This window comes from Solanum tuberosum, unplaced genomic scaffold, assembly GCF_000226075.1.
Source record: "Solanum tuberosum cultivar DM 1-3 516 R44 unplaced genomic scaffold, SolTub_3.0 scf00092, whole genome shotgun sequence".
NCBI lineage: Eukaryota > Viridiplantae > Streptophyta > Magnoliopsida > Solanales > Solanaceae > Solanum > Solanum tuberosum.
In genome coordinates, this window is record NW_006239019.1 from 697,100 (window position 1) to 768,835 (window position 71,736).

Below are 71,736 nucleotides of genomic sequence, written 5' to 3' on the forward strand. Positions count from 1 at the left end.
AGGTTCTGGTTCGATGTTCTCCGTTCTTGGGTTCTTATATGCAATTTTCTTTAGTTATAGTTATTTTGTGTACTCGTCGGGCTTATGGGGATCCTTTCGGATTTTTATTTAACTTGCACACGAGTGTACCTTCTGAGCTTATGGGGTCCAGTTAGGTGTAGTTAGCTTATAGATTACTTTAGTTAGTCGTTTCTACACTCGTGTGCATTCCATTGTTAGTTAGATTTTTCGTTCTTGACTTCGGTTTGTGTTATTCCTTCTTTTCATATTGCCTTTACTTTTCAAGTTCAGTCGGCCTATGATGCCTACTGGGTACCTGTTGTTTTGGTACTCATGCTACGCTCTGCATCTGTTTCGTGATGCAAGTCCGAGCACCAGTGGCCAGCGTTGATCCAGTTTGGAGTAGTCTGATCCGGAGACGGGGGTGAGCACACGGCGTTTTGTACTATTTCAGTCTCCATCTATGTATATAGACTTGTCTTTTACCTTTCGAGACAGTCCAATCTCTATGGTCCACTTTTGGGACTTGTACTCGTTTTGTTAGTAACTCTGTACTAGTGACTTCCAGGTTTTGGGAGGGATCTTTATTTGTATCTATGTTTTGGTTTGTTTCCGCCTGTTTATGTTGTTATCTTAAATTTTGCCTACTCTTGTTTAGTTTCTGCCCTTAGACCCATTACTTGTTGTTTCGGGTTACGGATTGGCTTACCTACTAGTGGGTTATAGTAGGTGTCATCATGATTCGAGGAATCGGGCCGTGACAAGAAGAAGGAAATTGGCCAAAAATTGTAAAATAAAAGTGCCGAATGGCCATTTGTTGTAATAAAAGATAATATTTTTTTAAGTGAACTATTTTTTGCATAAGAAATTTAACCTAAGGGACATTTTGTCCAATTTGCCCAAAAAAATATTGGTTAGCAATTCTATGGATGTCCATCTATTTCTGTTTTACTATTTGGCTGCATAACTTATCTCATTCTCTATAAAGTCTTAATAATGACACTGAATCAGAATTCAGAAAGTAGTCCTATGAACATATTGCTGTCTAGAATCTGTCCGGGTGAATAAACTGATCAAACTATTACGAAGGATGATTGGTTTGATGAGTGAAATTGTTTGTGCAAAACGAAGAAATCTCAAATGGTCCTTACAAGTTTTTGGCAGGTATGGTGAACAAATCTGTACTCAGGTGGGAATTTGACTAATATTGTAAACAAATTTGTATTTTCAGGAGTAATGAATTAGATAGAGTAAAGTCAAGCAACACAAATCTCCAATAGGGTTGCGAGAATTGACTTTGATTTTTCCATTTAAATACTATCAATTTTTTTGTCCGCCATGACGTGTGTCTAAATCACACATCATATGTTGCGCTCTTACAATTAGCCATCGTGAATTTCTTGGTTATAAAAAAAATTACACCTGAACTCATGACTGCACAGTAGCCTTTTGCCTTTGTCTACAAATAGAGGTTAAATAAAAAAACTGAGGGTTGATTAGATGAATGACTGAAAACAATTTAAAAAGAAAGATTGATGAAAAGACAAGACCAAAAGGATGGGAAAATATGAAGTACAAAATAAAACTTTTGATATCAGATTTCCAACAGTTTTTCCAAGTCCAGTTTTTTCTCTCATACGCTAGTTTATCTGTAGAATCTAACTTATAATTGTATAACTACACCATCAAGAACTAAATATAACAACAAATTCCAGGAGAAAAACATAAAAGGACAGGTCCAGCAGAATCTGAATCATGCATCGAAAGTCCATGATATATCTTCCCTAGTCAGCAGATCCTTATAGGATACTTCTTCTCTTGTCAGCATATCTCCACATGATATATCATCTCTTGTCAGCAGATCCATGTAGGATATATCGTCTCTTTTCAGCACATTCATATAGGATGTTTGCTGGGGTTGCTGCAACACTTGATTCTGATAATTTTGTAAGTTGATCTGCTGCAATGAGTTCTCAAATGTATAATTTCCTACTTGGCTGCAAGGCCATTGCTGCATCATTTGTCCTACTGATGAGTTCTCACACTGATAATTTTCTACTTGGCTGCAGGGCCATTGCTGCATCATTTGTCCTACTGATCCGTTGTCAAACGGATAATTTCCTACTTGGCTGTAGGGCCATTGCTGCACCATTTGTCCTTCTAATGCATTGTCAAACGGATAATTTCCTACTTGGCTACAGGACCATTGCTGCATCATTTGTCCTTCTAATGCGTTGTCAAACGGAAAACTTCCTACTTGGCTACTGGGCCATTGCTGCACCATTTGTCCTGCTAATGCGTTCTCAAACGGATAATTTCCTACTTGGCTGCAGGGCCATTGCTGCACCATTTGTCCTTCTGATGCCTTGTCAAACGGATAAGTTCCACTTGGCTGCAGGGCCATTGCTGCACCATTTGTCCTTCTGATGCCTTGTCAAATGGATAATTTCCTACTTGGCTGTAGGGCCATTGCTGCACCATTTGTCCTTCTAATGCATTGTCAAACGGATAATTTCCTACTTGGCTGTAGGGCCATTGCTGCACCATTTGTCCTTCTAATGCATTGTCAAACGGATAATTTCCTACTTGGCTGTAGGGCCATTGCTGCACCATTTGTCCTTCTAATGCATTGTCAAACGGATAATTTCCTACTTGGCTACAGGACCATTGCTGCATCATTTGTCCTTCTAATGCGTTGTCAAACGGAAAACTTCCTACTTGGCTACTGGGCCATTGCTGCACCATTTGTCCTTCTAATGCATTGTCAAACGGATAATTTCCTACTTGGCTACAGGACCATTGCTGCATCATTTGTCCTTCTAATGCGTTGTCAAACGGAAAACTTCCTACTTGGCTACTGGGCCATTGCTGCACCATTTGTCCTTCTAATGCATTGTCAAACGGATAATTTCCTACTTGGCTACAGGACCATTGCTGCATCATTTGTCCTTCTAATGCGTTGTCAAACGGAAAACTTCCTACTTGGCTGCAGGGCCATTGCTGCACCATTTGTCCTTCTGATGATAAACTGCAAAGAGTACTAAGCAGCTGCTTTTCATAAAGGTCATTAGTCAATACAGAGCTATTATCATCCTCCATTAGAAATTTCATATAAGAGAAATCTGATGTCGCTGGCCCTGATGCTCTCTCTATGTTCTGATGATTTCCTACTTGACTGCAGGGAAATTGCTGCACCCCTTGTCCTTCTAATAATAAGCCTTGACCAGTACTAAGCAACTCTTTTGCATATAGTAATTCTTCATCGGTCAATGTTGAGTTATTGTCCTCCTCCAAGAGCAATTTCATCAAAGAGAAATTACGCGGTGCAGACACTGATGTTCTTTGAGTGTTCTGATCATAGTTCTGGCTGAATCTTGATGGGCCAATAATCTTGGATGGATGAACTATTATTCTTGGCTTATGATGTTGCCTTGGCAATACACTCATTTCCTTAATACTTTTACTAAGGAAATAATTAGGATTCACTTGGTTCAAACTGATCATATCTTGCGACTGCAATTTTTGGCCCCTGGAATGATCATTGCTTGTTCCCAAATATCTCGCCATTTCTTCTGATCTGGAATTTGCACTTCTCTCACAGATAGTGATACCTTTATTTCCTCTTTGAGCATAAAATTCTGCAAAATCCATAGTGTTGCTGTTCTCTTCGTAAATCTCTTTTCCTTTTCTCTTAGCATTATAGGTGCTCCCAGAAGATCTCATCATGCAACAAACTTTTGTACTGCTTCTCCCAAGTCCTTGGCAAATTCCAAACTTTTAAAGGTTGTGATCTTACTTTCGAGAAGTTTGTTGGGTTCTACACGTGAAGTTTTTGAACTTTTTAGACATTTCTTTCGATGAAAAATCCTGCTAAAAATAACAATGTGAGCAGATAATTGTACATCATTCAAAATCACACATCTCATATGTAAGAAGAGAGTTTAGTACAAGGAGAGGATTTGTGAGACAAATTTAATCATCACTTGTGTGAACCGCTTTTTAAATGAATTTTATGAGATTATTCCCTCAATATTTAGTACTAATCTCCTGTTAGATTTCTCATTGAAATAGTGGATTTCTCGTCTCTACCTATGTATGTAAGTTAATTGATTAAACCACATTAACTTTCTGTTCTACTTGTTGTGGCCTATGAAGAGCCCATGGTGTGGATGGCTTAAATTGCACGTTTGCTCTTAAAATGAACTGGTCTATAGTTTTTGCCCTTATAATGGGTTGAGCATTTGCAAAACTTGTGAATTATTATGATACGAAAACACAAGGGACAAACTAAAGACCGGGACAAAATAAGAACAGAAGTGCAAATGACCCCTTGCGTGTCTTAGCCCACAGTTTGAAGGAATACAACAAAAGGAGAAACTTGTGGGCTGTGACTATTGCTATTTGTAATTATTCAATATGATGTGGATGACATAAAATGAATCTCCAAATAAAAAGTGAGGAGCAAGGTCCATAGACTTGTTTTTGTTAGGCATCATTCTTTATGGAGTGGATGTCATATATAAAATGTTTGCAGTGGGGTTGCTTATAAATCACTATGTAATCGGTACTTATAAATCACTAGGTAGTCATACTTAATTCGTCCCCTCCATGCCAAAATATCCCATGCCCTTACTTGGTTAGACCAGCCCAATCAACAATTTTCAACACCTTTGAATCTTGGCAATGTGACCTACGACACTTTGTTTGAGGTGGAATAATTGGATACACAAAAAAAAAGTTCCACATTAGAAGTTGATATGAATAGAAATAGCTTTCTTCTATTGTTTAGGGTTCCCTTTGTTGGTGCGACCTTGGACAAGTGAGAAGTGAGACTAATTAGACTCGATTTTGACTCAGGCAAAATGAACCAACTTGGCGGAGTAACAAATGTAGAATTTAGCAATACATTTTCTGAATCAAAAGTGCATCCAACTTGGCAGAGTAACAAATGTAGAATTTAGCTATTGCATTTTCTAAATCAAAGGTGCATCCAACTTGTCTGAGTAACAAATGCAGAATTTAGCTATCACATTTTCTGAATCAAAAGTGCATCCAACTTGGCGGAGTAACAAATGTAGAATTTAGCCATCGCATTTTCTGAATCAAAAGTGCATCCAACTTGACGAAGTAACAAATGTAGAATTTAGCTACTGAATCAAAACTGCATCCAACTAGGCGGAGTAACAAATGTAGAATTTAGCTACTGAATCAAGTGCATCCACCTTGGCGGAGTAACAAATGTAGAATTTAGATATCACATTTTCTGAATCAAAAGTGCAATCACTTTAACTTACCTAAGACCCAATCGTCTCAAGTCTAATTTAGGGGAAAAAATAAATTTCTCCCTTTCATAGAAAACCCTTTTTGCTCAGGTTAATTGATCTTTTTATATTTTATAAAAGCGTGAAAATTGAGGATTCATTTTTTATTGTGAGTTGTGAGAGATCTAAAATGTGAATCACATACAACATTAAACAAGGAATTAAAAGAAAAGATACCTAATTGAGGAGGGAAAGCAACAACGTTAGCAACCACTTCTTCAATTCTTTGTGTACTTCTCTTTCGAACATAAACAATTGGATCCTCTACTTGGTTCTCCTAAAAGCTGTGGACTCTAGAGCTACTTTGTCAAAGTTGAAACTGATTAAAAACTTGGTGTTTCTATTGCTAGTTTTGCTTCTTCACTTTCAATTAACCAGACTATGCAAGTCCTTTATATAAATGGAGAAATGTTACTTCTTCCTTAACTTCTATTTTCCACTTTAACAGTGGGAACTCATCTAAATTGACTTATGAACAAATTGGTTACAATTAAATCGCAAACCGACAACAATTCATAAATAAGGTGTTACTAACCAATGTAAAAAGGAGAAATCTAAAGTTTGCTTGTTATAAATTTGCATAGACTAGTATAAACCAATTGAACACAGGTGGATTTAGGTACAGAAAAAGAAAGAAATATCATATTATACATTTGTCGTTTCTCCAACAATATCAACAAAGCTTAGACATATTGATAATGTAATAGACTTTCACACTATCACCTTAGTTTATCAATTGTAAAAGATCATTTACCATCTTAGGAGTATTGAGTTAGATGTGTTTTCAATTTTATGTAAGTGGAAATAATTTTTACAGCATCCATTCATAGATACTAAACTCTAGCTTAATCATTAACTAAATTTGTACTTAAGAATTAAATGAAGGTGAGAAAAAGCTACTAAATATTTACACCAAGCCACATTAGTTCTATCATGCTCAAGTGATTAAATTAATGTGAGATCACATATTGATTAATCATGGTTAAGTGATAAAACAGTATACAAAATATCATCATGCTCTTAACAAGTTATTATCTCCATTTTGGTAGACGTTACAACAACAAATTTGACTTGCTCAAACAAATCAAATTACAAAAGGGATGCTAAATAAGACCATGCACAATCAAACATATCATTGTCAACTGTCAACTGTCAAGACAACTCAAAGAATCCATCAATGGTAAAATTATACTTCCTTCTATCATTAAATACCAAACACTGTATGTCTCCCTCCTGTAAGAAGAATAGGGACTCGGATAAGAGGTCATTAGGTTGAGGGGAACGAATAAAACCACAAAAATGGTCAGTATGGTTGATAGAACATAGAGTTTTTCTCCCAAATGAAACAAATAGTTGAGAAGACTCTTTTTTCTTCTTAAAAGTACACTAATAGTACATGATTTTTTTTACTAGTTTAATAAATTAAAATCACTAGGTATGTTGTTGTTTGATAATTAAAATGCTCAGTTTACCCCACAAAGCAGATGTTGTGACCAATAAACCATTATGCCACAAACAGAAAACTAAAGTGGTAGTGAACTTTAGCCATCAGCATTCTCTGTTAGTTGCCAATGGTTCAAAATGATAACCCAATCCAGAAAAGGGAAATGGAAGAGGAATCCTAAATAAGCAACAAATTGGCTCTCTCTCACCTTGGTTGTTTCCATAGAGTCTAGAGAGAGATTATGGGAATACTCTACCACATTACAGGAGAACTCATCTAATTTCAGATATCAGACTCTTGATTTTGTTTATTAAAGATATGGCAATTGGATTTAACTCAACCCCAAAAGCTAGTTCATGAGGGGAGGAGTCCATATCACTTATCAGTAGACCACCAGTTTTTTCCTCAACCAATGTGGTACTCTAACAAAACTAAAACTTACTCAAGACATATTTAGAAACTATACAAAAAGTAATATGAATACACTTTCTTATAATTAAAATATTTTAAAACATGTTTGAAATGCCACATTCAAAGAAAAAATTGTTTGACTTCTCAAATTGTAATGTTGTAATACTTGCTCAATAGTATATACAAGCACAAGACACCTTCTTTCTTTCACGCATCATAGTAGGCAGTAAATCACGGAATTTATGCCTATTCACTTCTCAGATGGGCTATACCAAGCATGAGGTGTGAAGGATGGAATATAGAGCAAATGCAGAGTCGTACAACTCAAGGCTGGGCAAGTTCCTAAGGATCCACCCACCCACCGATCATTGACATACATATTAGGCAAGAGTTAGAAATCAATAGACCTCACCATAATATCTTGAGTTGACTGTGGCTGTGTCAGAGATATTTTCTCGGTCAGCTCTTGTTGCTTGAATTAATTAGGTCCTCATTCACCAGCAATATCTGTGGGTTCATCTATATCCATATTTTCTGTTGAAACATTGTCCATATTGTCTTTTTGATCATCTACATATGCTTGGGAGCTAACTACATCCCCCATCAAATTTTTATGCTTCAGATTGCCTGCCAAAATAAAGAAATGGGTTAAGGCAATCAGTACATGTGAGTACGAAATTCAGATATGTTTGGCCTACAAAAATTTAAGCCTGAAGCATCAAGATTTTCTGAAACTAGGCAAAGCTTAAGTTATCAATGCAACAAACTGTTAACAAACTTTCACGTGTGTGGGGACACCAGAAAGAATCACCAGAAGCATGAAATTTGATCATTATGCTGTTCTAAATCTGGAAAAGGACCATCACCCCCTCAGCTTTAAAAAGAATTCTCATAGCATCATAATTTGTTTGACATAGTTCCTATAAATGTAACAGATGTGGCGCATGCTTTCCCAGAATGGATCAAATTGATATCAGATCAATCAAATCCATGCATGTATTGAACATGGAAAAATTTTGGCTTTTAAATCACAGCAAACTTGATTAGCACAACGAATAATATTTTTTTTATAAAGGTAAAGTTGTATTCTTCAGCATTAAGGGTATGCTGGCTACCTCCAAAAAGTTACAAGCTATATCCATAATTGCATAGATCCTAGGAAGTCTACCAACTATTCTAATTCTTCTATACCATCTTCTTTACACCAAAAAAACATGTTAATGCAATTTTCTTTAACTTTCTAAATAGTGTTAGTAATATTCTCATGACACCTGAGCTTTCTTTCTCTCCAAATAGCCCAAACACAAATAGGTACTATAGACCACCATCTTTTTTGGGTCTTGCTCCCTCCCCCTTCCTCATCCAACAGCTCAAAAGATCAACAGTATGTTCTGGCATCACCCAGGGCTCTTAAGAAATGATGAGAATCATGTGCCACACCTAAACAGTAATCCTACAGTGTAGGAATAAGTGGTTGTTAGTTTTTTTCCTTCTCATGACAAAAAAAACATCTGGAGACAATCTGGAAGCCTCTTTTCTTGAGTTTTTCCTGAGTGAGACATGCCCTTCTGGAGACCAACCAGGTGAAGCATTTCGCCTTGGTTAGGGTGTTGCCCTTCCATATTTGATTCCATGGACCAAGAATTCCCCCTGGGTGAGTCATGATCTCTCTCTTATACAGTCTACTCACGGAATCAGAGTCGTGTTTCCATCTTATATCACTGCTTCTGTAGTAAGGCCTGTGAATTCACCCAATCTGAGTAGCAATTCAGCAATTCTATCCACTTCCCAATCATTTAGATTTCTCCTGAAGGTGAGGTTCCATCCCTGAAGGGACCAGATCTCAGCAATTTTAGCATCAAGATTGGTACAAAATGTAAAGAGATATGGGAAGACCGAGTTTAAACACTTGTCCAATCCACTTGTCCTTCCAAAAAAAATATTTTGTTACCCTTTCCCACTTTGAACACCAAATTCTCCTTCAGACTAGACATAAATTTCTAATTGATCTCCATACTGATACCCCATACGTGCTATCTACTACATTAGACACCCACTCCTCATTCTGCCCATACTTGTGGAGAATTACTCTTCTCCATAATGCCTGATCTTCAACCACAAATCTCCAAAGCCATTTAGAAAGTAAACTTTTGTTTTGGACCCTCAAATTTTTTATACCAAGACCTCCTGTCTTGTTGCTTAGTAAGGTTGTCTGCCATTTAACTAAGTGTATTTTATTGCCCCTTCTTTATTCCTCGACCATAGAAAATCACGTCTCAATTTATCTAACCTCTCTTCTACCTTTGCTGGTAAAGGGAAAAGTGACATAACATATGTAGGCAACGCTTCTAGAACCGAATTGATCAGAGTGACTCTTCCTCCCAGAGATTGATAAGTTGTCTTCCAATTAGCCAACCTCTTCTCTGTCTTCTCAATGATTCCATCCTAAATCTCAAGCTCCTTGTGATTTTTCCCCAAGGGCATTCCCAGGTAAGTAGTTGGTAAATGCTCTATCTTGCATTGCAAGATGCTTGCCAACATCTGTATATTTGCCACTTCCTTGATTTGGAAGATGCTGTTTTTCCTCCCGTTCACAGCCAGCACGGAAATAGCCTTAAAAATCACCAAAACAACTCTAATGTAACTAACTTGTTCTGCCTTTGCATCGCAAAATATTACTATGTCATCTGCATATAAAAGGTGACATATTTGCAAATCAAACCCGAACTGGTTACCTATGTTGAAACCCTTTATCTAGTTGTTCTGATTGGCCACTCTAATCATATTGTTAATACCCTCCATAGCTAAGATAAAGGAGAAAGGGGAGAGAGGATCTCCCTGTCATAGTCCTCTCTCCGAAGGAAAAAAACCAGCAGGTTCTCCATTAACAAGTATAGAGAACCTGACAGTTTTGATGCAAAAACCTATCAATTTAAGCCATTTGTCTCCAAACCCGAACTGCTTCAAAATATTAAGTAGAAACTCCCAATTGACATGATCATATGCCTTTTCTATATCAAGCTTGCACATTATTCCTGGGATCTCTACTTTAATCCTTGAGTCCACACACTCGGTGGTTTATTAACGCAGCATCCATAATTTGCCTACTTTGAATGAACGCCATTTGGTGATTGTTCACTAATTTACTTATCACTTTCTTTAATCTCTCAGCCAATAGCTTACCAAAAACGTACACACCACTAATGAGACTTATGGGTTTGAAATCCATAAGTTTCATAGCTTCTGTCTTCTTTGGGATGAGAGCCACATAGGTGGCGTTAAGGCTCTTCTCTGTTTCATGTCTTTCGTGAAATTGTCTCACTACATTCATGAAGTCTGTCTTCAATCTCTCCCAAAAGTTTTGGAAAAAACTCATCGAAAAGCCATCTGGTCCGAGGGGGCTTATCACTAGCATATGATTTTATGCAATTAAAAACGTCATCTTCCTCAAATTGCCTCTGCAACCATTCATTTTCCTCTTGTGTAATGCTTTCTGCTCCCTGTAGATTAAAATTTGGCCTCCACTATTTCTCTAAAAAGATTTTGGTAGTAACTGATTATGGATCTTGTAACCCCTTCCACCATCAACTTGTCAATAGTGTTAAATCTTTTATGGGATGTAGCCATCATGTGAAAATACTTGATATTTTGTCTCCGTGTTTGAGCAAATGTACTTTAGACCTCTGCCTCCAAGCTATTTCCTCATTTTTTGCAACATCTTCAAACTCCATTGAGAGATATGCTTTTCGAAGTAATTCATCATCTGATAGTAGTCTCAACTCATGAGTCTTTTCTAAAATTGACGGCTAATTTAGAATTTCCTCTTTTCTCTGATTCCAATTGTTCCTATTCTCCAGCTTCCATTCTTTTAGCTTCCCCTTTAGCATCCTCAACTTGAGGCTACGACATAAGGGCTCGTACCAATGATATTGAAAGATTCCCACCATTCTTTAACCTTGTCTGAGAAACCCTCTACCCTTAACCACAATTGTTCAAACTTAAAGTAAAACTTCTTCAAATTTAAATCTCCGCATTCAAGCATAATTGGATTCTGGTCAGAGCCTATTCTGGGAAGCATGTTCTGTTTAATCCGTGTAAAGGTCTCATCCCACTGGGAAGAGAATAAAAACCTATCAATTATGGAGGCAGACATGTGGTTGTCCCCCCCTTCTCCATGTGAAAGACCCCCCAAATAAAAGAGGATCGATGAACTCCATCTCATTGTCCGTTTAGAAAATTCATTCATTAGTGTAGTAATTTTGTGCCCTTCTGATCTTTTGTTTGGATATTTTGTGGCATTAAAATCTCCACAAGCTACCCAAGGCCCATTACACAATTCTTTGATGTTGATGAATTCTTGCCAAAGTCCTCTTCTAATTATTTGGATCAGAGGAAGCATACACAGCTGAAAGAAACCATGTGAATGTCTGATTAATGCCTTCAAACTTGCAGGTTACCATTTGGTTTGCTACTATCACCAGCACTCCTTTTCACACCCTCTGATTCCACATTACTACGATACTGTAACATCTCACTAATTGAAAGAACTAGAAAGAGTTAGAATTGGAAATAGTCATTTTAGAAAAGAATGAAAAATCTAGAAATTTGTTAAGCTATGTTAAGTTTGGGATTTTGGTCAACATCAAACGACCATAACTCCTAGCTCAGGACGAGTTAGGTGTGCTTCCAGATGTCGTAGGAAAAATCTTGGAATTATCTTTCCAACGCCACCGAGTTTGCGCGATTCCGAGTTCCTATGAGTGAGATATTCCCATTGGAAGTTAGGTTGTTCAAATAAGGAAAGTTAAGAGTCAAGTCAAGAGAAGTTAAGAGTCAAGTCAAGAGGTTAAGAGTTTAGTCAAGAGAAGTTCATAAACTTTTCCAAAAGTTTTTCACAAACGTTTTAATTTTGTTTTAAGACTTAAGCTTTAAGTTGAGTAAAGAGTAAGAGTAAAGTTCAATTCTTCAAAGATTATACGGGAACTAAGTATTCCCAAAGAGTTAAAAATGTTTTCACAGAAAGGAAACACTGATTTCCAAAAAGAGCTTTTGAGCTAAATTTTTGAGTAATTATCTCAAACCAAAGAAAGTTTTGTTTTTAAAACATATGAGCTGAGTATATTTTGGGAGTAGTATTGAGCATCGATATGGGGACGTGAGTTCATAATAACTCAAGTCTCCATAAACCATGTAGCCATCACGGATAGAAAAGGATCATACTTTTTAGATGATTCCTTAGTGCTCTTTAGCATAGACTAGTGGATCCACTTAGTTACGGCGTTCTATATGACGGCAAAGTATAGGATAGTTCTGGCAGCATGGGCAAGACGTTGTATCTACAACTTAGGCTCATAATGGTGGTTGTCGGTTAGAGAATCTCCCACAGTATTATATTAATTTATTATATGAGTAAGTTGAGTTGTTATCGTCATTTCTTTAATGTTATAGAATATAATAGTGTAAATATTATATCTTCCATATATAGCTAATTTAATTATAGGAGCAGATTCTTAGTTGATTTACTTTGATTAGTTTCCTTTCATAGAAGCATAGTATTTGTATAAGTATCTTGTCTTGATGAATAGAAAGGAACAAGTCATTCTCCATATAATATAAGTTACATTTAACAAACTGAGTTGCTTTTTATTATTTTAAAAGCTTTCCATATATTGCATGTGTTGTTGCTTTTACTGAGTTAAGTTATTCATGAGTTGAGTAAAGCCAAGGTTTTCAAGCTTATGTTATGTTTAGTATTCCCCTCGCATACTCGTACATTCAATGTACTGATGTCATTTGGCCTGCATCTTTTAATGATGCAGACACAGGTAACTTATCCAGCGCCTCGTTCATCCAGTTGAGCACTCAGAGTCAGTTGGTGAGCCTCATTGCTATCCAGAGGATTCCTCTTTATCATTTGTTTTAGTATTTAGTTTATTAGGATGTCATGGGTCTTGTCCCGACATCCCTCTTTGTTTTAGAGGCTTCATAGACAGTCAGACAGTTAGTTATGAGTCCTTTAACTTTGTATTTCAAATGTTTTGCTATGAGACTTGAATAGCCTTATTGGCTAGTTTGAAGATTTCCTTTAAAGACATTTTAAGGATTTCATAAGTTCCTTATTGAGGTATTTCTGATGTTTAAGTCTTCCGCTGAGTAAGTAAGTCAGGCCAAGGGTTCGCTTGGGGCTAGCAATGGTTCTCGAATGCAAGTCTCACCCAGGGTGTAGGCTTGGGGCGTGACAGATACCACTGCTTCTGCCTATAGCATCCAAATGAAATTCCCTTATCCATTTATTTTGCCATAATTGTTTGAATACATTCACCTCTAGTCCTCCCAATTTTGTCTCAACCAGAACGTAAATATCAGCCCCCCCAATGTTGAAATAATCTCCTGACTATCCCCTTTTATCTTCTCCATTTACCCCCATTACATTCCAAGAAAGGATTTTGACTGTCATTGGAGATTTGTGTTTGTTATTCTCCCCCTGTTTCTTGACTCCACTTCTTTAAACTTATCATGGAATTCCAAATTTCTCATCTCCTTTGGGGTTGTGTTCTTTGCTTTGATTGGTGTTGTATCCACCTTCTTCTGCCTCAATTCCCCCCTCTTTTGATCAATTCTTAGAAATTGATCAAAAGCCACCTTATCACATCCTTCAAAAGCAACCCCAAAGAGTTGGCTGAGTTTAAGTACATTGGATTGTACCCAAAGTGAAGCTTTGTCTTCAATTTCTTGTTCTGAGAGACTATCATTAATTTGAAGAGGAAGAGTATCTTCAAATAATGTAATTTGCACAGAAGAGCAACTACCTTGGTGAAGTTCTCTCTTATCAGTTTCTACTAAATTAATTCATGCCTCCTTGGTATCATAGATAACCATAGGCATGTTGTTATCTTCATCCCCCAATACTTCCGACCCATCGAAAATTGTCACATCATCCTTAGCAAAAGATGCTTCAGTTCTCACTCCAATCACCATCTCCATCTTTGATATACTCGAGCTCAAAAAGAAAATATTCTGTCGGAAAGAGGTTGTCAACAAAAGGTTCCTTTTCCAACAGAATGGGGTCTTTCATAGGCAATTGGGCTTCCTATGACCCATTACCTTTTATTCTGAATTGGTCCAACACTTCTAATACAGTTCCTGGGCCCAAACTTTGAATTATTTTCCTCACATGTCCTTCAGGCAGACCCATGCGTTCCTCTTCCCCATTTTTATTACAACCTAACAGTGAATCATTACCCAATATGTTGGGCTCCACCTCCTTTGGGATAAAAGTCTGCAAAGAGTGTTGCTGTGAGAGCTCCCTTCCAAATACATGTTGTGTTGTACCTTTTGTTTGATCAATCTGCATTAGATCTGACTTCAGTCTAAATCTCGCCGAAGCTTCACACAAAATTGAATTCTCTATCACACTTCTACATATGCCGGAATTCCTTTAGAGGACCCATGACTCGAATACGTCCCCATCTCAAGTGATTCTTAAGTTGGGTTTCTTCTTCCGCTTCAATCCATCCACCGCACTGGTCATCCATCTCCTTCATCACTTTATCAGTCCATAAATGTAACGGTAGTCCCAGAATTCGAACCCAAAACCAATCAAATTGTTTTTGGGATGGAATAGCTCCCATCGTCAGAGACCACCACTCCAGTTCCAGTAGATGGTTGCTCCTACTCCATCTCCCTGCTAAAACATTTTCAGCATCCCTTCTCGACTGAAATTCAAAAAGGAATTGGATCCCATTCAAATCAAATACTTGTATGTTGTGGATGCCTCTCCATGTGTTCTGCGCCCATTTCCTAACATCTTTACGAGAAGGTATCTCATCGCAATCTGGGAAGCCGCCACCCAGACTTCTCCTCAGAGGATCCTTATCTCCATTGTGCTACTCTCTGGAACTGATTGAAGTTCATTAGGGGGCCATCTGTTTTTTTGAAAAGCTTCCTTATAACTTCTTTTTTCTATTTGCCCATTACTGATTATCTCCCCTGCATTTAAAGTTTCTCTCTGTAAAATTTCAGCCTTATTAATAAAGACTCAATTTTCTTAGAGAGATCAAACCAGACAGCATTGAATGAGATTTCAGAGAGAATAATAATAGATCTCAGCTCTCCTTTAACCATAATAACAGACAGAAATCTACCATATTGATTGTACTTCAAAGAGCAATAAATAAGGGTAGTTAAATCACTGCATCTCCAAGTTTTGAAAGATTTTCCTTTGATTTCTGAAGCTTCATTAAATCTTCTGCAGAGCCACTGTAGAGCTACTCTACTCAGCTTCATTCTTCTCATATATAACCTAGCACTCTCCAACCATTCAAACCTAGAATCTGAGGCTAGTTTGGTATCAGTTAAGTCATAAGACTTGCCCCCTAATCTGAAAAAGATTCTGCTCTCCATCTTTCTCCTAAATAATTGATGAAAAGAAAGGTAAGTGCTTTAACCGAAGACGCAATGAGAGGTGAAAGCCCTTGTGGCCTGAAACGATCCAAGAAAAAACTGAATATTTGAATAATGTCGATTCACGCGCCGGCGTGTGCCTCGAGTGACTTTGATTTCTAAGAGGTAGTGGTGGCGCGTGCGAGCGCGTGGGGGGCTTTCTGGGGGTGGGTCTTTTTGGGGTTGGGTCGCGAGAGTCTGGTAGAGGCTTTGGTGGAAGGAGATTGTCAGAAAAAGAAGAGGAAGGGTTATGGGTTGGAAGTCGATTTAAAAATTACATCAGGATTCATGTCTAGGAGGATTTCGAAAAGGCTTGTGTCTCAAAGGCAAGTATCATTTACATTAAACGGTTGAATGTTGACAAAAAACAGCACAACGAATAATATTATAAACCACCATTTGATCAACTATCTGATTAAAGTAATATTAGGTAAATGCAATGTCAAAATACCCATCCAAAAAGTGCATCCACTTGACGTTGAGTGAAGAAGTTCCTTAACACGAAATAAGAACCGCTCCATAGATCTCTTGGTGATGGGGATTTTGCTGGTTATTGCTGTTTGTTTCATGCCCTGCAAGAAAGAAAAGAAAATACAAATGAAAGTGCAGAAAGATGTCTAGGACACAACGAATGGGCATAACCTGACCAAAACATATGGGATTTCGGTACAAACCTTTGCGTCTGAACAAAGCGTCTGGATAGTTCTCGTTGCTGTCTGAAGCTCTCTAACCTGGTAATAAATATAGAGAGGCTCCTTAATCTAAAGTCAGTTTTTCGCATCTACTATAGTTCAAGCCAGTAATTCACTCATCTTACCATCTGAATTATTTGCTCACGGTGCAATTCAAATTGCCCCTGTAAGAAGCCAAAACCTGAAGACATTTGTTAATTCCAATACATCATATTTGTAACAATCACAATGATGAGGCCAAAGACTACACCCTCCCTTAACTGAAAAATAAGTCCTTGTACCCTGACCCGTGATAGAGGTAAGTACCTTTGAGGAAAGAGTCAACAAACTTCCCACCAAACTTGACAGCAATTGCACGGACGTTGACCTATTAGTCAACACCAATTATGTCAGTAGCATAAAGCTAAGAGGCAATCAAATAAGAAATTTAAGCAAGATAACCAACCACCTTATCATGGGTCTTGCACAAATTGACTAAAGATACAACCACATTAACAGATTGTTGTAGTTTCTTCAGAAGGCATTTGACATCTTCCACTTCACCACCACCCCTGGCTTTCTCCAGAAGTGAAATTTCCTTTACCTAAGCAAGTAAAGAAAAACATAACAATTATTTTCATCATGGAATTTCCATCTGTTGATGTGTAGCTTCTAAATAATATGCAATATTTTTGGTACCAACCAAGCGGTTAATCATGGCAAGGTTTTCTTCATGCTGCAGCACCAAGTCATCATCAGTCAACGTCTTCTTAAGAACGCATAAAATCTCTGGGAAAGATAATGCACACAGAATTAAGCGCATAGTGGAAATCTTACCAATACCCGGTACCAAATGTAAAATGTTGCAGGACAGAGAGTAGGAAAACAACAGCCATCCTCCAATGCAGATCTGTGTGATGAAACCTGGCATATAAACAGAATAGGATTAAGTTAGGGTTTTCCTAGGAGTGTATCACGGTGACAGAAGCATATTATATGCTAACATTATCTAGAGACTGAAATCCCATGACTAATAAATTATAGAACATTTTTAAGACATTGCATTTCAATTCTTAAAATATTAAGAATATGTAAACATTCACATAAATCTTGCCACTTAATATGAAAATATTGCTGCTCTCATAATTTTTCCAATATGTTTGAACCAGTCAAAATGTAAATGCACTTGGCTAGGTGCAATCAAACAAGTATTGCATAGTCATGTAGTAAGCTTATTTAAAGTGCTAAAGGAGGTTATAAAGAATCCTTAAGGTCTCCATTTACACCTTTGAACTAGAAGCATGTTGCATAACACATAGAAGCTCAGCAGAAGGTTTTTGATGCAATGTGTTAAAAACATAGCAAAGTTTTAGCAGAATTGTAACAGATAAGCTCACAGCAGAAAGTTTTGATGCAATATGTTACATATCTAGGAAAGTTTTCACTTCGCTTCAAGCACAACAAATGATCTGTCAAAGAAACAATTATGTAAAACCACCTAATATATGCACCTGGGGCAAAACAGAGCAGGCAAGCTCACTTAGGGAATCGGAAGTGGACTGGCAGTTTTCCAAGTAAATTCGTAAAAGCTTTTGAATTACCTCTGCCTGCAATTAAAATAATCAATCAAACTAGCAAACCTAAAATGAAGAAAACATATTGAACGGTCAGCAGTCATCCAAGAAACACGATGGTGATGTTTGCTGTAGCCACTAGATTAACATACTTTGACTTTCTGACCATCTTCAATGTCATTAACACCATCACACTTTTGCATCAAGAGTTTGTAAGCAGAAGTCCCCAGCTTCTTGGACAGAAAAGAAAGTAGCTCTTTTGAAAAACCTGTACGAATATCTTTTCCAATATCGTTGAGATCGTTATCTAGGATAGTCCGGAAAGACACAAGTACTGATTCCAAGCTTAACAATACTTTGGAAGCCAAAGCAAATGAGACAGCACATGCTGCAAGGAAAAAAGTCAAGAGCTAGGGGCTAACATATTCTTCAATGGTAAATGAGAGAAATATGTGATCAAGAAGAAAAAATTCATAAGCAGCATACCTGCATCAAAGATATTCCCAACAAATAAATATGCACCAGCATATAAATAACCTATATCTCCTGGTGATGGAATCAATTGCATGCCTTCGAAAAAGCAGTCTAAAATGCTGATTGGCTGTAATGCCTCCAGAAGATCAGAAAGTACTGACCGGTCTCTCTGAACATTAGGTATGTTTAACATCTGCAATTGAGGTAAAAGGAAAAGAAAACAATGAGAAACAAATTTGATAAGAAATTCTAGGAAGGAAAAAAGAAAGTACTTCCCCACCCCTCCATTTCCTTAGGTTCTGCTTTTTAGACCAAAATGTTTTACCTTGCCAAAGCATTGAAGTGTCTCTTTTATGACAGATCTAGAACCTGATGGTCTAAAGCTAGTAATGTTGGGTATATCAGGATTTCCAGCAAAGGCAGAATGAGTTCTCCAATGATCTGGGCATGTGTCTGTATCTGCATAAAATCCCTGTAAGATATTCTAAAATTTGGCAATATTTCTTCCAAGGCATCTGACAAAGTCAGCTGTAATACCTTTTCTAACACCAGATACTGCAGAATCCAAATGTCTTCTAAGGGAAGGAAATAGTGGCTTAATTTTGCTTATGAACTCTATTACTTTCATCTCACCAAAAGCAGGAGGAACACTCATGCGTCTAACCAATATATGCCTTCGTGGACTGCAGTAGTCCAGCTTTTTGTTTAGATCCCTCAGAAAATATAGACAAAGGGGCAACTGGTACCACCAGGGAGTTAGATATTCTCAAAGATTGAAGTCTAAAGACAAGTACATATAAATTTACGCACCAATTTCCAAATATTATAAATGTAAACAATTAAAGAGGAAAAAAGAACTGAACACGGGTGTGAGAGATTCATCTATACACTAGTGAAGAGGGCATGACTAAAGGAGCTCACTGAATACCTCAGAAGCTGGATCTGCACAGCAGGAATCCTGAGTCTGCATTGAAAAACCATACTGAAACAAGTTAGAAACGCTGTACGGGCCCAGCAATGATTTCTGGCAGCTATTATGTGAATTTACACATTGCAACGATATCAAGTGTCAACTTAAAATCAGAACTCTCTCTCAGTTCAGAAAAATCTCTACTTTTTGTACTACTCTTAATTGAAGGAAATAGAATTGCATAAATTGCCAGAATAGAACGAGATGTACCTCAAAACTAATGACCGAAGAAAGATATGTCACTTTTCCTTTACAAAAATTATAACAAGGGAAGGTAAAAACAATACCAGAGGAAGATGCAAGTTAGCAATGAAACATATCAACTGATCACAAGAGTAAGGGCTGAGTTAGTAGGCAATCAATCAACTCATCATCAGAACAAAAGCCTATATGGATTTGGTTTGAAAACTGATTCTGATTGTTTAGATGTGTTCATTCAACAATAAGTACAATATTAACTACTTACATCAGAGTAATATTGTGGCTATTAGTCCATAAGGTGGCATTCCCGCGTGACTACCAAATATTAAGCAATTAATGAATGTGATAAACATTGATGAAATCAGGTAAATAATTCAAATCACACAATCCCCAAGTCTTTAATCAAATAACTATTCTTTTCTTTTGGAAAGGTATCTTAGAGTTTAATACTCTATCATGCTACTAAAAGCATTTTGTGCTCAAGAGAAAATTGTGAAATGGAAAATATCACGAAAATGCCTAAGAGGTGTATTCATGGTAATGAACACTCAATTGTCTTCTTAACTATCTAGATGTTTGACTAAACCTTGGTTGAAGAAGCAAGATACAGTTCAATAATCAAACAAAGGATAAGTATCAAGATGACACCCCCAGAAAAGTAACACCTCAGTAGCTATTTGAAGATTTTGTGTTTCTTAAATTTTAAATTATGCAGATTTAGATTTTGTGTTTTCTGTTGGCTATTTGAAGCCCTCGTATGATTAATAAATTTATTGAGAGACATTTTCAACCTTTTTTTGCTACCCCATCTTTTAAAAAAACTAACAGAAGATCTGAGATGCAAGAAATACCCAGCCCACAATATCCAGATAGAATGGCCAGGAAGAAATGGAAAATCAAATGAAGGTTGTGCACTGGAGAAAAAAGGATTTGAAAGAGTGACACTAGCGAATAGACCCATATACTTCAGGCACTGACTTGCTCAAATAATAACCCATTGAGACAGTGAAAAGAAAGAACTCATTAAAACACTAACACTACCTTCTGAAAAGCTAAGATAGCAAAGCAATCCAGCAAAAGAGGCCTGAATTTGTGTCTTTGTGCTTCGACATGCTCCACAGCAGTAGAAACATCTACATTCGCTGACATATTAATATTACGTGGTTGATTCACTGATGGCTCAGGCGCACTACCTTTAGAACACGTTCCAGAAGGACCAGTGCTTGGTTCCTGGGTTGGAACTGCACCTGCTTTCCTCAAAACATCCATGATGGTTGGCTGCCTAAGTTTTCCATCAGTAAGTGATGCTTGGCTGTTCTTCTTCTCTTTCTTCTTCTTTTGTGATAGACCAACGTTACCATTACCATTCTCATTCTTCATCTCCTGATCTCTATTATGATCAAGTTGGTTCAGCGACAAGGACTCCGGATGAGGTTGGAGTTCAGGTAAGGAAAAAGAGCATTGTTTGAGGGAAATGTTTAGCAAGCTCTCCAGAAATCTGAATTGGTAAACTCTTGTTAGCTTTATGAAGTTCTGTTGTCACAGCATGATTCTTTATTGAGAAAAAAATTGCCTTGTGGGTCAAAGTTATCATGCAGTTGCTGATGCATATGCATATTGCAGAGTAAAGTTGCTAGAGAGAAGGAACACATATTAAGGAAGTCTACTATAGCAAGATAACACATTCATCCAGGTCTGACATTTGTAAAATCAAAGCATAGGATGAATACAGAATGAAAGTTAATCATTTGAAAATTTTATAATTATGTATTTATATATCCTTGTAACATGGAGGAATAAAGATTTTTATAGAACTGCTTCAAATCACTTTGCAACTAGTGAAGACCCATATAAGTTGAGCAAATATTACCATGTACAGAGTGGGTTATTATCTTATTCTGATATCTCACAGAAAATTCAAAAGAAGTAGTGGGTGCTCCTTATAAAATACTGGGACAATGCATTTCCTTTTACCGTTAATGTTATTAGGTATAGGATCTGGGAAACAGATAACCATCCTTCACAATTTGTTTGTGACAGATGCACGAAGATGAACAGAGTTGACAACTAGTTAGGAGATCAAAAAGGGTCCTCAAAACTTGCGGGGTCAAAAGTTATATCATGCATGGCATACAAGAAAAGGACACATGGACATACACAAGGTTCCTCAACCGCTTAAATAGTTTAAGAGTTATCTCCTCTCTTGTTGCTTGACTGACTGCATTGCACTCATCGACAGCTTGAGTACAGAAGGCATTGAGCTACATGATATACCCAAGAAGTCAGATAGCATGCTTAAACATATCAAGTTGTCAGAAATAAGTTACCAACATCACACTGGCGAGATTATCAGCACTACCTACCAGTTCCCGCAGCCAATTGGCAGCATAGTACAATGATAGAATCATGATTTGCTTTTGCTTTCCACTTAAAGAGCCCCAAAGTGGTTCACGGAAGAACTGACACAAATATAATAGACACAATTAGCACATGAAAGGCATGCAGCAGGCATAACATTATCATGGTATAAGTAAAACTCTCCCACCAGATGGGAATAAAGAGTTTGGCCCATCAAGTGCTTCATCGACTGCCAAGTGACTAAATATTGTTTTCCGAATAATTCTAGCTTAAGGATCACCACACTTCAAACTTGAACAAAATGGTAAAGCCAAATGTACCAACTAATTTCACAGTGAGTGTGATTGAAATTGTTTAAAAGAGTAACTGGGAAGGCACTGAATCCCACCTTAGAGGAAGGAAGGTGTATAGGACAGCCAAGAAGTGCATCAATTCCTGCAAGAGATCCTTGATTCGCCAACCCCTCAATCTAACAAAGAGTTGAGATCAAACATGGAACATTCAAGGATTTAGAGGATGAAATTCTTTTTAAAAAATTTTAATGTACTTACTGAAGATAGCAAAACAAAGTTTGCAGGAAGAATTTGTAGTGATGAAGCAGCCCTGCATAAGTTGTATAATATGTGACCATCTATGCAGAATAACAACACTGACAGGCAGAAAATTACCAGAACCTAAATATATATCAATAAGTCTAAGGTTACTTTGGTGATTTTGACTCAGAAATTCAATTTTAAGCAGCAAAGGAATACTAGGAGAAATTTTTATCATAGACGCTGCAAGATTGCAGTGTGGTGCAAATGTCAAATTTTCCCTCAAGCCCATACAACATCTTCAAGGTGCAATGAAACATCTCCTAGCTGCAATGTTTTGGCACAATTCATTCCATGAGTTAAAAGAGGGCAGTGGGACTAACTGATAGATGTATATAGCTTAATTAAAGCCGCTCCACAATTTCTGCAAAGGTCAGAGTTTCCTCTAACTTCAGAAAATGTCCTTGAAGTGCAGCAAAATATCTCCTAGAACCTTTTTATCATATTTCATAAAAAGTGAAGGATGAGCATAACAGTTTTCATAAGGGAGTCAGGATAATATCTGAGTAAAGCTGAGCCTAAGAGCAGGAAATAATTTTGCAACAAAGAATTCCTTTCAGATTGACAATTTTATTTCCTAAACCTGATAATCAGAAGTTCAAGCTCCCATGATAAGTTAGTGATTCTCTGGCTTCATAGTATCAAGCCAGTTAGAAAAAGTGAGGTAATAAAAGTAGGTGTGTTCCTCTCATTTAATTTTTGTTTGTTTCCATACTTGAAATTCAGCATATAAGGGTGTATAAACTTTTCAAGCAGTAAGGCAAAGAAGAATTACAAAATTACCGCAAAGAAGAGGATACAAGTGGCAAGATATTGAGACATATAGGAGATATGTCTCCGTCGAGGTTCATCCATAAGTCTCCTGCACTTACAAACAAAAGTCAAAAATTCAATTGATGATTATTTAATGGAAATTTGCTAGTGAAGTTTCTGGAATGCACATGTGGAGCTTACCTTCCAAACCACAATATAAGTCTTTGACCATAAGCTCCCCACCATCGAGGTCACACAAAAACTTTGATTCGAAGTCCCCAACATGTTTGCTTGTCCTGTGAGTAATGCACGTTTTATGTACTATGATATAAATCTTTGGGGATAATCATGTGCTTACCATTCCACTATGGCTGGATGAAGTGCTTTTTTCTTCAATGTTAAAGCCAGTTCATCATAAAACATAATTAATGGAAGTGGTAGCTGCTTGCAGGAGTTCATAGATGTTTCCAAGAGCTCCAAAGCTTCCTCATAATTTGACTTCTAAAAAATCTCAAAATCAATAAATACCAAATCTCATAAGTTGGAAGCATCATAACAAAGCAACTATGGCATGAAATTTTTTAAAATTGAAGCTCAAATATCTAAAATATCATGAGAAATAAAATAGGGAAACGCAAGATGAAAAACTAACTCAATGGAAGACATCCCGGAAATATTACAAGATAATTCTTCTTCTTTTTTTTGAGAAGGTAACATTTGTGCATATTGACAAGTTAGTACATATAATTCTTGAAACCTGTCTGGAGAAACACACAGCTTGATATCAAGTAGTTTGAGGGAAATATCAAATATAGCAAATGACTAAGTAATTTTTTGTTTTAAAATACGATCAGCACAGTTACTCTCATTAATCATCAAAAATTGTGAAGGCCAAAAAGGAATATTACCAAGCACTTTAATGATGATATATACATGTACTTATCATGTTCTAAAATAACAACCAGTGTTGAAATTAGATTACAAGATTTTTAGATGATAAAAATGTCTACCAGTAAAGGAATAGAAGATGTTTAGAAGGACAGGTCAACAATATAATGAAGATCAGATCTGACTGTATTATTTTCCTCTGGTTGGTGTAATATGAGTTTTGTCAATGATGTGGAAACTTTGTTACAATGTGTAGAAAGCTTACATAGATAGGTTAATGTTTTCCTCGTTTGGTTAATTGGTTTTTTTGGAGAATGTACTCAGGCATTTGTGCTATATCAATATTACTTACCATTTCAAAAAAAAAAATGTTTACCAGTAATCATACAGGGAAATTATTTACTGTGATACCAACATAAAAGAGATCTACCAATAAAAAGACTTTCGCTGTAAGCAATATTGAAACACATTCATAACCTAGAGCACTAATAAACAAATTTAAGATAGTCAGCAAAGCACAATAATCTCGCAATACAGTGTATCTGAGTAGAACCAAATGTAGCCAGTACCTTTTCATATCTTCCACTTTTTCCTATAAGTCCTAGCTACAACTAGACCTCCATTACTGAATTCACATAAACCGTATTGCTACTATTGGCACTAAAAGTTGTACTCAGTTACATTTTATAATGCCAGTTGACTAGATAAGTTTGAAATGTTAATTAACTTGTCCATTATATTAGTTTTATTGTAAGAAAATATTATAGTAATAGCTGGAAGTTAATTTGACATAGAGAACATAATATCGAAATTCAATTTTTTGAATAATTAAATGAAGTTTAACTCTAAAAAGCTGTTTAATAACAAATGGTATATGTAGCCTCACTATAGATGAGGAGTTTTGGTCATGCTTCGAATATAATGCTGAAGTATGTCTTCTGGTTTCTAGTAGTAGTCCTTCCTTTTGAGAAGACTACACAATATAAGTATTAAATGAATGATTAGCTAGTGTGTATACTGATATACAGGGCTACTAATAGAAATCAGAAAGACAAATTTCAGCATTAAAGGATTGGAACAGGGTCAAACAATACATGATTCAAAAATACTGCAACATCATGTTGTTTAATTTGAACAATTAGAATAAGATAAAGTTGCCTCAAGTATCAGCAGGCTACCTGAGATGATGGAAGATGCTTCGTAGTTTTTGCATCCCCAAGGTAGGATACTATCTTAAGAGTTCCAATTAAGCCCATCTTCTTATAAGTAAGATCAGGATGACTCAACTGCCAGAAGATTTAAATAGGATAAGTTGTCATTGTAACTCAAGAGAAGGATACTGTCACAAATCCTAGAGAATGTCATATTATCCATTTACAGATTTACCTGCTTTCTCACAATCACTAGTAGTTCATTTGAAATAGGAGATCCAAAGGGCCCTGTACTCACTTCAGCAGAAAATGCCAGAAGGCTGAAGACTTCATACACCTGAAACATAAAAAGTGCTTCTCAAAGACAAGCCAGGAAATGGCTCAAGTCATGATGCCAAGAGAGGCACAGTGATGGCTTCACCAACCTTATGCAGGTTTTCAATACTAAATGTCTCCAAGTAATCTAGGATGCCTGAAAAGAAGCATTAAGATAAGCATATAACTAAAATGTATGGCAAAATTTTCTAGTCAGCATTAATATTGCTCCAACAAGCACACCAGTTATATGAGAAGAAAGTGTAATCAACTCCTGTGAGTACTTCGAGGCTAGGAGGACCATCACATCCATAGCAGAACTCACTTCATGACTTATCCCAGAACCCACATGAGTAATTAATGCTCCAAGGACCTTCAAATAAGAAACAGCTAATTACACTTGGAGCATGCAATACAACCTTTTGCGTTTACTTCAAAAATCAGGAGAAATTATTTATTAAATGCTTCAAGAAGACAATCTTACTTCCTGCCTTGAATAACTATCCACAAGCTCTTTGAACAGATTTGTGTACATGCGAACGCCGAATTCCCGTACTTTATCTTCTTTGCAAGCCAGTAAGTACTCAGAAATGGAAAGGAGGGTAGGAAGATAATCCTAGTATAGAGCATAATAAGTCAACACAAAGAACTGCACAAATATAGCTTGCACAGGAAATAGGAATATAAGGTTTTGCACTGCGATGAATACCAAAGTGTAAGCCATACCCGAGTCAAATCCGTATTCCCAGAAACACATTGATCAAACATAGTTTCCACAATACAGCCCTCAAGAATTTTCTTCTTCAGTAACTTCTCAACAATCTTTTGTAAAGGCTCGTTGTTCATGTATATAAGCGTAAGCAACCATATGTCTATGACCTTATGATCCTGAACTTTCTCTAGGCTTTTCAGTTCATTCAATGTCTCTTGGCAAATTACCTACCAACAATTCACCATGTATAAAGAGCAGAACAGATGTAAATATTTATGCCTACTGACAAATGACTCAATGAAATTATCAAGTATAAAGAAATAGAAATTGTAAATCCCACTTTATTAAATCGAAGACTTGTTCGCAAGGCATCAAGTATTGAAGCTTCTGCATTGTTGACGACTGACTTTCCCTTCATCTTACTCTGTTGTGTGGTCCAAACATTTGATGCTCCAACAAGTTTCAGTTGATGTCGGATGTGTGAAATAATCCTACGAGTATTGGTTGGCGTAGCCAAAAGCAGTAAGAATCTCAATAGGTAGGGCATATGCTCCGCATCAATAGTTCGGATACAAGATAACGCCACTGTAATGACCTTTTACAAGTTTCACAAAAAGGGAATTGTTATTCAGGTGAAAGTCAATATTTAGTAGATTGACCACTGAATCTAATACATGTTCAACAAAACAACCTGTTCTTGCAACATATCATCCAAATGAAGGTTAGAGAAACAATCGAGCATGGGAACAATTATGGAAGAATCCTCTTGAAGCATCTCCTGAAGCGAATCTACAACAGTTTTGTTGTTTTTCTCCCCAATAATCTCGGGCAAGGACCCAATTATCTCCTTCTTCAAATGAACCGGGCAAATAGATAACACTTGAAACAGTTTTTCTGTAAATGCTTCTGAATCTACAAGGAAGTCAAGCCAGCGGAATTGGTTAAGGATCAACCTTGCTATGTCCTCTTCAAGACATAAAGAAGATGATCTCCCTCCAATATTTCCAGCAGGGTCCACATCAAAATACTCAGGAAGCTTTTCGAGCAGCAAGTTTTGAATGTCTGACTGGACTGCAGGAACCAGTAGCAGTACTCTTGCCAGGCTGTCACTTCGTACTGATCCAAGTCCATCTCGTTTTGAAGGTGATAAAATGCTGTTGTAACCGAATAGTTGCAACAGTTAGACATGCCGATGAGAAGCTTTCTCAAGCATTTATTTCTTATTTTGGAAAACGAATAATAAATTTATTGTTCCACAAGTATTATGCATCTCGTGTTTCCCAGAAGCCACAAAAAGCCTTTTTTTACAATTCAAGATCCATTTATTGGAAAGCATAAAAATGATACCTACAAGGGCTTCCCATGAATGAATCTAAAATCCCATCTGTTATAAGTGACCAAGTAAGAAACGATATTCTACATTTATCATTTCCATTATTTCCTATACTAAGATTCGCAGTCCCTTGCCAATAACCATGTATCACCCTTGTGACATCTGGTAGGCGGTTAAAAGCTAGAGTAGTAACATGTTTTTGGGTTGCGATAAAAGAGTTCACTTGTCATTTAGATTCCTGGTATTCTAAATAACAAAAGTGCATGAAAACAAGAGTTACATGTTAATATTTTTAGCAAAGTAATACTATGTTCCACAGGAAACGTACACAAAATAAAATAAAACAACGTAAAGCTCTTTCATAGCTCAAAACATTGTGTGTCTTCATTGCTTTTCAGCTCTCATATATTGGTGAAGTTGAAAAGTAACATGTTCACCACACAACCCCCTCTCTCACCACACAGTATAAGATAATGCTCCCTTTGACCAAACTTAAGTCCCAGTTTATTCCAAAATTAACTCTAATCTTTTCAAATTTGTTTACACACTTAAAGTTTATGTAATGATGTAATGTTCCCACTGACGCTCTAAGATGCTTTTCATTTACTTACTAACGCAATATACAAGTAAAATGGGAGGCAGGGAGGGAATAATGAACAGAGCAGTCCTTCATGCTTACCGCCGAAGGTTACTGGGAGAGTTGACGTAAGACGAGAGACCCAGGAGGAACTCAGACTTTAAAGAAGAATCGGATGAGAAGATACTGTTTAATTGGTTCCGAAGCTTATGTAGATCAGACGGTAGACAGGGTGGGCCCGAGGGGTTGATCAGTGTACAGCCGGCATCCGCTAGAACTGAAATCATTTTCTCAATCGAATTTACAGTTTGTGACTGTTTTAACTTTGGCGGTTCCGATTCCGAAGCTGTTTGCGGAACATTTTCCTCGTTTGCGACAGCGGATTTGGGAATTTTGTTGGGCGGAGCAAATGGAGTAACGAATCCAGTTTTCAATTTCGCCGGACGTTTACGAGGACCGATTTGCTTGTTCTGGGGAAGAACCATTTTTCTTCTGCTAGGGTTTCTGAGCTGAAGATTGTGTTTGAAGCTTCTGATAATGGAGGTAAAAAGGCGCCAAATTTTTGAGAAATTTTGAAATTAGTAAAGGAGGATAATTTATATGTTTAGCCCAAAATTGTTTTTAAAATTGCAAACTTTGCCTCCCATGGTTCATATTTTTCATTTAGACCCTTTGTCAAATTGGGATTCTATCCATCAAGCCCCCAAACTACTTAAAGAATCTTCACTGCCCCCTAAACATTTTTAAATTGAACATAACACCATGAGAGTGTGGGTGTGTCTTTGGGCTCTTCTACTTTTTGACCCATAACCTTTCTTTTTCTCTTATTTGTATCTTTCCTATCTTGTTATATCAACAATAATATACCTTTAGTATAATCTCACATGGCAAAATCGAAAAAGGTGATGTACGCATATTTTATTTCGATCATTATAAGGTAGAGAAGCTAAAGAACCATTGATTTAGTTATTTTACAAAAAGTTCAATAAATTAGAGCACATATCACTAAAACAAAAGAAATAGAATATTATACAAGTCCTCAAATTATATCTCGTGATGAAAATATAAGGATATGAAGTCTTGTAAAATAACATGTCAATTGACTCTAAATATACTATAGCACTTATAAAAAGTGTATCTTTCAGTATATTTAGTATATCACAACGATAACAAAAGTAAGTAACTTGTAAGGAAGTTTCTGCAAGTTTTCTTTTTATTATTACTCAACATTAAGGGTGTGTTCGGTAAAAAAAAAAAAAATCTAGAAAAATAAGTGGACTTATTTATATTCTTGTCTTCACTTTTTTAATCTTGATGCTCTTCTTCGTGTTTGATATATAAATTAAAAATTATTATATTTAAAATATTTATATATAATTTAAACAAATACTGTGGAATATAATGTTGGATATAAAGTGTGGAGTGTGGGTGAAGATAAAGTGTGTGTTGACCCCTTTCTACCACCTCTTCCCTCTCCAATCCTCAATTTGATGATTTATATTTATTATTAATTTAGGTATAAGTAACACGTTCCGTTGTAGTCTAGTTGGTTAGGATACTCGGCTCTCACCTGAGAGACCCGGGTTCTCAATACCCGGCAACGGAAATATATTTTTTCTATTTTTGCTAATGTCAAACAAATTGCTCTAAATAAAATAGGATTGGTACCTAATTATCTTTCTTACACATGTTTTTTACTATTTTTTGCTAATCTCAAACAAATTGCTCTAAATAAAATAGGATTAGTACCTAATTATCTTTCTACACGTATTTTTTTCTATTTTTTGCTAATCTCAAACAAATTGCTCTAAATAAAATAGGATTAGTACCTAATTATCTTTCTACGCATCACATGTAATACTTGCTCTAAAACAAATTGCTCTTAATAAAATAGGATTAATACGTTATTTTCTTTCTACACATCACATGTAATACGAGCTTAAAATGTTATATGAAAATCCCAATAATTTTAGTTATTTTTAATACTATAATATCTTATAAATAGTTGGAATTTTTTTTTTTTTTCAAGTAGTTAGTATCATTAATTAATAGTTGCATCTAAAAAATTTAAGTGTTCAACCAAAAAGTAAATTTGTTGTTCCACGCAAATTACGCATTAATAAGAGATTATTAAGTGGTAATTTTTCTTCTTATAAGTCCACGAGTCTAATCAACTCTTCAGGGAAAAAGCTCTCCGAATTCATAATCTTTGTTCAACGTTTTTCTTCTTCTTCTTTTTTGGAAAAAATTCATTTAAAATGTTTTTATTTATTGTTTATTCTAAAAAGCTTTGTTACTATTCCATTAAAATCTTTGTTTTACACGACCAAAAAAAAAGTTGTTTTAAAATATCCCAATGGCATTTTTCCAGAAGAAGAGTAGATAACTTTTTTGTGAAAGTTTGGTTATTACTATTAATTATTGGATTAATTAGGAAAAGGAATAACAAATGAGATAATAAACAGGCAATGTAAGTGAGGCCAATTTTTCTTTTCCATAATTACATCCTTGATATGTGTGCAATTATAAGCACAAACAATAATGTAAAATAATAACAAGGATAGATATAAATCGGAAAATGTATTTTAAAATAACATAATTGTTATGTTAAATCGTGCTAATCACCCTCGTGAACTATATCATAATTATCCTTGTATTTTTTTATCATGTCTATAACCACAAGAAGAAAAATATTTGCAAGGTCGATCATATGGAACATAATCATGGGATCCACGTAAACGGAATGCATCGCTTAGGAGGTACAAGAAGTTCGTTTTTACTAGTTCATGAAGGTTTTCTATTTCAACAAGAGAATTATTATTAAAAAAAATGTCAAAGTTTAGAAGGATAATTTAATATTATCTTTAAAAATGGAAATGTATTTCTTAAAAAAGTTTTTTTTTTATATATAATTACTTCCCAACTTATAGTCTTGTCTTGTTTTGAAAAATTACAAGGTTGGTACTAGGAATATTTTGATTTTATTCCACAAATCCAACTACCAAGAATTTGTGGTACTCAATTATATATATATGTTGTAACTAACATCCGCAATAATGGCTCAAAGGGGATTTTCATGAATAATTCATGATGGATGGCCAATTTTAACTTCCTTTGTACTACCGCTCTTCAATTATGAAGACATGCTTCCAAGTCTTCTTTTATGGTCACATAATAAATCACATATTAATAGGATTTGCATACCTATAGAGGTCATGAATGACAAGAGAGCCAATATACTAACTACCATCATACATTGTGGGTCAGAGTGGAGCCACATAGGATCGAGGGGTTCATTCGGATTTTTTTCAGCAAAAAAAATATATTATTTTTCTTATTCATAAATAGTAGATGTTAACTTCCCTTTGACTTCATCATTTGTTTATTTCTTCATATTTTGAACCTCTTAGCAAAAATACTCACTCCACCATTAGTTTTGGATGTGCTTGGTACGAATGAAACTACAAAATGCTTGTTTGATAGTAAGTGATTTTTATAGTGTTTAATAAGTTAACAAAAGTGTTAATTTAAAAATATTTATATATAATTTAGATGAGAAAAATACAATAAAGCCAGTATTAACGTATAGAGTAATTTTTTTAAAAAAAAGGGGGGGGGGGGGGGGGGGGGGGGGGGGGGGGGGGGGGGGGGGGGGGGGGGGGGGGGGGGGGGGGGGGGGGGGGGGGGGGTGGGGGGGGGGGGGGGGGGGGGGGGGGGATAATGAGAATATCATGTGTGAAATTTGTTTTTCTACTTTCTCTAAGGAGTTTTCTTAAATTTTAAGATTTTTGTTTTTCAAGGAAATATTTTGACCAACCAACCATTAGAACTTTAAAAATATCTTTTGGTAAATTTTTTTGTTATACGAAAAACACACCTGGCTACGACATATATGTTTGAATTTACGGTAGAACTTCTCCAAATTTATATTGTCAGAATCATGAAATATTATTATTTAATTGATAAATTAATATTTATTAATTTAAAGAGTATTTTTGAGTTTCAATGAAAAATAATTTTGATTATATCAAAAATTCAAAATCATTATATCTTACGTCCAAAATAATTTCTTAGATTTTAAAAATATTAGTTAGTGTACAAACAAACAAATAAATAAATAAATAAATAAATAAGAGGATACATGTTCATATCCACTACACCATAAAAAATAGTAGTCAAAACAGTAATGAAGAGAAATATTTTCCCATAAAAATATACCCTAAGCAAATTCATGATTTAATTATGTATATGAATTTATACTTTATATTTAAAATATTAAATTTCGATGAACCCGATTCATTGAATCCACATCCATCTCTACCTAATACCTATCCAGTGAAATCCCTACCTTGAGAATGTGCCGTGCATCATGCAACAAGACAGGCCCACAAAGTAAATCAACAAAAAGGCTAAAAATATTTTGCTATATTTTCGACAAATTAAATGGGAGAAAATAAGAATAAAATTCCAATACGATTGATAAAATAAAATAATAAGGCCAAGTCGTTTTCTTTATTACATTCCTTTTCAATCTATTCTTAATAATAAGTGCAGTGTATGATGTTGTTCTTTCTTTAATCAAACATATCAAGTTTGACTTTTAAATATAAAAAAATTCTTGATAGAAAGTGTTTGCCTTCTACTGGTGCCCTACGCAACATAAATTTAAAATAATCAGACTATAATATGAATATCAGATACCTAGCGGAAGGAGGGAAAAAAAAACAATAATGATGATTTAGGGATTCAAATGCCACCGACTGAGTATATTTTCATGCTTTATTTGGTTGGCGCCGTTGACATTTCAATTCAATTTAATTTATTTTCCCACCTCTAACCCCTACTTTACGTACGTACGTGCTAGCCTTACAATCCCCACTTATATTTATTTGGTCCCATCTCTTTTCTCCTACCACATTCTTTACATGTTTCAAATTAAATTATAACTTGTAGTATATGCTATTTTATTTAAACTTCTTTTTTATTTGCACGCAATATATTAAGATATGAATTAAAAAATACAATTTATATATTAATGAAAATGGTGTGTAATAATTAATGGAGCGAATAACGCATACTTACTAATTTAATTGTTCGCTCATAAATTAATATGTATATTAATATAAAGGGAGAAGTAAGATAGAATTGAATATCGCATTTACTTTTTCACATATATATTGAACTCTTTTTATAATTTTGACTTTGTCACTAATAGGTACGTTTACAAAATGGTGATAACAAGAATTTATATGTACAAATACATAACTAAAGAAAGATAGAAAAAAATATTAAAGCATAATCTCAATAATATTAAATCATGAATTCTTCAGAACAAGCCAACGAGCTAGACATTCGAGGATTACTTTTTGCTAAGGCTTATAGCTATCAAATATATTTACTGTATTTCACACATTTTAATATCTCCCACTTATAATTTATTAAATGTATTTACTGTTCGAAGATTGATTGAAGGTAGATCAATAACATTACTTATTTATGAATATTTATTATGATGGCTTAAAAAAAGGGAAGAATTGACAAGTCAGGTGAGGAGGATTAGCAAATCTTGTTGTGGACTCCAATATTTGACTAACAAAATATAAAAAGACATAATTTGAATCACATATGCCGACTTTACTACTTTTTTGTTTTATTTTGTCCTCCCATGGCCTTTCAACTTTTTGTAATACAATGGTCAAAGTTCTAATAACTTTGACCCCCTCTGGTTCCATTTATTTGTCTAGTTTAAAATTGAAGTAAATTTTTTAAAATACAATTTTTTTTAGAGTTTTATAATTTTAAATATATTATTTTGAAAGTTGAAATTAAATAATATTAAAAAAATAAGCCAAATATATGTAAAACCTCTTAAACTTACTTTCATTTTTATTTTAACACTCTATTTTAGCCGTGTTCTATTGGAACCCTTAAGTTCTATTTTTTTATGTACAATTTAAAGTCAATACTAATTTTTGCGATTTCTTTATTTATATTTCTATTCTTCAATTTAGTTTTGTTATTTTGTAAATCAACGTATGTTTGTTAGTTTTCGTAAAAAATAATAATTAAAATTAACGAACATTCATATTTTTAACTTATTTTTGAGATTTTCTTTATATTTTTGAAAGAAAAATAACTGACAAAAGTGATTTGATTTTCTTTCTTACACATTTCATTAAATTAAATAATACCAAATATTTGTTTTTTTTTCATATCATCCAAATTATATGAATTTAACGCAAATGTTTACTTTTAAATTTTTAATTTAACTCAATTACTTTAAGAAAGAAAATCGACGCAATTTTTTTTATTTTCCATGCAAAAATATATATAAAAAAAAAACTCTCCAAAAGAATCTTATTTATTTAAAAAATAAATAAATCAATGTTTATCCATTAATCTTTTTTTTTTTTTAACAAAAACTAACGTACAGACGTAAACTTTCTAAATGCAAAACTGCATTTGAAAAACATTAATGAAAATGAAGAAGAAAAAAAATAGTGTTTAAATGGTATATAAAAAATAGAGTTGAAAGAGTTAAAATGGAACAAGACTAACATAAAGTGCGAAAATGAAAAATGAGAACAAGTTAAAGAGGCTATTTGAATATTTGATCGAAAAAATAAGAGACACTTTTAAATAAATTAAAAAATAAATAAGATAGACAAAGTGAAATGGATAAACAAACTATTTGTCTATGCAAAAGTATCTATATTTATCGTCAACCTTCCGACGGAAAAAATAAATTTTTCTATCAAACTTTAGATTAATTTTTTCCTTATTTTTCAAGTTGTACTAAAGCAAATATTTATATATTTTAAAGAGATATTGGTAGACAACATTGATTATAAATAATACTCCACTAAATAAACATACATATGTCTATGCAAAAGTATCAAGTATTTTTCTTTTCCACTTTAGATTAGATATATTGTTCGTGTTCAATTTGGACTAAGAAGTCAAATCAAAACATTCGAATATACAATTTAAAATGGATGAGAGAATTATTAAGATGTAATCAAAGACAAAAAGTAAAATAAATAAATAATAATCTTTTCTTTAATTACTTCCACACATTTCTTTTTTCACTTTTATCATGGTCTTTCCACAATAATCAAGGTATAGTAGGCCAGTAGCATAGCTCCATGGAATTCGACGAAAATAAAATACTATACGTATTTTAAATTGTGATACAAAAGTTATTTTTGTAATTGTAAAAAAAATAAAAATACGAAAATGATCTTCTATGACCACTTATAATTTGAATTCAAGAAAATAATATTTTCTGATTTTTATATGCTACTTTCAAATCTCTTTTAATTATTTTTTTTAGAAAATTTAAAACAAGTTTTTGACGAATTACAAAATCAATTGACCCATTGTTAATTAGTGTCATCAAAATTTAGTACTGAATAATTAATTAAAGTCACCACAAAAGGAATATCTAACTATGAAAGGCACTTGTTTATATTTTAAAATTGAAATATTTTTTTAAAAAAAAATCTATCAATCGTCTACCTTGCTAGGATTAATATGTAATTATTTAAGAACTTGATGTTGTCACTTAAAAATGACCCTATGCAAACTAGCATCTTAATCAATTTATTTATAATTATCACTACATCTTACGAAATTAATCAATTTACTTATGAGCAAGACTTGAATTGATCTTACGTAATTAATCAATTTAATAGTTATTATCGCAACACAAACCTTGCACGCAATCTATATTTTGTCTTGATTATTGATTAATACTATCTTACCGGCAATTTTCTGATTAGTGGGCCCTAATTTTCTTTTCTTCTTAGTATATATCAAGAATCTTTTTATATATTTTTTTCAAGATAAGAACGTGTACCATATAATATTAAAAATAACAATGTTGGGTTCACTTTTGTAATGACTTTTTCATTTTGATTCTTTATATTTAATTAATATCTAGTTTAATTATCTTTGTCAGTTGGTGAATTAAAGTGTTCTAAAAAAAATTAGAGGATGAAAGCTCTACTCAATTGCCTCTTTGTCAACAAAAGCATGTTTATATTTTTCTCAAATCTCTTCACAATAAATTAGTAAATAAATAAAACTTTTCAAATATTTGGAGAAATTTGAATATTGTGTGGTTAACAATAACAATATAATCCTATAACATATATACTTTATTCACAGTTTGGAGAGGATAAAATGTACATGGATCTTGTTTATTCTTTTGTGAGGTAAAAAAAGTATTTTTGAAATAATATATAATACAATAGTAAGATACAAAAAGCAAATGAGGAAAATTATGCGACTATTAAGTTAAATAGCATCGACCTTCTCCACATAAAATATGACAATGCTCAATTACTAACTAGACTTCTACGGAAAAAGATCCCCCATTACTATTTTGTCCATTACTTCTGAATGATATAGTTGATGTATGTCATATGTACAAATGACTATGAGAGACTAGAATATTTTTTCTTGGTACTTTAAAAAATATATAATTGATTAATTTATTGTTATATCTATTTATTAAATTATTCCTACACTAAATAATATTTTTGAAATGTAAGGTAAATTATTTTTAGCCGTAAAGGTATGGATCGTTTTTGTTAATAATACTTCAAGATTTTTTAATTTTATGTTTCTTAAAAAAAATGGATTTAATTGTTATGTTCTAATGTGAAGTCGTGAATAATGAAATTAATTAGGGAAGTCTGAAATTCCACAATTATTGTGTATGTTTACTTTTTTGAATAATTTTAAAATGGTAACTAACATATAAATAAAATTAAAGGAGTATTAATACATATAAATACTTCGGATTTAATATTATTTAATGTAAGTATATATATATATTTTTAAAATAACAAGAAAAATAATCTTTTATTTATACAGATGACCTTCATGTACTACACCATTAAAAAGTAATGGACAAAATAGTAATGGAGGGGATCTTTTCCGGTCTTCTATCACATGAGAATAAGAAATTGACAATTCGATATACTCAATGCATTAAAAGAAAAGGTTTAAATGTCTCTATAAATATACTAACAAAATACCTAATTTGGATGTTGATTTGAGCCTATTTAATTAATTAAATGTAACATTTCATCTAATTTTTTGACTTGAGATGTAAATTATAGTATATATGTCTTATATCACACATATATTGTCATACAAATTTTGGTGATATGACTTCACCATGCAACTAGAAATTAGTTGATATATTTCATCATTTTCACTTCTTAACTACCTCATCTAACTTTTAACTCTATTCTTATGATAACTTAACATCAAAAGATTTAAGAGTATTATCATCAATAATACTTTTTTTTTCTTTTTATTTGAGGTGGACAGAGGACAGTACGTAGCAACACTCATGTTGGTGTTATGTCAATTTTGTATTATTTGGGAAATATTGAAAAACTTGTTTGAAAAAATATATTTTAAGTGCATAAATAATTTTTCAAAATTTAGTTAAGGTATGAATTGAGATAGAGATGAATTTTTGTGTTTATGTATGAAAATGCATTTTCTAGTTCATAAAAAGTTGAAAAGAGAGTCTCAGTCTCTTCTGCTGATGTTATTGTCGCTTGACTCGAGATTCACCTTCTTCAGTCAAATGTTTGATTGATTTGTTTTTTGGATCAAATTTGTTTTCTAATATTTGTTATTTTTTTCGCATTTGTTGAAACTCAAAACCCCGACATTTTTGAAAGTGTCTCCCCTCTCTTCATGACTATCTACTTAGTTTTGACAGCGCACACAAATAAATCTTGGACTTCTAATAAATTTATGTTTTATCTATTTTATGTTAGATAGTTTCGAACATCATTACTAAAAAATACTGCATTTAACTATGAATTTCTTCGTTGGCCCGTCGCTATTTTGCTCATAGCTAATTCATCACTAAATAGTTTTTGCAACAAATTTTACTGATTAGCTATAAAATTTATCAGTCACTAAATTCAGTTTTTTCTTACCAAATATAGGAAGATAACAACAAATATGTCCAAACACAATTTACACTTTCAAATGTTCTTATTTTAATCTTAACTTTAAAAATATATATTTTAATTTCAATCTAATATCATCCAAACGTCTACACATAATTTTTTTATAAAAATTATTATGTAAAATTATGTGGTAAATTTTGAAAATTTGGAGTGGAGGGTAAAATGTGATTGAAAAGAGTCCACTAGAATAAATATTTTGAAGGCAAAGGGCAATAAAAGCATCTCCGACAAAAAAGCGAAAAGATGAGCGGCTCAGAGTGACAGAAGGCCTAAATGTACCCTACCTTTGTCAAAAACCATAACAACAAAAAACTACTAGTACTAGATTCCTATCCCATACCCCTTGTGTAACATTATTTTTCCGATTAATTTAAATTTGTATTATGTAAGAAATGAGTGATTTTTATTGAAATCTTTTATCATTTTCGATTGAAATAATGCTATTCATTTCACTATAAAACGAACCTTTATGCGATGATTAAATATTAACTTACCTTATAACTTGCACCACCCTTAGACTACCCCTACTCTACCCTACCCTTGCTATGCAAAAACCCCTCAAACTCTAAGAATATAATTAAGTGAACAAAATTAAAATGAGATTTTTTATATTTATGGTTTAGTTACATATTATGAAAACTCTTGGAATAAGGACAATAATACATTAAATTTTATCGAGAATTTAAAAATACGAAGCAATGTAAAATATCCCGTTTAGTTAGAGTAAATGATGATATTTTTCAACATACTAGATTTCAGTTTCAAACAAAAAACTAAAATCTCATACTACTACTACTAGTCTACTACTAGATTCCTATCCCATACCCCCCAAGGTAACATTTTTTTTCCTCACTAATTTAAATTTGCATTGTGTAATACTTATTTGAGGAAGAAATTGTTTTTGTTGAGATTTTTTTCGTTTTCAATATTTAAACTACAAATTATATTTCTAATTAAATTTGAAATAATTTTATTCATCTCACTATAAAACGATTTACGATTTTTTCTGCTATTATCAAATATTAACTTACCTTATAACTACCCCCATCCTTAGACTACCCCACTCTACCTTACCTAGTACCAATAATATAATTAAGTGAGCAAAATTAGAATGAGATTTTCATATTTATGATTTAGTTACATACTATTATGAAACTCTTGGAATAAGCACAATAATACATTAAATTCAGGGAGAATTTAAACATACGAAGTAATGTAAAATATCCTGTTTAGTTAGAGTAAATGATGATATTTTTCATGAAACTCTTGAAATAAGCACAATAATACATTAAATTCATGGAGAATTTAAAAATACGAAGCAATGTAAAATATCTGCTTAGTTAGAGTAAATGATGATATTTTTCAACATACTAGATTTTGTGTTGTTGTTGCTTAATTAAAATAAAAGTTACTTCAATAGCTATCAACCTGAGTTGTGAAGTGTGAGAGCTCGAGATAATAAAAAATAAATAAACCAACAAGATGTGGTGCTTTGCCCCAACTATCAAGAGTAGAAAGATATCAATTTGAGATGGTTGAAATCTATTTACTTTAGTATAAATCTCTATTTCAAACCCAAAATATGAAAAAGAAATCATAAATGGACCTCACGATAAGCAAATACAAATTAACCATGTTATTATTCATATAATATATTTACTACTAGTTGCTATGCTTATTAGTACTTTAGATTAATATTCACGATTATATTCAAAAATAAAAACTAAACAATAAAATAACACTTCAATAAATTATTATAAAGTTAAAAAAAACTACTACAACTACTATCACTATTATTCAACTAATTTTGGGATAAGTGTCTGAAAAATACCTCAACTTTGGTCGGATTTGCTGTTGCAATACTAAACTTTCATAAGGACCTATTACCTCCCTAAACTATTTAATACCGTATTTTTTACCCCCTGAACTATTTAATAGTGTATTTTAAAGGTATATATGTGCCCACGTGCACACATTACTATTTATAATTTTACATTATTTTTTATGTCCACGTGGATAAATATATATATTTAAAATACGGTATTAAATAGTCTAGGGAGGTAATAGGTCCTCATGAAAGTTTAGTATCGCAACAGCAAATCCGACCAAAGTTGAGATATTTTTCAGACCCTTATCCCACTAATTTTACCATCAACGGATGTGATTACTCTTCCTTAATCAAAAGTCTCATGTTTGATTTTTGAGTATAGAATAATTCTTGATTGAGAGCGTTTTCTTTCGAAAGAGCCTTATATAACGTCAATTCGAATTAGTCGAGCTTTAATATAAATACCAAATCAATTTTTTTTATTTTTTAAATTCAACTAGCTTTGAGTATTTGATTCAACATGGGTAGCTTTATTGAACTCCTCCCCTCCTTTGGTTGAAAACTTAAGAAAGAGATGGAAAAAGGAGGGATTACTATTTTAAATTTGAAACTTCCAAAATAATAAAATAAAATAAAATATTTGCTAGCCCCACTTTCAAATAAATAAAATCTTATATACTCCCTAAAATGCAGTCAACCACCAAAAAAAGAAAAGATAAAAAGATAAAATTTCATTTCCCTCCAATAAATTACAAAATTGATATTTAAAAATAAAATAAAATAGAAATATTTATGGTAATTGGTATGACTATGGATCTACTGTACAGGCAACTGCCCGACATTAACGGTGTTGAGACTCGAGATTGACCAAGAAAAAGAAAAAAATGGAGCTGAAAAAAGATGCATAATTTTTTATTTTTTATTTTTAAATAAAAAGATAAAAAAGAGAGAGAAGGAGAAAGAAAAGGACAGACAGAAGAGAGAACCAATAATCATAACCATTATACATAAAAAACATTTTTGTATAGTTTTATTTACAGAGAGAACAAAAAAAAGAAGAGGAGGAAGAAGAAGAAGAGGAAGAGAGTTGGTTTCACGTTTGTGGGGTTTTTTGTTGTTGTTGTGTGTGTTGTTTTTGAAGAGATCTCTTTCAGATCAGAAGCTTAAAGGGTCATAAAGATAACCTCGTAAGGATTTATTTTTCTTCTGATCTGCATGTTTTGAAATCCCTCATTCTTTTTATTTTTGTTTTTTCTTTGGTGGGGTTGTTTCAGGTTGGGTTCTTAGGCTGAAAGACTTTAGCTTTTTGGTAATTTTGGTTGTTGTGTTCATTTTTCTTGGTTTTTCTTTGTGTTGGTTTGTGTATGAACACATTTTATTATGTGGGTGTTTGAGTTTTGTGGTAAAGATTGGATTTTTATGGTTAAAATCTTGGAAAATGGAAGTGGGGTTTGAATATGAGGGATTTTAGGGTGTTTGTCTTTCTTTCTGAGTTAATTCTGTTTATGGGGTTGAGAATTTGGTTCATTTTTATTTCCTTCTGGGTGTTTGAGCTGTGGGAATTTTGCCTTAATGTCTATTTGTTAATGGGTTTGTTTTCTTTTTCTTCCTTTTTTTTCTTTTGCATAAGAGTTTGAAGTTTGTTTTTTGTTATGTATTTGAGCAAATTGGTGCATATGTTGGAGGCATTGAGGGTACTAGATTGGGTTGATTCCTTTTCTTTTATTTCTCCTTCATTTTTTTCTGGTTTTCAAGGGTGGGCTATGCTTTTGTGTGTTTACTGAAGGGGTTGTTTAGGCTGTGTTTCTGTTGGTTAGAAGATTATTACTTCTTTCTCTTTTGCTCCAGAATTTTGACATTTCTGATAGATTTGAGCATTTGGTTCTGCAAATTTTGATACATTTATTCCTTCGATTTTATCTTTCTTTTGTGCACCCAGAGTTTTGTGAATTGTCAGGCATTATTCCTTATGCAATATTCAGATTCAGAGATTAGTTTCTTTTTCATGTCATGAGCTTTTTCATGATAGGAATTAGACATTTGGGAGTCTTCTTTACTTTATTGTGGCCTTCCTAGAAAAATCTTGTGCCAGTTTGCATTCTGAGGTGGTTAGGATATTCTCCTGATCTCTCTCTTTCCTGCAAGTTCTTTCCCTTTTAGTTCTGTAAATTTTCCAATTCTAAGATATTTTTGGGGCCTTGTAACATTCTATTTTGCTCTCCAATTTTAGAGGTTGAGAGGTAACATATAGGGTTAGATTTTTTGATCTCTACCTCAAACACTTTCTTTGTCGGGTCATGTCATTTTCATAGGGGGATTAGATTCTTTCATATGTAAAGTTGGTGACTATATAACTGCTAATTCCTGATATGAGGGAAAAAGGACTTTCTTGAATTTTGAAAAACTTCTCTCTCCATTCAGAAATATAATCTTGCTTTGCTAGGTAGATGCTAATTCTTCGGACTGCTTTACTGAAACAAAATAACTGAACTATTGGGATCTAAAAGCAGGTCACCGGAGACTCCTGTTGTTTCGTTATTTTTCGCTTGCACCTTTGCTTTAATTCTTCCTACTGTCCTAACTGTGATTACTATATAGATGGAAATATTTTGCCTGATCAGCTGAACATTTTCTGTCCTCAGAAAGCTAAATATGTTTTACTCTGGACTAAGGTCTGAGCTTGTAATATTATCACTTGGTTCTGACTTTTAGATTATTCCTGGGGACTTCGTTCTTTCTTCTTCCTTTTGGGGTTAGCAATGTATGCGTTACACTTTATTTAGTTATTTGTTTATCTTTTTTGGTTTGTGATCAAACAATGAAGTGTGTAATGACTTTATTTCTGCATGTCCTATAGTCCTTTCATCTATGAGTCACAAGTTATAAGAGTATCTACCCTTGAGGGATTGCATTTTTAAGCTTTTATTCTGTATATTTCTTCTTGCAGGTGATGGGGAGAGACGTTACAGGTTTACGTTCTGATAAGAAACCTAGTGTTAAGCCAAATGGTGTCACCCATGGTGCAGTTCATGTTGCCCCCAGAATCGCCAAGGAAAGGGTTGAAGCAAAGGAGTTTGAGGCAGAGGATCACACTGCAAATGGCACACATGTGGAGGAATCCCATGAGAAGCAGGATGTACTATCTGTGAAAAGCACCAACTGTGAACCTGACCCGATTGAGGCAAAAATTACGAAGACTGAGGCTGTGAAGTCCAGTGACAAGAAGTTGGGCTCACCAATGAATCCTTCATCTGATTCTACTGCAGTAACTGAAAGTCCAGCCCCCCCAGTTATGAATTCATCAGGGAATGAATCTGAAAATCATGGAAATGGCACTCAGACTGTTGATGCTGGCTCGAATTGTTCATCAAAGTCCATCGATCTGCAGTCTCCTATGACTTCACAAAAATTGCATGTAAGATTTTGTTGCTTTTAATTGATACGAACAATCTGGAATATGCTGCAGTCCTTATAAGCTGGACTCTTGGTTATTTGCCACCGTATAAAGGATGGCATTTGTAAGGGGCCGTGGATTTTATTTGCAGCTCAAAGATGTCCAGAAAACTGCTTGCTAAATCCTGCTTTTGATTATCTGACAAAGTTTAACGTATTTTTGAACCAGCCTAAAATCCAGACCATATATTTCTTTTCTGTAGGTTTTGGTGGTGTTTTGGGGGGTGGGGTGGGTGGTAAAATGAATAGCCTGGAATGAGTTGATGCTTAATGGATAACTTCTCACTCCTCTATAAATATGTCAAGATTTAAATTCTATGATGCTGTCTGGATGCTTAGTGGGAAACTCCAAACTCATTACTATGTAAACAAAATAGGCTTAAATTCTGATGTTGATATCACAGTAACATTAGCAGGGAACTTTCAGCAAATCATGACTCGTGTTTTGCCGAAAAGTAGATAGATTGATTTAGGATTGCAACTTAAGTGAGTTAGCTACTGAATGAAGAAGGACAAAAGAAGTCGGCTGCAGCAAGCAGAACGATAATTTACTGCAATCTGAACCGAATGCATATTCAGTATCTTGTTTGAATTTATCAGGCTTCCATACTACTCATAATTCAGTCTTTTGATGTCATTATTTTACACCCTTCATAACACTATATAATACTTGTTTATCCTCTGATGTCATGTAATTCTTGTGCCCTGATGATCAGACCACTGATCTTGAGAATTATTTATCTTGTTGCAGCAAAATTCTCCCATGATGACAAGGAAGTTGCGGATTCAGGATGAAGATGATAACTGGTCTTTGGCTTCCTCGTATCCTTTTATTGGACTTCTAATTCCTCTTTTTGCAGACTTCACTATTAAAAATTTCTGTTTTTTTTACTTGTTCTTCTGGGAAAATCTTCCTTATCTTTCATAGAACTGCAGCTTCTGTGCGGACAGTTAGGTCCAAGGTTACTGTTCCTGTAGCTCCATCATTTAAATGTTCTGAACGCTCAGCGAGACGTCAAGAGGTATTTTCCTGAAATTTTGAATGAAATTCTTGTTCAAACTTCTTACAAGCTCCTCTCCTCGTTCATAATTAACTTGTAATTGTGCTTTGTTTTCTCAACAAACGATGCTATCTCAATCTTTCTCATTTTATTATCTAGTATTACACAAAGTTAGAGGAAAAACACAAAGCTCTGGAGGCGGAGAAACAAGAATATGCAGCCAGAACAAAGGTATTATATTGTAGCATGCATGTATTAGTTTCTCACAACATTTTGACTGCCCCAACTTCTTATGCCTGGTGGGGAGAAAAAATGACATGTCGTGAAGTAAGATAATTGACCCCTAACTTATTCTCTACAAATTCTAGGAAGAGGAAGAGGCAGCAATTAAACAGCTTAGAAAGGCCATGTCCTACAGAGCAAATCCAGTTCCTAATTTTTACCGTGAAGGGCCACCTCCAAAGGCTGAACTTAAGAAGGTACTCTTCACGTATATATATACTCTTTGTTTATAGTTGGAAGTTGGTTCCCTATTGCTAATGTTTTTCCTTATACCCTGTATAAGAAACTTGTCCAATGAAGTTAAGGCTTTGGCTAGCATACAATATGAATGACCAATTTTTTAACTTTAATGCCATGTGATAAATCACAGTTCCAAATGTTGATGCCTCAAAAAGGATTTCAGAAGATAAAACATGAAGATACTAGTTAGTGCAATCAATTGTGGAATGCATGTGTTCTGTTTGCATGTTTAGTCTTTGTTCGAAAGGGATGGTATTAGACATAACTGAAGCAACTCGACTCTACAAATGGCATATTTTGAGTGTAATTTAGACCTAAATGAGTCTTCTACTCCCTAAGTAATTGATCAAACAATCATGCAACAACCTTGAATTCTGTTTTTTCTGATGGACTAGATTGAGTTTGTATCCTTGTAAGCAAATAAAAATGTTCCTGCTTTGCATGCAGCTGCCAGTCACTCGTGCCAAATCACCAAATCTAACCCGTAGAAAGAGCTGTAGTGATGCAGTTGGAGCATCTCCTGAAGAAAAGAAAGCTTCTGCAAAGGGTCGTCACAGCATTGGTGTTTACAAACAAGGCAGTCCTACCCCACCCACCCCCAAAAGCAAAAATCGTGTGAGTGGTCGAATCAGTAATGGAACTCCTAGAGTCAAAGAACCTACAAAGTTGGTGAAAGCAAAAAAAGAATCCCCTTTGAAGGAGATGAAGGAAACTCCAATTAAGGAGATAAAGGAAACTCCAATTAAGGAGATAATAAAGGAAACTCCAATAGCAGAGTCAAATGGAACTCCAATGAAAGAGACAGAGGAAGCTCTGGTTAAGGTGACAAACAAAGCTTCTGTCAAGGAGATAAAGGAAATTCCCGTCTTAGAGACGAAGGAGGCTTCTGATACAATGACAGAGCAAGTGTCTGAAGAAACTGCTGCTCAATCATGAGCATTGAGCAATTAGTCTTCTTTTTCATTTCCTTTTTCTTTTTCTTTGTAGTTTATCATCGAATCGAGATGTTCCAGGCAAGGTCAAATTGGCCTTCGTCCTTTCTTCTCGGCAATGACTTGTTGAAGTGATGCTTTGAAACTGTGTTGTATATTATATGTAATTTTCATTTGGTACATATGTTACATAGAAAGAGACTCCTGTTGAACATTTTGTTTATAAACATAACTTTAAGAACAGTTTGGCTGGGTTGTCTTACTGTTTCCTTGCCCATCTATTGAGTGACTAGTACTCTATATATCTCCAAAAGATGGCTGGACAGTTTGTGCTCGACGACACTCGGTTAGTGAATTGCTGTGTTCCCATCTTTCTCTTCTATTCAAAGGGATAAAAGGGTGTTCGTATTAAACGAATAAATACATGATATGTGTTTTTGTCAAACGTTTATCACTTCATGATTAATTAATGTGTACTTAGATAATACTATTGTTTGGTCTGTAGTCTGTACTGCAAACTTGGTAGTAACAGATAGCAATCAGTTATTTTCTTCTATAAATTGATATGCTTTTTGCCTATTTGGATTATACTATTTAGAAAGATAAAAATCATCATTTGATAAGGATATAATCATAAAGGTTGTTGCTTTGTAGGATACTTTTGTGGCATAATTTGCTAAGGTGAAATGATTCTTGTTTTGACATGCTGTTATCAGTTACTCATTACAAAAATAGTAGAGTGAAGAAGCAGCAAGAGTTCAGTGGTGGGCGCTAAAGGGTACAATCAAATTAGTGAATTTCAGTAAAAGCTACCATGGAAATATGCTGCGACATGATTAGTGATGATTCATATGATCGATTTTAGTTAACTTGAAATTCAAGCATTCTAGTTGTTATTGCTGTAAGATAATCTTATAATCACTTTCTTCTTCTGGAATATACTATGTCTAATAAGTTTGAAATTACTGTTTGTACTATGTAAAATCAACTATCTAATTCTACTTAAATAAATAAATCAATTTCTCACAAAAATTCGAAAAACTTTTCATGCATGTTTCATTCATCTATTAAGCAGTTAGGTTAATCACATAAAATATAACATTCTTTAATTATACGCATCAACCTTACGTAGAAAACACATAAGGTTTTATGACTTATTGAGGCGAATGCATACGATTAAAGAAGATCGACATATTTTATGTGGTTAACCTAACAACATAATTGACAAAAGAGAACACGTACCAGAAAAAAATTCAAAATGTCTCATTGGGACGGAGTGTTTAATTAAAAATGGAAAGAAGATGACATATTTTATGTGGTTAACTTAACAACTTAATTGACGAAGGAGATCACATACAAGAAAAAATTCAGAATATTTAATTGGAACACTTTATTAGGAGTATTTCATTAAAGACGGAACTTAGTTAGAATGTATAAATGAAATATCTTGACAAGTTTAAGCAACTAATTTAGTAGAACAAGATAGTGTACAAGTTACAATGCACAGTGCAACTCTCACAAAGTCATAATCTTAATTAGTCAGAAATCCCCAATAGGCCCAAATCTCGCCGCTGCGATCTTGCAAAACCAGCACAAAAATCCCAACTCGGTGGCAATTTTCCTCCACTTTCAATGGACTCCCAATGGCTATTTCCATGAGGAATCTTGAAAAAGTTGCAATCTTTAAGCCTTCTGCGCACACAATTCCACTGCTCAACTTCAATGGCCATCAACTCCTCAACAGCGCCGCCACCCAGTTATCCTCTCTCGATGATGACCAACAAGCTGCAAGCCTACGAGGAAGATTTAGAAGAAGAGAGCAAGCCTTCCGTCTTCTTGGTAGCTCTCTGCCCTTGTCTCGTTTGTATCATTCTCTTGCTCATTGTAGTATCCATTTTTCTCATTGTCAAGTTTCATCTCTTTTGCCACACCCCACTTCACTCTGTTTTTTTCAAGAAAAGTTGCCATTGAGTAATCCCAGAAGGATTTGGCCTCTTTTGCCAAAAGGGTGTTTTAATTTTACTAATACTCATCCAGATGTGAAGTTTTTGGAGTTGAATACTAAGCAATTTAGCACTGTACAAACTTCACTCTGTACATCGTTATTTAGTAATTCCAGAAAGATATGGCCTTTTTCATCAAAAGGGTATTTTTATTGTACTGGTATTAATTCGAATTTGAAGTTGAGTTTTAGGGGAATTTGTAGTTGTGTTGATAATGATGGTGAATTAGAAAGTGATAATGATGTTGAGAATGAGAGTGATGAGAGGGTGGCGGTGTCGAAGGCGGATCCTAAAGAGGTGGATAGGGTGTGTAAGGTTATTGATGAGTTGTTTTCGTTAGATCGGAATATGGAGGCTGTTTTGGATGAATGTGGGATCAATTTAAGCCATGATTTGGTAGTAGATGTGTTGGAGAGGTTCAAGCATGCTAGAAAACCAGCATTCAGATTCTTTTGTTGGGCGGCTCAGAGGCCAGGGTATGCTCATGATTCAAGAACGTATAATGCAATGATGGCAATACTTGGAAAGACGAGGCAGTTTGAGACTATGGTTTCGGTTCTTGAAGAAATGGGGGAGAAAGGTTTGCTTACAATGGAGGCATTTTTGATCTCCATGAAAGCATTTGCTGCAGCAAAAGAGCGGAAGAAAGCTATTGGGATGTTTGAGTTGATGAAGAAGTACAAGTTTAAAGTTGGGGTGGAGACAATTAATTGTTTACTTGATGCCCTGGGAAGGGCAAAGCTTGGGAAAGAAGCGCAATTATTGTTTGAGAAATTGGAGCATAGATTCACACCAAATTTACTAACATATACAGTTTTGCTCAATGGATGGTGTAGGGTAAAGAATCTGATGGATGCGGGTAAAGTGTGGAATGAGATGATTGATAAGGGTTTTAAGCCTGATATTGTCGCCCATAACACAATGTTGGAAGGGCTGTTAAAGTGTAAAAAAAGGTCTGATGCGATCAAGCTGTTTGAGGTTATGAAAGCAAAGGGTCCATCGCCTAATACAAGAAGTTATACGATCTTGATCCGGGATTTGTGTAAGCAGGGTAAGATGGATGAAGCAGTTGCCGGTTTTGAGGAAATGCTTAGCTCTGGATGTGAGGCAGATGCTGCAACTTTTACCTGTTTGGTAACAGGCTTTGGAAATAAAAAGAAGATGGATAAAGTCTTTGCATTGCTGAGGGAGATGAAGGAAAAAGGATGCCCACCTGATGCAAGACTGTATAATGCACTGATCAAATTAATAATAAATCGACGAATGCCAGATGATGCGGTTACTTTATACAAAAAGATGATCCGAAATGGAATTCAACCTACTATTCACACTTACAATATGTTGATGAAATCATTCTTCATGACAAAGAACTATGACATGGCTCATGCAACTTGGGAGGAAATGAGCCTGAGGGGTTGCTGTCCAGATGAAAATTCTTACACCGTCTTCATTGGAGGGCTTATAGGGCAAGGACGATCTATGGAGGCTTGTAAATACTTGGAGGAAATGATAGACAAAGGCATGAAAGCACCTCAACTTGACTACAACAAATTTGCTGCTGATTTTTCTCGGGGTGGTAGGCCTGATATACTGGAGGAGTTGGCTAAGAGGATGAAATTCTCTGGGAAGTTTGAGGTCTCAAGTCTCTTTGCTAGATGGGCTGAAATGATGAAGAGTAGAGTAAAGCGTAGGGATCCCAGCTGATTAGCAATGCAAATAAATTATCTGTCCTGGCCGTGGAATTTTATGTTCTCGATAATGCAGATGAGAGAATCACTAACCAACCAGTAGCGTCTTTTGACAATCAGTGACAACGGAATGTCACTTTTTGATCTCAGCATATCATACAAGGTCTGAATACGAAAATTCATTCTTATTCCTGTTGTAATCATTTGTTCTTTTGGCATTCATTAGGCTTCTTGGTGATTCAAAGCATGTTTATATTCTTGTGCTGTAGTATTTTCACTGTACTTACTGGAACAACAGAACACTGAAATCATATCTATCTTTTCCAGCTATGATTTGGCAAAAAAAAGACTCTAAGCTATACTTTTGTTCTTTCAGGATCTCACATTGCAGCCATATATGCATAGTTGCTTGAACAAGTTCTTACAAATTTAAAAGTTTCATAGTAAAAGGAATATGTATTATATACGAAAATAATATTTCAAAAATTATAAATATTAGTATGATAATAGGGACCTAGTTCAAATAGAACCCTTCCTGAAAGATGGCTGCATCATGTATTTGTAATACATGTATTATTTTATTTATTTGAATAAATATATAGGCTATTCGCCTTGATTTTTTTTATAATAGTCTTTTATTTAATGCAAATTATTTTATACATTTCAATTTCAACTCTTTTAACATTGGTCTACTATAAAATTGAATTTATATTTCTTAATTAGCTTAGCTTAACTTCATAAATTTCTTAATGTTCACTATTTTTTGTTGTTTCAAAGTTTACTAAACTTACAATTTTTATAATTTTCAATTTGAAAATTAATTCTATAACTTTTAAAAAGTTTAAAATTTTATTAAAAAATTAGATAAACTCAATTTTTTTTGTAAAACTAGTGTTTTTAATCTAAGTACTAACTTACTAACTATTTTAAATCAATGAAGGAAAACTTACAAAAAAAATTAAAGTATAATTATACAAAATCTTAATAAGTTATTAGGTCAATAAATATTTTAAAAACTATTTTTTAAGAATATAAGATAAAGAAAAAAATATTTTTTATAAATAAAATGGTGTGTGTGTGGGTGGGGGGGTGTTTCAAACCGATATATACCAGATCATAATCAATAGAAAGCTCTGTTGGATTCGATACCAGTAGACCCAATTCTGATAACACAATCAATTTAGAAGGCCCGACTAAATTCTTGTTCCAGAAAAAATGGGTCCGGTGATTCCGATTCTTAGATTTTTAGAAATTAGCTACGTAGTTATGGCGATGCTTGATGTTGAGGCGTTGGAAAAGGATAACAAGATTCTTAGGGCAGCAATGTTAAAGAAGCGCTATGCTAACGTGATGATGAAATCACAAAAACAAGTTTTTTGGCAAAGCGTTTGATGAAAAAAAGATGAAGAAAATGACTGCATTGTGTGAGAAGCAGTTGGAAGAAGAAAGAATAAAGTCACGGGAAGCCGCGAGAATTGCTATTGCAAGCGTCAAAAGGACAGTTAATTTTAGTAATGGCCTTCAAGCCGAAAGAGATTTAATGTTTATCATTGTCGCGCCAAATCGATTGTAAATTGAAGAGTTTCCGTGTAGTAATATCACCGGATTGATATTTGTAGAATAATATACGTAGTATATTCATTAGTTTATTTTTCTCATATACTTATTTGTTGATGATAATCATGACAAGTGAATATATTTAATCCAACAGGAGATAATTTTAGTTGTATGATGTACTTAATTATCTCAATCTTATTACTCTTAATAATTAGAGTATACTTTGTTTCAATTTAACTTTGTTCAAATTGATTGAGTGTGCAAATCACGGAAGAAGCTAGGCAGGGCTTTGTGGGTTCGGACGAATTCAGTAGCTATTCCGTAGACCCTATATTTTTACTAGAAAATTAAGTAATAACTTGTGAACCCCTAACAAAAATGATTGACAACTCAATGTTAAGGAAGAGGAAAGAAATTTAGAGCCCCCAAACTCCTAATACTAGCTCCGCCTCTGGTGCAAAATGTTAACATGGGTGAATTTATTGTGCAATTTATGATACATATGAACTCATGGTCTTTCCAAAATTAGATATTTTATTTACATATTTTCTCGAACTGATATAATATTGCCTTTCTCGATATAGGTAGTCAGAGTGTTTGTTTCTCTGTGTTTATTTCATTAAGTTGGTCAGCGATAATATATAAATAATTATATATTAAAAGAATTATAATTTATAGATATAATTAGGATTTTATAGCAATTTCTCTCTCCCTCTCCATATTCTCACTCGCCTCTCCCCTCTCTCTCTTTGCCCTTTCTGTCTCGACTTTTCCTCTCTTTGTCCACAATACATATATAAATGATAACAATTAATGATACAAATATAAATGGTAACACATAAACAGAATACACAAGGCACCAAATGAACACAAATGCACATGAATACAAATATAATTTGTGACCTATTAGAATAACGATACAATTGTATTGTAGTAACAAATTACGAATACAATAGTCTTGATAAAATTGTATTCATTGATACAAATTAATTGTATCAATTGTATTCGTGATACAATTATCAACTAGATATACAATTATCGATCATGTATACAGATCAATTGTATCTCTCTCGCCTCTGTCCTCTACTCCTCCTTCTAGTAGCTAATTTTTTTTTCTTTCTACTCTGTATAAGAAACTTATCCAATTGCTATGTGAATTACCTTTTTTTTTTAAAAAGAAAATTTTTAGTGTCATGTGATAAATCACTGTTCCAAGTTCCAAATGCTGAATGCCTCGAAAAGGATTTCAGAAGATAAAACATGAAGATGCTAGTTTTGATTGAGCAATGGAATAAAAAAAAATAAAAAATAAAAAATTGAGCTCTGGAACAAAATAAAATAAAATTACGCGTTTGAAAAGTTTCCATATTTGTTACTTTCCTAATTAATTTTAGGAAACTTTGGTAATCCTTTTCCAATACAAAAAATGGATAACTATATGTATATATATATTATACTTTACCTTACTACCTATTTTTCATCTACATTACTATAAGCTAGGGTTATTTGTTCATTGTTACAATATTCTTCGATCTTTATAGGTAATTAGCTACGTAGTTATGGCGATTCGTGATGTTGAGACGTTGGAAAAGGACAACAAGATTCTTAGAGCCACAATGTTAAAGAAACGGTATGCTAACGTGATCATGAAATCCCAAAAACAAATTCTTGGCAAAGCGTTTGATGAAAAAAAGATGAAGAAAAAGGCTGCATTGTGGGAGAAGCAGTTGCAAGAAGAAAAAGTAAAGTTGCGGGAAAGAGATAGGGAAGCAGCACGAATCGCTATTGCAAGCATCAAAAGAACTGTAAATTTTGGTGATGGTCTTCAAGCCGAAAGAGATTTGATGTTGATCATCGGTTGCTACAAATGGATTGTAAATTGAAGAGATTCGCCGTAGGAATGTATGATCAGATTGTTATTTGTAAAATAATATACGTAGTATATTCAATAGTGTTTCAATTTAATTTTGCTGTTCAAATTGGTTAAGTAGTTTAGTACTCTTTCTCTGTCCCTAATTACTTATTCATTTTTTCTTTTTTAGTTGTTCCTAATTACTAGTCCATTTTGACAAATCAAGAAAGAACAAAAAAATTTCCTATTATACCCTCAATTAATTACTTTGAAAAAGATAGAACTTCTTGAAAATCTTAAGTTTTAATTCATTCACTTCATAATTAATAGGGCAAAGCTGGTAAACTCATTATGTCATTAGTTATTTTATTAATAGGTGTGTCAATTCAAAAGTGGATAAGTAATTAGAGATAGAGGGAGTACTGCAATTTATTTTGCGATATAAGTGACAATTACACGACTTAAGGAGCATGATTTTTTTTTATTGGTATATGAATGCAAGTTGCAACAATCAGGGATTTCACATTGAAAAAAACTAAGGGTTCAGGCAAAACTCAATTTATTTTGAATTTGAGTTTTAAATAAAGAACGCCAATAAAAGATATAAATAAAGATTTACTATTTGTATGTATTCTTGTTCTTGAAATCATAGTAGGATAGGAAGAATATTTGTGGTAAAAAAAGTAAATAAATTATTACGGCTCTTATATGCAAGAGAGAAAGCAAAACTTAACAAAGGATCATAATATTATTTTTTTCATTTGATTCTTTCAAACCCAAACAATCAGAGTCCCCTCCTCTTTTAAATTCCTCATTTTCTTATTATGAGTTTGTGTGAGCTTAGTTTTTTATTTGTCGTTGTATTTTAATTGTAATTCATAGCAGTATATAATCGTACTTTATTAAATTATATTTATAAGATAAGAAATTAATATATTTTGATTTTGCAAATACTTTCTGTATACACGTTATTTTTTCCACTTTTGAGATTACATTAGCCATATTATTATATTGTTTAATATAATTGGGATAATATATAAACATATTTGTTAATTTGACCTCAACATATACTAATGTCATTTAATGTCAGGTGTGCACTAGTAGATTCTTAAAGAAAAATTACATAAGAAGACAAATATATGATGTGTATTTATTATTTATAACTACAGTTTAGAAGAATTACAATTTGTAGCTATAGTTATGATTTTATAACAAATTTATCTCTCGTCTCTCATCTCTCATCTCTCCACCCTCCCTACCTCCCTCACCTTTCTCCTCTCTTTGCACCCTTACTCGTCTGTCTCCTTTCTCTATCTCTGTGTTCTCTCACTTGCCTCTCTCCTCTTTCTTTTGCCTCTTTCATTTCCAGTCTCTCTCTTTTGCCTCTCTCCTCTCTCTTTTGCCTCTTCCTCTTCCTCGTCCTATCTCTCTACCATACTAATACAAAATGTAATAATCAATGACATAAATATAAATGGTAACACATGAATACAATACACAAGGCTAAAGATGAATAAAAATGCACATGAATACAACTATAATTTGTTACGAATTACAACAATAATACAATTGTATTTGTTGATACAATTGTATTCACCGATACAAATTATATTTGAATAAAAAATATGTTCGTTAATATGCTTGACAAAATTGATTTGCATCAATGAATTGGACACAATAATCTTGATACAATTATATTTATTATTACAAAATCAGTTGTATCAATTGTATTCGTGGTACAATTATCGGCTAGATATACAATTATCAATCAGGTATACAAATTCATTTGTATCTTTCCAGCCTCACTCCTTTTTCTCTCAAATCTCGTTCGCGTATCTCCTCCCTCTCTCAATCTCACTCGTCTCTCTCCTCCTTCTAGTAGCTAGTTTTTTTTTATACAAATCAATTATATTTGTGATACATTATACAAATCAATTATGTTTCTCTCCTCTCTCCCAAATCCCGCTCGCCTTCCTCCTCCTTTTAATACATAGCTACGAATTGTAATAAAACCAACTATAACTAAAAGCCTAATTATATTTCAAAAGTCTTAGTTGTTTTTGAAATTTTCTCATACTTAAATAAACTAATGTTAGTGGGTATTTTATGATAATATTCCTTGGTTACATATTAAAGGAAAATTATCTTCAATTTTGTAACTATTATTTTCCTTTGTTTTGTCCATGTTTTCTTGTTTTTGGAGAAACTTGACAAGCCAAAGACAGGAGGAACCCATGGCTAGGAGCATCTCATACATCACAGGCTCCCAGCTTCTCTCTCTCAAACGCCGTCCAAATATCGCCATCGTCGACGTCAGGTCATTACAAAGCTCAATTCCCACTTACATAATTTTCTAGATCTCTCTGTATATTTTCTGCCAAACCCCATATCGATTTCTTGATTTTTTGGCCTCAAATTTGCAGAGATGATGAGAGGAGCTACGATGGGCACATAGCTGGGTCGCTTCACTTTGCAAGTGATACTTTTCTTGATAAAATACCCAGTCTTATTCAAGCTGCTAATGGCAAAGATACCCTTGTTTTCCACTGTGCTCTTAGCCAGGTTTGAATCTTGTTTAGTACTTTTTACTCACTTTCTGGTGTTTATCTATCTGTTTTCTATTTCCTTAATTGGGTATTTCTGTTTTTGGTTAAAGATTCTATCTTTGATCATTCTATAGTTTCCTGCACAGATTCCTTTTTGGGGTTTTTTGTTTATCTGTTGTTGATGCATTTCTTTATTAAGCTGCTAATGGCATTGTGAACTTATCTTGTTTCCTTGTGATCTGTTTATGTGGATTTGACCATCCTTTCCTCTTGAGCTATATTTTGAGATTGGGTTAGGCCTAACTGTCATATATGTACATGGTATCGGAACCAAGTCCATCCTTGTTTGAGCCTGTATTAAGGAGTTGTTAAACAGTTAAAGTGGGTTAGAGCACCACATTGGTTGGATGATCTGCTTATATGGACTTTGGCAATCATCCCCTTGAGCTAGCTTTTAGGGTTGAGTTAAGCCCAAGTGTCAGATCTTTACATTATCCATATTGTGTTTGGTAAAGATTGTATCTGGTTGGATTCTCAGTTATATCTTCATCACTCTATAAGTTTCTGCACATCTCCTTATTGGTTTTCAATTGATTGGTATATGTAGGGATTATTGGCTTGAATTTTGAATTGGTCAAAACTATGGAAAGGACGGTGTTATAGGATTTTCAACTGCTACTAGTCGGAGAAATAACTTTTTAGAGTTATTGCAGTTGGTGGAACTAGAGATATCGAGATCAGTAAAGATACACAATGAAGCAGGGAAAGACTAATTAGAGAGTCTCATCTTATTTTCTCCCTAATTATGAATATTCATCATTGCTAAAGTGTCCTTCCTAATATCAAGCTTATGTCACTTTCATGCGGTCATACCCTACAAGCTTCTCTGAAATATTAGGTAGTGTAGTCCTAAAATTAATTATAGCGCATGGAGGGGATCCAAGGTTCAGTTAACATGTAATATGCCAGAAATTTCTGGACCCCTTCAGTAAATTCTTAGAGTGTTGTGAAGTGAATAGTAGACTAAAAGTAATCATGCCACTGATATCTTTGTCTCTTTGCTGAAAGCACATTATGCCTTAGTATAAACCTTCAAAGCTTGGTTTTGTTCTGGAATTGCTCCAGAGTAACAATCCTTGAGTCCTCACAAGTCACAAATACCTAACTTTTTCCCCCTAAACGCCAAATGGTGGTGTTAGGGCTGTCGGCTTTGCTGGGATTCAAAAATTTGGTTCCTGAAGTTATTATTCCAATCTACCTTCTCAAAAAAGTTATTTGTTCCAATCTTTGACTGTTCAGATTGTACTATGCAGCGTGCACTATTGATCAACTTACATGTTTGGCATAGGCTTACAATTTCCGTCCATGAGTTTTACCTACCACCAAAAGCTTTTACTCTTTGGTTAATAACAAATTAAGGATATATTGTTCTCCAACTTCGGATGATCACTCGACAGTCATTATATTATACATAGTTCCGCATGTTTGGAATCTTCAGGAACAAATTGCAGCATTTTTCTCTTTGTAAAATCTTGAGAGATACTTCTGCTGCACAATGCTTTAATTTCATTTGGTGGGTACAACTTCTGATAAGATATCTAGCTCTGTCCTTTACCATTTAACCATTAACTAAAACGTGTTGGCGAGCTTTTTTTTTCTTCCAATAACATTCTGTATTCCTCAATCCGATCTTACGGATTATTCGAAATTCAGAAGGATTGTGTGGGGGACATTGATGGGTCATATATAAAGCTATGATAAAAAAGTTGATTAAACTTTGTTTAGTGGTCTCTTTGGAATGTATATCCATTTCAATAAAGGAGAAGATGAAGCATCTCCTAACTCTTTGTGCTAGCATTGGTGGATATGTCATTTGTATCATTATTTTGCTATATATGTCAATCTCATGGATGAAGCAACAACTAAAAGTTCAATGAATAAAGTATGCAGAAAGATTAGGGTAGACCGTTAGACTAGAGAGATAGAGAAAGGCAATGCAATATCCTAGGCTGTGATTATCAGAAGCATGAAGGTGTAATTTGCAGAGCTGCTAGTCTGGAGTAAACCTGGAAATGAGACAACTGATAGCTGATGGCGTCAACTTGTAATTACAACAAATAAATCTAGAAATAGGAGGTAAAGTTTTAAAATTAGGCTTGCTTTCACAAAACTGTGAAAAATAGCAATAGTTTAAACCCTGAAGGGTCATGCTATGTTAATTCTTGCTTTTGGTTTTTGAAATTGCACTTGTGATTCTAAGCGTAGTGCACAACACTGCACAGAAGTGTTAAGTGTGAGAGAGAGAGTACTCGTATACTACATTAAAGGTATAATACTGTACCTTACCAGTTTAATATTACATTACAGATTTACCTCTCATGTGTGGTTTGCGAGCTATTGCATAGGAGTGAGGGTTTTACCTTGTGTGCACGGTAATACATTACAGTCATGGATTTTTTCAAAGATCGAACGAGCTAAAATGTCTAATATTGTCTAGAGTTATGGAATGGTTATGTTATAACTTATTTAACTCAAATTCTAACTTTTGTAGTAGTTATGAATATTTCTCATACTTGATTTTCTCTCATAGTGCAAGTAGTAGTACTTCCATTCGGCTTTAATTTATATTAAGCTAATAAATACAAATAGTTACTTTTCTCCCTAACAACTTTTTCTCTACAAAAGTTCTTTCATAATGCAAGCGTGGTATGTTAATGGAAACTGAATATTACATAATCTTCAAAAAGAACTATTCATTTATCGTGTTGAATTGTGTCGTACAAGAGGAGAATAATACCTCCTATTCACGTCTCTTGTTTTCACATATGAATGAACTTATTGAGTTGTGAATGACTATTTTCTAGGTTCGAGGACCAAAATGTGCAAGGAGGCTTGCAGAATATCTAGCTGAATCGAAAGATGATGTGGGAATAAAAAACATTATGGTATTGGAGCGTGGTTTTAATGGATGGGAGTCCTCTGGTAGACCAGTTTGTCGTTGCGCTGAGGTCTTCTGCAAGGGTCACACTGAACCAGCATAGCTATAAAAAAAAAAAAGGTAGATAAACCATGTCAAAGAAGAGGGGATATATTGTACCCTGATATATAGTTCGACAGATTGTAATATTGTCCTATAAAAGGATCCTATGGAGTTGTGATCTGAGAGGCATAAATGGCTGTTTGGCTGCTCATCATTTTGAAAAGAAACCAAACCATGTTATTTTCATTTTTATGCCATCTTAAATTACTATGTTGACATAATTTGAATTTCCTTACTCATATTTCTTGCTCCTCGGAAACAGCCTCTTTACCTCCATGAGGTAGGGGTAAGGTTTGCGTACATTCTACCCTTCCCAAACCTCACTTGTGGGATTTCACTGTTATGTTGTTGTTGTTGTATATTTCTTGCTCCGCTGTTGTATGCCGTCTTTGTTATATTCTGCCTAATTTTGTGTGATTTGTACGTGTTGGTCATGAAATATTTTTTGTTTTTTTTTCGGAGTTGTTTGGCCATAAAAAAAATATTTATATTGAACTAGAGGGAGTATCTTGTGTTCAATAGGTAAGTCGAAAATATTATTCCAAAAGTATTTACATAAAATCTAAGACAAATAGCAGCGATTAGGATAGTGTGTGTGGTAATGGGGATAGCGATAGTACACAAGGGTGTATGCTGGGGAGGGGGGTTAAATACTGTTTATGAAACTTATTTTCACTATATTACTAATATTTAATAAGAGCCTATAAGTATACAATTCTTAGACGACATGTGTGCTTGAGTTATGTGTTTGTAGCTGAGGGTGATTTGCTCAAAATATGTGGGGCTTATTTCTGAAAAATTTAGTATTCAGCTTAAATATTTGTCTTACTTTCCCTTTTAATTGATTATATATTTGAACAATAGTGAACAACTGAAAATATTAGATTATATATTTGAAAGTTACGTCAAAAGTACTATAAAATTACAATAATTAACAACTTATAATATTAAAATTTTGAATGACTCTCAAAATTTTATTAGTGTCACATAATTTGAGACAAAAGGAGTCACATATATTATTTGAATACTACGTTAAAAAAAAAAATCATTCACAATAATTAACAATTTAAAAACCATACAAAAAATTTAGTTGGCTCTCCAAATTCTATCCGTCCCACACGAATTGGGACAATGAGACTGATAAATTATAAATCAATAATTAACAATTTCAAACATATATAAAAATTTGTTCAACTTTCAGAATTTTATTTGTACAACATAAATTGAGATATAAAATGACACATATTGAAACCGTGTGAACACAAGCTCCTATATTTACTTCACCGTGGAAAGTGAGATTCTTTAATTATGAGTAAACTTCTAATTTCTAAGCTGAATGGCATTTTGGATAATATTTCTAAATTGGGATTTCATATTCATTTACGATAAATATAGTCATGTTTTATTTACATACAAAATAGCCAAAAATCATAAAAAAGTATACATTGACTATACAATATAGCTTTGTCAAAATAATAGAAAATATATACACTAACTATATAATATAGCTTGTCAAAAGTCATAGAAAACATACGTTGATTATACAATAAAGCATACATATACATGAACTATACACTAACTATATATTGTGATACACTAAAAAAACTGAATACAACTTAACTATATGTACAAACTATAGATAAGTATATACAACTGTTTAATCTTGATCAACTCAAAATTTCTTTTAAAAGGTTACAAAAGTTTAAATATAGTTTTTTTTAAATATTTCAATTCTTTTAATATATAATTCACTTGAAATGATTCATGTTTTTGATAAGTTAAATAACAATAGCGTCATCTTAAGTGTCATTATGATATTGGTTTTTTAGTCGTATATAAATAACAAAAGAATAACAATAGCGTTATCCTTAAGTTGTCTTCTTCAATATCTCAGCCCTTCGTTTTTCCCTCCAATCCCTCCATGAACAGCGCTTGCAATAACCCCCTTCTATCTTCTTCCTTCCTTCACCAACCTCTCAAATCTTCAAGGTTCCCAAATGTATCCATTTTCTTCCCCATTATTTCAAACCCCATTACCCCAAATCGCTGTAATCCGATAAAATCAAGCATTAAGGGATGTATGGAGTCCAGGAATCCCACACAGAGAAGAAGCACAAGTCCAAGAAAATTCAAACCCAGATATGGAACTTCAAGAAGATCAACTATCAAGAAAAGTCTCAGTCAAGAACAAGTTAATTTTACTAAACCCATTCCTGATGACCCCGTGGTTGGGATTATTGGAGGTGGAATGTCTGGTCTTACCTGTGCTCTTTACTTGGAGAAAAGAGGCATTCGATCGACCGTTTTCGACACGGTTGGCTATTATTCTTTTCCCCTTTTATGCGTTCTTGAATCTATTTCACATTGCATTGTTTTAGTCCGTTTGTGATAATGTTTACTTCCCTTGGAAAGAAACTGTCCAAGAAAGAGTGTGTCTTTCTATATCTAGTAAGTTTTTCAATTACAACATATTATCTTCAAGTTTAAGACCACAAGATTTAAAGGACTACACAATTCTGTAATTAAAGATGACAAGATTCAAAAGTGTCCCTTTATTTTTTAAACTTTGTGTCCTGAATTGGGACGAGGGAGTATAGTACTCCCTCCATCTCAGTTTACATTTTGTTTTGACATGACCATGAATGTAGTAGTCCAAGTATTTAATTGTGTTTGAATGATTTGAAACCAAAACTAGTATAAAGTTGGCTTCTCTAAAAAAATTACTATCTATGCCATTTGTTTCTTCTCTAAATATGTATGGCTAAGTTTTACATTTTACGCTGTCAAACATTCATTAAAACAATTACTATCTGTGCCGCTGGTTTGTTATAATTGTTTGACAGTTATCCGTAGAGTTATATGGTGATGCACAGTAGAAGAATGCTATGGTGTATCTTCTTATCATGTTCGATTGCTTTAGGGAATACATGGGTTGGGAGGAAGAATGGGAACAAGAATGATTGATCATCAGCCTTTGATATTTGACCATGCAGCTCAGTTCTTCACGGTGACCAACCCCAAGTTTGCTGAGCTAGTTGATGACTGGTTGAAGAGAGATTTGGTTCGTGAATGGAAGGGTACAATTGGTGAGCTTGAAGTTGGTGGGCATTTTGTTCCATTTCCTTCTTCACCTCCTAAATATATAGGGGTCAACGGAATGCGCCCACTTGCGGATTCATTACTATCTCAGGTGCATAACCTTTTGTGTAATACTTAACACCGTTCTTCTCATAATGCCTCCATTCAACTAAACAACTCCCTTCAAATTTGTTTGTTGAGAATGTATGCTTAGTGGAATTCTTTAATGTTTGTGTTTGTAAGTTTATGAAATTTCACTTTTTCACTGTCCTTTTATGTTTTGGTCGCGTCATTTTTTTGGGGTGCTATTACCCCTCAATTTTATAAAAGTTTGATATGTTGGGCAGACTTCTTTGGTCAATGTGGTACGGCCTTGTTGGGTAAGCGCACTTGAACCATTTAATGGGACGTGGCACTTGAGTGAGAAGCAGAAGCCTTGTGGGCAGTTTGATGCAATTGTCATTGCACATAATGGTAATTATTTTCAATTTATATTGTAGTTTTGTCTTTAGATAGTCTTTTCCTTTGCAAAAATTAGCAAAATTTTAATGTGCTAAAGCAAACCTTCATTGAGTTTATCTGTCAAAGAGGACAAAACCTAGTGGTGGTGAAAGAGAAGATGCTCATAGTTTTTGGCCTATATTTCACTTCAAAGAGCCTTTTCTCCATAGCTATCAAAGAGCCTTTTCTCCTCATAGCTATTGGTGGGAGTTATTGAAGTAAAGTAATAATTGTTATCTTTTATTTTATCATCTTTTCCTTATAACTATGTTTGTTTTTGGTTATTCAACTTATATGCAGTAGAAAAACCTTTATTTTCCATAGTTTATCTCCGTGTGCCTTCGTTTCTTCTTTTGATCAAGAAAATTTATCTCCATGTTTCATTGAAGAATAAATTATTTGAGTTTTTTAGCCCCCAAGGTTTTGGTCTAGTGATAAGAGTGACCGTGATGTGTAGATTAGGTGCACATCGTGGGTTTTTGAACCCTGATGCAGACAAAAACGAATTGTGGTGTATAAGTGCATATCCACCGAGTTTCAAATCATGCTCCTCTAACCTCGGAAATTTCTCGGTTGTCAATTTTTTTCAAAGTTTTAATCGTCCTCTGATCTATGGGAACTAAAAGCATTCTTAGATCGTTCCCATTATCACCAACAAACAGTAGGGTTATGGATTAATAAAAATGTCTGTAATGAGGTATATGGTGATTAATAAAACCACCTTACCATATTAAAAAAACGAAAATGCAACTGGTAATGTCAAGATCTTGCAATATTTTGGCCATGTGATTTCAGGAGTAAATGCAACTGGTAATGTCAAGATCTTCACATAGACAAAATGCCCAAAAAATCATGTGTGGTCTCGAGGAGATTTTAGTTAAGAAAAAGAGGAAAACATTTTCAAGTTAGAGAATAAGTGCACTGATATTGAATACATATGTGAATAACGTTTTATGCTTGTTTGAAGAAGAGAAGTTGGCCTTCATAGAAATTTTGAAAATGCGTATTTACTATGAAATAATTATTAGGCTTTTGAAGACTAAGGTTTTAAATGTTAAATTTGCACTGACCCAATTAGTATTTAAGTAAAATAGAAGAAGCAAAAGCCTAAGAAAGAACAAAGCTTTACGAAACTCCTAGAATTGACTTGAGATAAGAAAAATATTGACATGGAAAAGACGATGATCATGGACCATTAAGAAGTTACTAGACAGACCAAAATGATTAATCAATTAAATGATGATCAATCTAGCACTCAAAAGTAGACCCGAAGGCAAAATTAAAAAAACCATCTATCCACTTCTGTTTTTTTTTTTTACAATTCAATGGTATATGAACAAATAGATGATGAGTTTTGATGTTTGATTCTGCCTTGGTGGCAGGCCAATTCTCAGTCCAATGGAAGAAAAGCCATGGAGACACATATCTAGTATAGTATTTATGGAACTGTAGGTCGCATGACCTCTGCCAATCCATCCTGCTATTGGTCTAGTCCTGCATCTTTTTTTATTTTTTTGGACAGGAACTTTAATCCCGCATCTTTTGATGATTTCTTAGTGTTCATGTGTAAGTTTATTGTTGCTTGCTTATGTTGACAGGACTTTATGCACTCAGTGTACTAGAGAAAGCACAGATACTTACACCTGCATAATTGTGATTTCTCCTTGGGTACACTCATATTTTGTTTTACATGTTGCCAGGAAAATGTGCAAATAGATTGCTTGCGGCATCAGGCTTACCCCTCATTGCAAAACAAATGAAGGTATTGGCAAATATTAGCTGGTCTTCTCTCATCGATGCATATGTATCTTGAATTTTTTTTCTTTCCTGTTTTATTGTTTCAATTCATGATTTTGTTTTTCATAACCTTTCACAGAGACTTGAACTCAGTTCTATATGGGCTCTTCTTGCTGCATTTGAGGATCCTCTGCCAACTGCACTAAATGCAGCGTCCCTTCCCTTTGAAGGGACTTTTGTAAAAGGGGTTGAATCTGTCTCATGGATGGCAAACAACACTAAGAAACTCTTAGCTTCAGATAGTGGTCCTCAATGTTGGACATTTTTCAGCACTGCAACCTTTGGAAAGCAGAACAAAGTCCCCCAGGTCTCTTTCTGTGACAATGCTTTGAGCTCAAACTATTTATTTTTTGATTAAGTAAATGTATTTCATTCATAAACATGGCTGAACTGTCCATATACAAGGGGTATACCAAAATATGATTCTCTACAAACTCCGTCCAAGCATCTATACAACAAGGAACTTTCTGCTTACACCGAAACAAAATAAGGGAACGGAGACTACTCCACAACAAGGGACTTTCTGCTTACACCAAAACAAAATAAGGGAACGGAGACTACTCCACAACAAGGGACTTTCTGCTTACACCAAAACAAAATAAGGGAACGGAGACTACTCCACAACAAGGGACTTTCTGCTTACACCAAAACAAAATAAGGGAACGGAGACTACTCCACAACAAGGGACTTTCTGCTTACACCAAAACAAAATAAGGGAACGGAGACTACTCCACAACAAGGGACTTTCTGCTTACACCAAAACAAAATAAGGGAACGGAGACTACTCCACAACAAGGGACTTTCTGCTTACACCAAAACAAAATAAGGGAACGGAGACTACTCCACAACAAGGGACTTTCTGCTTACACCAAAACAAAATAAGGGAACGGAGACTACTCCACAACAAGGGACTTTCTGCTTACACCAAAACAAAATAAGGGAACGGAGACTACTCCACAACAAGGGACTTTCTGCTTACACCAAAACAAAATAAGGGAACGGAGACTACTCCACAACAAGGGACTTTCTGCTTACACCAAAACAAAATAAGGGAACGGAGACTACTCCACAACAAGGGACTTTCTGCTTACACCAAAACAAAATAAGGGAACGGAGACTACTCCACAACTGGGAGAAACTCGACTCTACTCCTTTCTTTTTTTTTTGATAAAGTTAACATTTCATAGACAAAAATACACCAATAGTGTATTTTATTTAGTAATTACATCAGGAGTATACAGTCAGCAAAACAAAGAGATCTATCACCTATCCCCCTCCTGAACTATCTAAAAAGTGAGTCCGGCCAATCATTCATGTTTTATTATATTAGTCCCTTGTCAGCTGTATTAGCTTAATATTATATTTGAAGTGTTTCCAATCTTTAAATTTGTTAAATAGGAGGTTCTGAGCCAAGTTTTAGGGGATGGTTAAATTTTTGTGATTAGTCGTAAGTTGCTATATCAGCAGCCACATAGAACATACATGGACAGTATGATTGCTGTGAGAACTTTTCAGGTGAAGAATGTATGTATATTAATTGTGCGGTGTGTGTGTGTTTGTGCATGTATACATATACCGACGGCATTGGGCATACTCATGAATGATCAAATTTTCTTTAACAGGAAAGTATTCCAAATGCTACGGCGGAGAAAGTGAAGGAAGCTATGCTTGAGGGTGTTGAGAAGGCTCTAGGACTATCAAAAAGCTCACTCCAAAAGCCATTTTATACAAAATTACAACTATGGTATGAAGTTGTGTTGAACAATCTAGTCAATGTATGCTAATTGTCGCAAATGCTTAATACATAATGAGAAACTGAACGGAGAACTATCACATAGAGTATTTGTTACTATGGCATAGAGATGCTGCACCACTACCTATACAAATTAAGCCTTATTCAGGGCACGTTTTTCACTTCTCAGCTTCTTCTATCTGGATCAATTGAAACAAATTTTCTGCATGACATGGACCGACACTTCAATTATATTACCTTCTCTGAGATGGCAAAAGACTACCTCTTCTCCTACATGTCTTGTCTATAATTTTGGGTGACGGAGACTTCTCTTCATTGCTATTGATCATAGATTTTCTAATATAATTTATCGAGGCAATTGATCCTTCAAGCTCACATCTTTCCAATTTCAATCTAGGCAGTAAACAGTTGAACAATTTTGTTAGTTGGGAGTGGAGTGTTATTAGTAGGATCTTCTCTTCTGAAGCTGCTAAGTTTATAGCAATGGTCGTGTTTCTTGTTACTGCACTGTAGTTCCTGAAGCATGTCGAATATCTTGGAGTTGAAGCTGTTCTCACAAAGAAAAACTGGTTCTGGGTAACACTGAGGGTGTTTTATTAAGTATTGATGCTCCTATGTTAGGGTTAGTATTGGATTTGAACAGTTGAATTTGGAGTTTCGGTTACAGTTATTGTCCAAGAACATGACTTGGTGCTATGATGAGAAAGCTATGTATTCTAAGAAATGTGTGTTGCTTTTTTTGGGGGTGGGTGGGTGGAGGTGGGGGCTGGCTAACAATTTATTAATCACCAAAGTATAAGCAGGACAAAACCATAGCAAAACTATCACAGTTTGCTATCTACTTGAGACTCAGTTACAAGCAGCAAAATAAAACTAGAGCAAATTAAAGCAGGAGCTGTTGAATCTTGGCCCTGATGATACCTATAAGAGCTCTAACATTACATTTATAAGGCTTGGGCAATCCTCCTCCCTTTGAGCTAGCTTTTGGGGTGTGAGTTAGGTCTAAGACCTAATTTAACATAAGCAACTTGTTTAGCTACTGCCTACTTTTGCCTTCAAATGTCCTCATGTTTCTTTCCCCGCGTACTGCATGGTTCTGCAGTATGGTGTGTTGCTTTGTTGTAAATATTGAATGAACCAGTCCTGTTAATGCCACTTCCCCGTTTTCCTTTTTAGGAGTTTTCTGCTTATCTTTTTACTAAATCTATTGAAGAAGAAATTCTTCCCTGCTATCCATCTGTAATCATATGGTTTATTTTACTACTTTGCAGGGGTGCAGCTCTTCCAACCAACACTCCTGGAATTCCATGCATCTTTGATCCTCGTGGAAGGGCTGGTATATGTGGTGATTGGCTACTTGGATCAAGTTTAGAAGCTGCAGCTTTAAGTGGCATAGCTCTTGCTGATCAAGTAATCCCCCTGAATTTCATTTTTCTGTCTCCTTATTATTGGCTCACTGCTAATTATGATAAAATGTATAAACTTAAACCAGAGTAATATTTGTCATGTTTGTGTCCATAAAGAAGTGGATGTTGGCCCTAATTCAACCTCTAAAGCTAAGCTCAAGAGGTGAGGATTGTCCAAGCCATATTAAAGAGACCACCCAACCCTTAAAAGGCCGATGTGGGACTCTTCACAGTGTCTTTAACGTGTACTCATTTTATTGAATTTACTCTGACGTTTAAAGCTGAAATGTTATTCCCAAGCTTATAATAGGACCTTCCCTACAGATTGCAGATTACTTCGAACAAGGTGGTCCTTGCTCAGATGAGTTTGCTGTTGGTTTGCACGATGAATATAAGCCACTTGAAGGACATGATATAGGGCAGTTTCCAGGACTGGAATCTGTTGATCAAATTACAAATGTCCCAGCTTTGACACTCGCTACATGAACTGATCCTTTGACGAAGTCTTCTGTAAGTTCTTAAGCATTTATAATCTGTAATTCATGTCAGTTCCTTTTCTTAATGAAGATGCATTCTTCTTTTCTACATACATTTGATGCTCTTTCCTGTTTTCTGCGAAGGATGATTTGTTGGATAAAGCAAGTGAACAAATTAAGGCACACTATCGGAACAAGCAGTTTGCAATGCTGGTTATAGACATATACTTGAGCTGGAATCATTTTGCTAGCAGCTCATGCGAAGGTATCAGATCTTCTGCATACCGGTATCCTTCAGAATGATAACTTTAGAATTTTTCAAGTTGATGATAATCTTATTCTGCTTTCAGGTTCAGGCAAAATACCTGATAATCGAAACTCGAGTTGGATTTCTCGAACCTTCATCTTTCGGTTGAAGAGAAAAGTACTCAAAAGTCAGAAGTCGAGCAACGATATCATTAGATTCTCAGTTGGTGAGCAAGTTCTATAAAACCTTGAATGACGAATTCTACAATTTCAGAAAGAAAATTTTGTAGTTTGAATATGCAACTGTAGATGTATAAGAACTTCAAAAATGGTTTGGTAGGACTTCAAAAAGATGATGATCGACTAACCTTGCATCTTTCGTTGCTTAAATAGAATCATTTTCTTTGGATACTATAAGGGGTCGTTGGTTTGAAGACAAGTTATGTCAGATTATGATGAAATAAGCTATGATAGGATTAGTTATGCTGAGATTATTTTTTTATTGGTTGTTTGGTTTGTCAAATATATAGGACATAATTTCTAAGAATGAGTTTGGTTGTTTACAAAAATACACTAAGAATAAGTTGTTTGCTTATAAAAAAGGACTAAGGGGTACTTTTGTTATTTTACATTTTTATCCTGGGATTAGTATTCCACCCACAAGTAGGGATAATTTATCCTAGTCATAATTATTAATCATGGGATAACATACTTTGTAACCAAATAAAGAATTGAGGGGTACTAAAAATTTATCCCGAGATTAGTTTTCTTTATCCATCACACCAAATGACCCTAAGTATTAGAGTCAAGTATTTATACGAATCATTTTTTCTATCAGGCAAGTATTAGAGTCGAGTATTTATACGAAAAAAGTCCAATCAAAAAATTATTGATTGATCTAGCAATAGCAATAAGAGATCTTTTTTCATTCGATAATTGAACATCAAAAGTCCAAAATATTATTAAATTAAAATAAAATAAAGTAATAATGACATATTTGATATACGTTTTATTTAATCTTCATTTAGTTAAATTATTTATTTTATTCTCGACCAACCTTATAATGTTTTGTTGTTTGAATGGAAATTTTTCTTTAGAGTCAAGTATTTATAAGTAAAAGGCTAGATTGAGGAAAATAATAACATATCAAAATTTAGAATTATAATTATTCGAACGATATCAAATGTTTTTATTAATGTCAGATAAATTGAAAAAGATAAATATATTCATACAGTAACATAAACTTGATGTTTATATTAACTTGTGTCACTAATTGATCTCAATAACAAATTTTGTAATCAATTGAATATAGCTAATTAATATATATCCATATATTGCTTAAAGATGAAAAATTGATAATTATTGTTGATGCCAAGTAAATTCATATGATTTGGAGAAATAAAATATGTAGTTTATTAATTAAAGGGATAAGGGTCTGAAAAATACCCTAACTTTGGTCGAATTTGCTGTTGCAATACTAAACTTTCATAAGAACCTATTACCTCCCTAGACTATTTAATACCATATTTTTTACCCCCTGAACTATTTAATAGTGTATTTTAAAGGTATATATGTGCCCACGTGGACACATTACTATTTATAATTTTACATTATTTTATGTCCACGTGGACAAATATATATGTTTAAAATACGATATTAAATAGTCTAGGGAGGTAATAGGTCCTCATGAAAGTTTAGTATCGCAACAACAAATTCGACCAAAGTTGGGGTATTTTTCAGATCATATCCCTTAATTAAATAACGTATCTCATAATTTTGGTTAAGTTTATTTTTTTCAAGACCAAAATATTATTGTCATAATTATATATATTTTTTTAATATATCTCTTTTTAATAACCCATAAGTTTGGTTAAATTTATTTTCCTTGATATTTTTAATTATCTTTAACTCATCATATCATCAATATTTAACTTTCTTTTAAAATATATAATATTAATTGAAAATTTGAATATCAACATGGTAATTAATAAAAATGAAAAATTAATAGAAATTTTATAAGAGTTATTTAAAATAATTTAAATAAAAAGATATTGTTATTTATCTTTTTTCCTAATTTGACTTTCAAAGGTACTTTTTTTTTTAAAAAAATAGTCAAACATAATCTACTTATCAAAATCATTTTTCAAATTAATTAGTCAAACACAAATAAATTTTTTTCAAAAATACTATTCAAAAATATTATTTTTAAAAATAAACAATTTTTAACAATAATGTTAAACAATTTCAAATAAACTCTAAAGAAAGTACAATGATGGCTGTAATTTTATTTTTTAGAGAAACATCAAATACACCCTTAAATTTGGCGTAAATTATTAGTTTCGTCCTCAAATTATTGACAGCCTTAAATATACCCCTCTACTTGACTAACTAAACTTAGATACACCCCGACACACTCCCGATATGCCACATGACATAGCAAGTGGTCTCAAACTCTTGTAGGAGTTTGAGGCTCTTAATAAAAATCGAGAGAAGCATTGAAAACATCCTTAAACTTGACAAGAATTTAGGGATGTATTTTACATTTGTTGCAAGATCGGGGTGTATTTAACTTCAATTAGTCAAGTAAATGAGTGTTTTTAAGGCTAACAATAGTTATAATTGAAACTAATAATTTACATCAAGTTTAAGAGCGTTTTCGATACTTTTCTTTTTTTTATTAAAAAAAAATGTAAACTCAAATCCCAATATAAATCCCCCCTCCTTCTTGGCACATTATTCACATCCCCCATTTCCCTTCCCCTTCCCCTCCTCTTCTGCTTCTTCTTCTCTTCCAAAAAAAAAAAAAAATCTCAAATTTCTCCATTTTCAATTCTTCAAGAAAATGAGGATTCGAAAACCCATACCCAATTCACCATCTTCATCTTCATCATCGTCATCATCTTCGTCTTCTTCGTCTTCCTTGTACACCTTCTCTTCCCTAACCGATAACTCCTTTGCTTCATCCATAGATTCATCTTCCTCAACTTCAACTTCTTCCTCTGTCACCACTGCTAGATGTCAAGGCCTTGATCTGCTAGTCAAGGCCATTCATCAGGTTACTGATGGTTCTGTTGTGGGTGTCCCTTACATTCAGAAAAGGGTCATCACGAGGAGGAGGAGAAGAGTTTTGAGCTTTGAAAGGTTTTTTATAGCAGAGTGTTTTGAGAAACAGGATGATGGGGTGAAGTGCAAAGATGGGTCGTTGCCTAAAAGACAGCAAAGGAAGAGATTGAAGACTGTTCCGACTAAGTATCAAGATTCAGCGATGATTCAGTCATCAAAGCCGAAACCCAAAAGCCGGAGACTTCAGAGATCTGCTAAGATTTGTGAGGAATTGGGGTCGTGAAACTGTTTTTCTCTATTTTGATTCTCCTCTTTTTCCGAGATCTTAGATGATCTTGTTCTCTTAGAGGTATCAATTTGATATATAGTATTTTTGCTTTTTTTTGGTGGATGGGTAATTTTTCTGTTTTGAATTTGTAATGGAGTATTTTATAGTGAATTTTCTATCAATGAAGAAATGGTGAAAATTGAAAATTTTGGGGGTATCAGATTCTGATCTGACTTGTGAATCTTTGGATTTCATAGTAGCTACTCAATTTTTGTATTCTACTAGATTTTGGATTTATGAAATTGGTTAGTATCCCAAGATGAAATTTTGAAAGATTTTCTTGAGTGTTGGTCTATGGTTTTAAGGAACTTTTTAATTCATTGCTCAAAAAGTTCACAATTGACTTGTGTCTTCTGTGTTGGAGATGTTCATCTTATCAATAGTGAGCAAGGTCAAAACTTTCTGAGCTCATGTGTCTATGGTCTAATTCTTGATTTCTACTCTCGATATTCACAACTTGTAGTTGAGATTCTGATT

The 71,736-nt window shown here is 34.0% G+C and overlaps 5 protein-coding genes across 7 annotated transcripts; 4 read left to right on the plus strand and 1 right to left on the minus strand.

The window, feature by feature from the left end:
* Positions 1-7,277: 7,277 nt before the first annotated feature.
* LOC102589220 (Fanconi anemia group D2 protein homolog) lies at positions 7,278-28,736 on the minus strand. Its single transcript, XM_006347792.2, has 31 exons — positions 28,291-28,736; positions 26,970-27,432; positions 26,619-26,873; positions 26,293-26,505; positions 26,051-26,182; positions 25,810-25,939; positions 25,677-25,723; positions 25,487-25,588; positions 25,279-25,386; positions 23,571-23,713; positions 23,414-23,508; positions 23,243-23,321; positions 22,418-22,469; positions 22,255-22,335; positions 21,872-21,967; positions 21,666-21,769; positions 20,550-21,006; positions 19,266-19,301; positions 18,875-19,076; positions 18,663-18,796; positions 18,350-18,530; positions 18,016-18,251; positions 17,801-17,896; positions 17,127-17,213; positions 16,993-17,025; positions 16,759-16,893; positions 16,617-16,677; positions 16,436-16,491; positions 16,293-16,349; positions 16,070-16,190; positions 7,278-7,803 (listed from the first exon to the last, which is right to left on the minus strand). Exons 1-31 carry the CDS (start codon positions 28,671-28,673, stop codon positions 7,667-7,669), a joined length of 4,512 nt encoding a protein of 1,503 aa, XP_006347854.1. The 5' UTR covers positions 28,674-28,736; the 3' UTR covers positions 7,278-7,666.
* A 12,244-nt stretch (positions 28,737-40,980) lies between these two features.
* On the plus strand, positions 40,981-46,187 carry LOC102605864 (protein WVD2-like 1). Its single transcript, XM_006347668.2, has 7 exons — positions 40,981-41,204; positions 42,965-43,432; positions 44,222-44,292; positions 44,399-44,492; positions 44,631-44,702; positions 44,840-44,950; positions 45,441-46,187. Exons 2-7 carry the CDS (start codon positions 42,968-42,970, stop codon positions 45,927-45,929), a joined length of 1,302 nt encoding a protein of 433 aa, XP_006347730.1. The 5' UTR covers positions 40,981-41,204; positions 42,965-42,967; the 3' UTR covers positions 45,930-46,187.
* A 1,235-nt stretch (positions 46,188-47,422) lies between these two features.
* LOC102606201 (pentatricopeptide repeat-containing protein At3g62470, mitochondrial-like) lies at positions 47,423-50,158 on the plus strand. 2 transcript variants are annotated; one of them, XR_001473486.1, is made up of 2 exons: positions 47,423-49,779; positions 49,993-50,158. XR_001473486.1 is itself a non-coding variant. In XM_015308907.1 (1 exon), exon 1 carries the CDS (start codon positions 47,569-47,571, stop codon positions 49,630-49,632), a length of 2,064 nt encoding a protein of 687 aa, XP_015164393.1. In that variant the 5' UTR covers positions 47,423-47,568; the 3' UTR covers positions 49,633-49,977. The 2 variants fall into 2 exon arrangements, 1 of the variants encoding a protein (XP_015164393.1); XM_015308907.1 differs by lacking the exon at positions 49,993-50,158 and having other exon boundaries at positions 47,423-49,977.
* A 5,014-nt stretch (positions 50,159-55,172) lies between these two features.
* Positions 55,173-58,852, plus strand: LOC102578207 (dual specificity phosphatase Cdc25). The gene is made up of 3 exons (XM_006347670.2): positions 55,173-55,342; positions 55,449-55,587; positions 58,436-58,852. Exons 1-3 carry the CDS (start codon positions 55,209-55,211, stop codon positions 58,610-58,612), a joined length of 450 nt encoding a protein of 149 aa, XP_006347732.1. The 5' UTR covers positions 55,173-55,208; the 3' UTR covers positions 58,613-58,852.
* Positions 58,853-60,478: 1,626 nt separating this feature from the next.
* On the plus strand, positions 60,479-68,164 carry LOC102578531 (uncharacterized). 2 transcript variants are annotated; one of them, XM_015308909.1, is made up of 10 exons: positions 60,479-60,925; positions 61,532-61,801; positions 62,037-62,163; positions 63,891-63,952; positions 64,067-64,294; positions 65,610-65,731; positions 67,012-67,150; positions 67,471-67,656; positions 67,767-67,887; positions 67,973-68,164. In XM_015308909.1, exons 1-8 carry the CDS (start codon positions 60,533-60,535, stop codon positions 67,630-67,632), a joined length of 1,503 nt encoding a protein of 500 aa, XP_015164395.1. In that variant the 5' UTR covers positions 60,479-60,532; the 3' UTR covers positions 67,633-67,656; positions 67,767-67,887; positions 67,973-68,164. The 2 variants fall into 2 exon arrangements, with proteins under 2 accessions (XP_015164395.1, XP_015164396.1); XM_015308910.1 differs by having other exon boundaries at positions 67,786-67,887.
* The last annotated feature ends 3,572 nt before the right edge of the window (positions 68,165-71,736 follow it).

Excerpts from the sequence above, each read along its gene's own strand:
- LOC102589220 (XM_006347792.2), bottom strand. The coding sequence starts at position 28,673 with ATGGTTCTTCCCCAGAACAAGCAAATCGGTCCTCGTAAACGTCCGGCG. Across the intron at positions 27,433-28,290 it reads TCTCCCAGTAACCTTCGGCG|CATTTTATCACCTTCAAAAC; the intron begins GTAAGCATGAAG and ends CGGTTACAACAG. Across the intron at positions 25,940-26,050 it reads ATAGTTATTCAAGGCAGGAA|GTCCTTGGAGCATTAATTAC; the intron begins GTAAGATTGTCT and ends TCTTATTTGAAG.
- LOC102605864 (XM_006347668.2), top strand. The coding sequence starts at position 42,968 with ATGGGGAGAGACGTTACAGGTTTACGTTCTGATAAGAAACCTAGTGTT. Across the intron at positions 43,433-44,221 it reads TGACTTCACAAAAATTGCAT|CAAAATTCTCCCATGATGAC; the intron begins GTAAGATTTTGT and ends ATCTTGTTGCAG. Across the intron at positions 44,493-44,630 it reads GCTCAGCGAGACGTCAAGAG|TATTACACAAAGTTAGAGGA; the intron begins GTATTTTCCTGA and ends TTTATTATCTAG.
- LOC102606201 (XM_015308907.1), top strand. The coding sequence starts at position 47,569 with ATGGCTATTTCCATGAGGAATCTTGAAAAAGTTGCAATCTTTAAGCCT.
- LOC102578207 (XM_006347670.2), top strand. The coding sequence starts at position 55,209 with ATGTTTTCTTGTTTTTGGAGAAACTTGACAAGCCAAAGACAGGAGGAA. Across the intron at positions 55,343-55,448 it reads ATCGCCATCGTCGACGTCAG|AGATGATGAGAGGAGCTACG; the intron begins GTCATTACAAAG and ends TCAAATTTGCAG. Across the intron at positions 55,588-58,435 it reads TCCACTGTGCTCTTAGCCAG|GTTCGAGGACCAAAATGTGC; the intron begins GTTTGAATCTTG and ends ACTATTTTCTAG.
- LOC102578531 (XM_015308909.1), top strand. The coding sequence starts at position 60,533 with ATGAACAGCGCTTGCAATAACCCCCTTCTATCTTCTTCCTTCCTTCAC. Across the intron at positions 60,926-61,531 it reads GATCGACCGTTTTCGACACG|GGAATACATGGGTTGGGAGG; the intron begins GTTGGCTATTAT and ends CGATTGCTTTAG. Across the intron at positions 65,732-67,011 it reads TATACAAAATTACAACTATG|GGGTGCAGCTCTTCCAACCA; the intron begins GTATGAAGTTGT and ends ACTACTTTGCAG.